This window comes from Panthera leo, chromosome B4 (genome assembly GCF_018350215.1).
Source record: "Panthera leo isolate Ple1 chromosome B4, P.leo_Ple1_pat1.1, whole genome shotgun sequence".
Classification (NCBI taxonomy): Eukaryota; Metazoa; Chordata; class Mammalia; order Carnivora; family Felidae; genus Panthera; species Panthera leo.
The window spans coordinates 54,075,722-54,147,810 of NC_056685.1; the positions used below are offsets into that span (position 1 = coordinate 54,075,722).

Sequence of the window (72,089 nt, forward strand, 5' to 3'; positions counted from 1 at the left end):
CTTTCCCCCTAGAGTCAGGAACATGACAGGGAGGTCCACTCTTACTACTGTTGTTAAACATAGTATTGGAAGTCCTAGCCTCAGCAATCAGATAACAAGAAGAAATAAAAGGCATACAAACTGGCAAAGTAGTCAAACTTTCACTCATTGCAGATGACATGATACTCTACATGGAAAATCCAAAAGACTCCACCAAAAAAAAAAAAAAAAAAAAAAACCAACTGTTAGAACTGATACGTGAATTCAGCAAAATTGCAGTATATAAAATCATGGCCCAAATTTAAGTGGAATTAAGCAACTAGGCTGTGCTGGATCCCATGAGCAAAGTAGATAGCAAATCCAATCAGCATCCAGATACCAACAGGGGCCCAGGTGTCAGCTGTCAGCTGCATCATAAGGCAAATATTCACAAAGATGGTCAGTAGCGGGAGGAGAGGCACAGCAGGGACCTTAAAGTGAAGACGACTGGAGCTCTGTGGCTGTCTCCAGATGACCCCAGTGAGCCCAGTGATGAACACCAGGAGCACCACAACCAGTGAAATCCACACTGGGTCTCCAGAAAGCAGAACTGGCCACTGGGCCAGCACCAGGCAAAGAAGAGTGAGCGGCAGAACAAGCAGTAATGAGCAAACATGGACAACCCAGCCAGAGAGTGGAGTGGGGGTGGAACTGCCTGGAAAAAGTAGTCGCTGTAGAGTCAGCCTCTCTGCTGAAGGTCCATTCTCCTCCTGCATCTCTGCTTCATTTGCCCCATTCTTCACCTCAGGCTGATACCTGAGGATGAGAACACAAAGAGCAACCAGAGAATGAGATATCAGGGACCCAATTGACCTGAGGTCCAAGAGATCAGTGAGTTTAAAGAAGAATATCATGATGGCTGCAATAATTCCAAAGATCACAGAGGCCATAATGGGGGTGTATGTGCCAGCATGGATCCAGGCAAGGACAGGGAACAGGAGGCCATCTGTTGCCATCTTGTATATCAACTGCTTAATGGGTAACATAAAGCCCAAGATGCGTGCAGAAAGACTACAGAAAAATCCAAAGGTAACAATGTAGTAGGCAGGGGCCCAGCCAATATGGAGAAATGCTTCAGGCAAGGTGTTCCCGGGTTGAAGTTTGTAGTAAGGCAACATAAGTGTAAGTGCTGCAGAGACACTAAAGTACATGAAAAAGCAGATGAGCAGTGAAACCACAATGTTCATGGGGATGGAATGCTGGGGATTCTGGGCTTCCCCAGCTCTGGTAACAATATTGTCAAAACCAATAAATGCATAGAAACAGGTAGCTGCTCCACGGAGAATCCCTTCGAAGCCAAAAGGCACAAATCCTCCATAGCCCAGGGGGCCCAAGCTTGAGGTGTCATTGAGTCCAGCCTTTATGTAGTCCTCTTCTGTGAGCTTCCAGTTGTGCAGGTCCCCTTTAATGAAGCCAGTGATGATGATAAAGCTAAGAATCAAAAGTTTCAACATTGTGACTGCTCTGCTAACCAGGAGAAAGTTATTAATCCTCAGAGTCGGCAATTCCATGAGGAACAACACAAGGCCCACAACAAAGAAATCTAGATATTCTGTAAGGACACGGGAAACGTGTGGTGCAATGTTCTCATGCAGGGTCTGAGAGATCCTGTTCTCACGCAAGTAATCAAAAGCTAAGTTCCATGTCCGGACCACCATGGCTGTATCAGCAACATAGGAGAAGATGAGGTTCCAGGCAGTGATGAAAGCCCAGATTTCACCTATAGTGATAAAGATGTAAAGATATGCAGAGCCAGAATGGGGAACCTGAGAACTAATCTCTGCATAGCACAGCCCAGCCAATACAGAAGATAGGCCGGCCACCAAAATGCAGATCACAAAAGATGGTCCTGCTTGATTGCTGGCCACCTCACCAGCCAGGACATACACACCTGCGCCCAATATGTGGTCTACACTCAGCACCACTAAATCCAGAGTGCTCAGGCTTATGGCAGTGTCGGTCGGTCTCAGGTCTCTGTTGCTCCTTAGGAAGTATGCGAACCAGTTTTTGACCAAATCTGCGAAATGCCTGACACAGCATTGTAGCTGGAATTGAAGAGGGTTCTAGGAGCAGAGAGCTGTAGCAAGCACAGGAAGCCTGGAGTCTGGGATTCAGTTTGATGAAGCTGAGTTAAGTCGAGCTGGGTTGGGGCTTCCGAGTTCTGTTGCTCAGATTTCAAATCTGCTGCTTTGTATTTCATCTGCTTTATGCTGTCCCTCCATAAAGCCTAAGTAAACAATAAATATTTACTAGACAATGGTGTTCTACCAACCAACCTAAATTCAGAAGTCCCATGTCATCTGTTGCAGCCCAGAAACTGACACCAAAAGACATCATAAAAAAAAACCAAAAACCCTGCTTTCCCCCCACAAAAAGTAACAAATATCTCCAACATTCTCCTTTTTTACACACTGGATGATATAGTCCCATTTGGGTTCATCTAAGTCATGTAGCTTCATGTACTAAGCAAGCTGTAAAATGCAGCAGAGCATGAATGTATTATGCAATAATTCATGCACCAGATGTTTGCACAGTGCTTGGGCATGAGTTATGCACATTAATTCACAGAATAAAGGGCCTCATTGTATTACAGAACCATTTTTAAAATAATAATCTGAGTTTAAAATACTAATGTTGGTCCTCCACTCTTAAAACTCTTAACCCCCAAATCAGCTAGCCAGGTTTAGGTGTCACTTAGGTCCTCTTTCTCATAATTCGGCATCATCCATTAAGCTGCACTAATGGCAAAGAATGTACAGTTCAACCCTTCACATTAGCCATATAGGCTCACAGAGGCACTTTGAAAAGAGGAAGGAGAAGAAGAAGAAAATGGTGGGGCTTCATAACTCCCTGCAAGAACCAGATGAACAGGTTGTCTGGTGAAGAGACAGTGGAGAAACGGATACAGCAGCCAACTGAGGGTCCATTTCTAAGAAGGGAGCAGAGCCAGAAAAGCTGTTTTGTGAATTGTGATATTCAATAATCCTAACCCAAAACAATGAGACAAAAATTAACTACAGTTATATCTACAGTTAAGAGAGTATGATGGGTAGGGAAAAACAAAATTAAGTCACCTCGCTCAGTACCTCACAATGAAAACAATTACTTCTGTCTCCTCCCTCCCTAGGTTCCAGGAGAGAAGGAGCACTGACTTATGCAGACAGTCTCCTCTCTGGCCCCAAGATGCTCTGTAAACGCCCTGAGCCATCTCTGATGTCAGCTCCCAATGGCTTGGAGAATCTGCTCTGCTCTGTGAGCTTTATTAAAACACTGACTTGTAACTCCCTATTAATTTTTCACAAGGAGTTATTTTTAACTCACTCAAACCACTGTCTGAATATGCCAATATATATATATATATATATATATATATATATATATATACCATGCAAGTGCTTCTTCTTTTCCTCTACTCCCTGCTGCTATTCAAATGGTCCTCCCCCTTAAGGGGAGCAAGATTTTGGATGAACAATTAACAGAAATTCCCCAGAAATGAGTAGTGGAGAACAGAGAAAACAAAGCCATAAAGCCCCCACTCTCCTCCAACTCAGGCTCTGGTTTTGAGAGAATTTTGTAATGTTATGAGAGGTTTGTAAAGACAGAAAGATCAAGTCAAAATTGAAAAGTCTTCTCTATATGTTACCAAAAATATTCTCTATAGGTTACTCTATAGGTTGGGTTATGAGTCAGACCTTCTGTCTACAAATCCATCTAGACTCCTTATTTGCCACTCACCAGTTCCACTAACAAGCATGTGAAATAGATAAGGAGGGTCAGTAGATAAGGAGGGTTAAGAATTTGAGTCTTTCTACATTATGAATATGACTGACATGTCTCTCCACCCACACCCAGGCTTCAAACCCTTCAGTGATTCCCACTGCCCTTCCTTCCTAGTCCTTCCTTCTTTCATCATCTGACCTGTGCTGATTCCTCCAGCTTCACCCCCTGCCCAGTTCCTGCTCCAGCTGTGAAATTCTATACTCACTCTGCTCCCTTGCCTCTAATGGCCTCTTGTCCCATCACTTAGCTACCCCCCACTTGTTTTTCAGTCCCTAGCTCAGAGGTTACTTCACCAGGAACTTCCCCTGACCCTTATGCTGCCCTTCCTGTGTGCTCTCATAGCACCCAGGTTACCCCATGTGCCATTTATCCTAATGTATCAGAATTCCATCAACTGCCTGTGTCCTCCATGAGACTGTTCAGTAAGTATTTGTTGAAGAAGTGCACAAAATGATAAAAGAAATCAGAAACATTAGCCAGACTTCCTATATATTGACTTGAGATACATGCTTTGTAGCCAAGCAACCTTTATAAACCTGGTTCAGGTAAAGATACAAATGGAATTACTTTCTTTGTGGAAGGCAAGCAAAATGAAAAGTGTGGGGAGAAAGCCAGCTATGAAAACACTTTGACCACACATCATTCATGACAGGTATAAGCCACACAAGGTGAAAAAGAATTGTTTGCCTTTGAGGACACATGTTTTAACACTATCAGGATTCTTGTTTTAACACTATCAGAATTATAGGCAACCAACCACCCATGCCAGTTAGATAATCCTTACGTTTGTAAAGGCATCATTCTCAGGCCCTATAATCTAGGTGGGATGTCCTAAGGCAGAGGATCTTACTTAGGGGGACAGAGGGAAACATAATGAAGAGACCTGGGGACATTTTCAGACTTCATATCTTTTCCCTCTGGAGATTCTTGTCCAACTAGCCCTGTACTTCCCATGACACTCTAAACCACCTGAACGGACAAGAAATTATCTACAATTTCAATGTAAAGACATTGTAAAATCTTCCTTAACAGGAAGGCGGCACAGTTTAGTTAGGAGTAAGGCTCTGCAGGTAGACTCTTCAGGTTCAAATTGCAACTCAGCCTCATACCTGGTAACTCTGGACAAATTAGTTCATGTCTTAAAATTTAGTTTCCACTACAGTCGAATGGGAGTAAAAGAAAATACTTTATAGGGTTGTTGTAAGGAGTAAGTGAAATGATGCATGTAAAGTACTTAGCTCAGTTCCTAGTAAACAATATGTAGTTAATGTAATCTATCTAATACTTAATATTGAAATCTGATCCAACATTCCCAAACTTTGCAAATCAGTTATTCCTTACAATTTTGTAGCCTCAAAATCATCCAGTAAAACTTGAGCCTGTTAGATAGTCTGCCTGAGAAAATGAAATCAGTTTTGTTCCATATATTTTACCTTGAAACTCTAAGGAGTCTAATTAAACACCCTCATACATGTTGGTGCTAATTACTTGGGACTCCTAAGCTTACTGAGTTAGACCAGGCATTGAAAAATACAAGGCTTAAATATAATAATAATAATAATAATAATAATAATAATAATATCTTTGCCTATGGATGACTCATCTTATATCTGGAAATTGTATCAAAAACTTTGGCTTTGAGCCCTGGCTCTTCCAATTGGTTACAAAAACTAGGGTAATTGGCTGAATCTCTCTAAGCCTCAGTTTCCTCATCCATAAGGAACCTTACTTCACTTCTCTTACTGGATCAACATAATTTCATGAGAAGATACAAACTATCATGCAATGCTGGTAGAAGTAGGTAACTGGGGTCACCATCCTGAAGCACAGTCTTAGTGGAGTTAATAATGCACACACTCTCCCACCCCACAATCCCTGAGGTAAACACCCCAAGGACTTTCTCCTGAGTCCATAAAGAGGTCATATGAGCATGTTTATCACAGGAATGTTTGTGATAGCAGGCAATTGGAAGCTATGCCAGTGTCTGTTACTGAAGGGATATATACATAAAATGTGTGTATGTGCACAATGAAATACTACACAGCAGTCACAAATAACAAAGTAGATTTATAGATACCAACTTGGGTAGATCCTAGAAACATTGTTAAGTAGGAAAATATAAGCGGGAAGAGTTGTATAGCACAATGCCATTTATGTACATTTAAAAAACAGCCAAAAAACACTATATTTGTCAAGGATACACATATATCTGTTTAAAATGTCATGACATTCCTCTTCTCACAATCTTCCACCAGTTTCCATTTCAATTCAGAGTAGCAGCCAAAGTCTGCATTTCCAATGTACTACAAAGTCCTTCTGTTTCTCTCTCTTCCCACTCATTGGTCTCTAGCCACTGGCTTCCTAAACATTCTGGCCTCCTAACATACCAGGCAAGATCCTACCTCAGGGCCTTTATACTTTCTGTTCCCTATAGCCATACTACTTGTAGCGCAGATATCTACATGGTTGCTCCCTTCACTGCAGTTGGTGAAATAGCACATGTGTAGCACATCTTGCTAATCACCCTATATAAAACTATAATCTGCTTCTAACCATACAAAACAGACCTCTCCCCCTGCCTTTTTTAAAACACATCTCCAGAAGCAAGGGAAACAAAAACAAAAATGAACTACTGGGACCTCATCAAAATAAAAAGCTTCTGCACAGCAAAGGAAACAATCAGCAAAGCTAAAAAGCAACGGACAGAATGGGAGAAGATATTTGCAAATGACATATCAGATAAAGGGTTAGTATCCCAAATCTATAAATAACTGATCAAACTCAACATCCAAAAACAAATAACCCAGTAAAGAATTGGGCAAAAGACATGAATAGACACTTCTCCAAAGAAGACATCCAGATGACCAACCGACACATGAAAAAATGCTCAACATCACTCATCATCAGGGAAATACAAATCAAAACCACAATGAGATATCACCTCACACATGTCAGAATGGCTAACATTAACCACTCAGGCAACAACAGATGTTGGCGAAGATGTGGAGAAAGAGGATCTCTTTTGCATTGTTGGTGGCAATGCAAGCTGGTGCATCCACTCTGGAAAACAGTATGGAGGTTCCTCAGAAAAACTAAAAATAGAACTACCCTACGACCCAGCAATTGCACTACTAGGCATTTATCCACGGGATACAGGTGTGCTATTTGGAAGGGACACATGCACCCCCATGTTTATAGCAGCACTATCAACAATAGCCAAAGTATGGAAAGAGCCCAAATGTCCATCAATGGATGAATGGATAAAGAAGATGTGGTACATATATATACAGTGGAGTATTACTCGGCAATCAAAAAAAATGAAATCTTGCTCTTTGCAACTACGTGGATGGAACTGGAGGGTATATGCTAGGTGAAATTAGTCAGCCAGAGAAAGACAAAAATTATGACTTCACTCATATGAGGACTTTAAGAGACAAAACAGATGAACATAAGGGAAAGGAAATAAAAATAATATAAAAACAGGGAGGGGGACAAAACAGAAGAGACTCATAAATATGGAGAACAAACTGGGGGTTACTGGAGGGGTTGTGTGAGGGGGCATGGGCTAAATGGGTAAGGGGCACTAAGGAATCTACTCCTGAAATCATTGTTGCACTATATTCTAATTTAAAAAAAATAATAAAATTAAAAAAATAAAAATAAAATTTAAATTATTTATTTATTTTTGAGAGGGGGGCGAAGGGAGGGGCAGAGAGAGAGGGAGACACAGAATTTGAAGTAGGCTCCAGGCTCTGAGCTGTCAGCACAGAGCCCGATGTATGGCTTGAACTCACGAAGTGTGAGATCATGACCTGAGCTGGAGCTGAAATTGGACGCTTAACCCACTGAGCCATCCAGGCACCCCTATCCCCTGCCCCTTTATTCCCCTAGTACTTATCACTATTTAAGGTAATATATTTTTAATTTACTTATTTGTTCATGATTTGTAAGCTGCATGAAAGGAGAATTTTTTTCTCTTGGCTGTATTCTCTGCACCTACAGCTGTGCCTGACACATAGCACTGTGTAGTTGTTGACTGGATGAATGTATCTAACTAAATGTATAAATCATGGATTGGAAGAGCATTTATTTATTTTTTTTTGTGATTGTGATTTTCCTTTATTTTATTTTATTTTTATTTTTTTATTTATTTTTTAACATATGAGCATTTATTAAATACACTAAAGAAAGTCCCCCTTTACATAAGGAGGAGAAATGAGAATAGAGATCAGGATGAATGGGGAAAGTAAAATGCATTGTAAAGGGACCTGACATGAAGCTATGGTGCTAATAGTCCATCACTAGGGAAGGGATTGACTCCACTCTGTGCACTTCAGATTCAACAAAGGAATTTCATGAGATGATGTTATGAGAGGACCTGGTTCAGGGACTGATAAACAACAGGCAATCAATACATTTAAATTGAAGGAGAACTGGAATCTGTAATCATCAGGACATGGAAAATACAGAAAAGGAATACCCACTAGAAAGAGGGTGGAGAACAAGGGAAGATGGGGAGCCCCTCCCACCAGTTCCCTCTGAACCCATTTCCCTTTTACCAACTCCTCTTTCTCCTTCAGCTCCTTCAACTGTCTCTGGAGGCTCCTTACTGGGCACTAAGGATGCTTGTACCACGTTCCCTCTGAGGAACCATCTCCAGCCACCTACCTCCCAACAAAAACACAACAGTTATTCCTCACATTTGTTGAGTCACAGACCCCTCTGATGTTAGTCACCTCAAAAAAAAATGTCCTAGGGCTGCCTGGGTGGCTCAGTCAGTTAAGTGTCCAACTTTGGCTCAGGTCATGATCTCATGGTTTGTGAGTTTTAGCCCCACGTCAGACTCTGTGCTGACATCTCAGAGCCTGGAGCCTGCTTCGATTCTCTGTCTCCTCCCTCTCTCTCTCTCTCTGTCCCCTCCCTCTCTCTCTCTATCCCTTCCCTGTTCTCTCTCTGTCTCTCTCTCTCAAAAATAAATAAATAAACATTTAAAAAAAATGTCCCACTTTCTTCTGAAGTCCATCCATGGACCCTGAGCAGGAATCCCAGAGGATGGCCATCTAAATGGCAGAGACAGAAATGGGTAATGATCTTGATAATTTCTGTTTCCCTCAACAGAGTTGTTCTGGGTGATCCTCGTGTTCTTCACACTTGTACTGAAGATGAGTGAAAGTGGCTACAAAGTATGAAGATATCAGAGAAACAACCCAAAGAACAAAACCTCTAGGAATTAAATAATCACATTTTATGACACCAACATAAGTAGGAAGAACAAACAAATGAACAACCAAACTTATAGAAGGGAAAGCAAACCCATGATTAGGAATTCTGAGAGAGACTATCACAAATCCAGCTTATAAAAACACAGAGAAATATCATTCTCTAAGGCCATGTTCAGAAATACCCTTTCTCCCTGTAATAATCTGTGATTAATCCAATAGTTTATATTCACTCCAGACCCTCTGACTCAGCTGTCAGAACCCACCCTAATCCCCCCTACCCTCTGGCCCATCACCTCCTTCCTAACTCAGCTCCTCACATCCTGACTTACCTTTCCTGGGATGAGTCTTTGGCCTGGGTAAGTTACCCTGCCATGGATGCCCTCCTCACTCCTTTTTTCCCAGTCTTGACCCTCTACCTCTTTTCAACCCTATCCTACAAAGTTTCCTCCCATGTCTAGGAAGGGTTTCCTAAGCCATCTTAACTGATCCACATCTCTAGAACTTAACAGAATATCCTTATGCTCATTTGAAACATTTTCCCTGTCTGCTGATGTCCTGGGTATGTCACTTAAATTTCTTTAGAGTCTCACTTTCCAGAGGGCAGGGCTAACATCCATATGCCTTCTGAATTCCACATTCCCATCTTAAACTCTCACTACCCAGGATTAAGATCTCCTAATAATTGTAGGAAACAACCAAGAAGGCATTTAGGACAGAAAAAGTGAATACGTAGATGCATTTGACCACTATATCTTCAGATTCCTAGAATATTTATTTGTTTGCTTATTGATTGATTGATTGATTGATTGAAAGTTACAAAGGGGCAAACAAAAGTGTAAACATGACACTAGAACAGGTACCATCATCTATTTCAAATGCATTTCCTGAAGTCATTTCCTAATAAGGATCTTGGGTCTATGAATCTCAGTTTTATTAGGAAATAGTGTCTTCCAAAGGAAGTGCATGCTCAGGGAATGTGCTTAAGGAAAAACAGAGAGGGGGCCAGGGAACATTAAGCCAGTTTGTATGAATTCCATAATAATGCTGGCTCTGCCTTCCTGCCCTCCTCCTCCCTACGTTTCTGTCAGCCTCTGAGCTCCTTCCAAACTCTAAAACAAAAGTTTCATCCCACGTCCACAAGAAGAACTCCAGTCAAATCCAACATTTCACCCAGAAAATTTTAGCCTGTCTGGCTTTCCCATCCAGCTCTATCCACTCGCCTTTTTCCTGGAGGTCATTGTGTTCACTCCTCTGTCTCTAAGAAGGGTACTGCCCTCCTGATGGACCTTTCATTTTCAAAACATTTTTCCAAGGCATTAAGTTTCCCTGGTTTATGTGGTTGGGTGTTAATACTCCTGCCAATAAGCCTCGTGGCTCCTCCTGAATAGCCTCAAAGATAGTTTGGATAACAAATGCTTTTCTAGACGTTTCATAAAGACTTGAGGGGAGGAAGATGGCGGCGTAGGAGGACGCTGGACTTACCGCGCATCCTGCTGATCACTTAGATTCCACCTACACCTGCCTAAACAACCCAGAAAACCACCAGAAGACTAGCAGAACAGAGTCTCCAGAGCCAAGGGCAGACGAGAGGCCCACGGAAGCAGGTAGGAAAGGGCGGAGAGGCGGTGCACGCTCCACGGACTGGCGGGAGGGAGCCGGGGTGGAGGGGTGGCCAGCCGGCCAAGCAGAGCCACCGAGTCTGGCTTGCAAAAGCGGAGGGGCTGGACGGAGTGTGTTCTGACAGCAGGCGGGACTTGACATCTGGAAGGTTATAAGCTAACAGCTCTGCTCAGAGAATGGGAGGGCTGGAGGACAATGGGAGGGAGAGTTGTTGAGCCCCAGACGACAGAGCTCAGCTTGGCGGGGAACAAAGGCACTCGCCAGCACCATGTCCCTTGCCCATCCCCCAGCCAAAATCCCAAAGGGAACCAGTTCCTGCCAGGGAACTTGCTTGCACCACCCAAACACCTAACGCTGTGCTTCTGTGGATCCATCCCTCCGGAGGGTCTGACTCCCTCCCGGTGCTGCAGGGCCACTCTCAAAGTGGATCTCCGAAGGAAATGCGAGCTGAGCCTGCCCCTCCCGCCCCTGTGCAACTTGCCAATCTGCCCCAGCTAATATGCCAGATCCCCAACACCACAAGCCTGGCAGTGTGCAAGTAGCCCAGACAGGCCATGCCACCCCACTGTGAATCCCGCCCCTAGGAGAGGGGAAGAGAAGGCACACAACAGTCTGACTGTGGCCCCAGTGGTGGGCTGGGGGCAGACCTCAGGTCTGATTGCGGCCCCGCCCACCAACACAAGTTATTCCAGACAGCACAGGGGAAGTGCCCCGCAGTCCCGCACCACTCCAGGGACTATCCAAAATGACAAAATGGAAGAATTCCCCTCAGAAAAATGTCCAGGAAATAACAACAGCTAATGAACTGATCAAAAATGATTTAAACAATATAACAGAAAGTGAATTTAGAATAATAGTCATAAAATTAATCGCTGGGCTTGAAAACAGTATAAAGGACAGCAGAGAATCTCTTGCTACAGAGATCAAGGGACCAAGGAACAGCCAGGAGGAGCTAAAAAATGCGATCAATGAACTGCAAAATAAAATGGAGAAAACTACGGCTCGGATTGAAGAGGCAGAGGAGAGAATAGGTGAACTAGAATATAAAATTATGGAAAAAGAAGAAGCTGAGAAAAAGAGAGATAAAAAATCCAGGAGTATGAGGGGAAAATTAGAGAACTAAGTGATACACTAAAGAGAAATAATATACACATAATTGGTATCCCAGAGGAGAAAGAGAGAGGGAAAGGTGCTGAAGGTGTACTTGAAAAAATAATAGCTGAGAACTTCCCTGAACTGGGGAAGGAAAAAGGCATTGAAATCCAAGAGGCACAGAGAACTCCCTTCAGATGGAACTTGAATTGATCTTCTGCACGACATATCATAGTGAAACTGGCAAAATACAAGGATAAAGAGAAAATTCTGAAAGCAGTTAGAGATAAACGTGCTATAACATATAAAGGGAGACCTAGAAGACTCGTGACTGATCTCTCTACTGAAACTTGGCAGGCCAGAAAAGAATGGCAGGAGATCTTCCATGTGATGAACAGAAAAAAATATGCAGCCGAGAATCTTTATACAGCAAGTCTGTCATTTAGAATAGAAGGAGAGATAAAGGTCTTCCCAAACAAACAAAAACTGAAGGAATTTGTCACCACTAAACCAGCCCTACAAGAGATCCTAAGGGGAATTCTGTGAGACAAAGTACCAGAGACATCGCTACAAGCATGAACCTACGGACATCACAATGACTCTAAACCCATATCTTTCTATAATAACACTGAATGTAAATGGACTAAATGTTCCAACCAAAAGACATAGGATATCAGAATGGATTAAAAAACAAGACCCATCTATTTGCTGTCTACAAGAGACTCATTTTAGAACTGAGGACACCTTTAGATTGAGAGTGAAGGGATGGAGAACTATTTATCATGCCACTGGAAGTCAAAAGAAAGCTGGAGTAGCCATACTTATATCAGACAAACTAGACTTTAAATTAAAGGCTGTAACAAGAGATGAAGAAGGGCATTATATAATAATCACAGGGTCTATCCATCAGGAAGAGCTAACAATTATAAATGTCTATGCACCGAATACGGGAGACCCAAAATATATAAAACAATTACTCACAAACAGAATCAACCTTATTGATAAGAATGTGGTAATTGCAGGGGACTTTAACACTCCACTTACAACAATGGATAGATCATCTAGACACACGGTCAATAAAGAAACAAGGGCCCTGAATGATACACTGGATCAGATGGACTTGACAGATTTATTTAGAACTCGGCATCCCAAAGCAACAGAATATACTTTCTTCTCCAGTGCACATGGAACATTCTCCAAGACAGATCACATGCTGGGTCACAAAACAGCCCTTCATAAGTATACAAGAATTGAAATCATACCATGCATACTTTCAGACCACAATGCTATGAAGCTTGAATACAACCACAGGAAAAAGTCTGGAAAACCTCCAAAAGCATGGAGGTTAAAGAACACCCTACTAAAGAATGAATGAGTCAACCAGGCAATTAGAGAAGAAATTCAAAAACATATGGAAACAAATGAAAATGAAAATACAACAATCCAAATGCTTTGGGATGCAGCGAAGGCAGTCCTGAGAGGAAAATACATTGCAATCCAGGCCTATCTCAAGAAACAAGAAAAATCCCAAATACAAAATCTAACAGCACACCTAAAGGAAATAGAAGCAGAACAGCAAAGGCAGCCTAAACCCAGCAGAAGAAGAGAAATAATAAAGATCAGAGCAGAAATAAACAATATAGAATCTAAAAAAAACTGTAGAGCAGATCAACGAAACCAAGCATTGGTTTTTTGAAAAAATAAACAAAATTGATCAAACTCTAGCCAGGCTTCTCAAAAAGAAAAGGGAGATGACCCAAATAGATAAAATCATGAATGAAAATGGAATTATTACAACCAATCCCTCAGAGATACAAGCAATTATCAGGGGATACTATGAAAAATTATATGCCAACAAATTGGACAACCTGGAAGAAACGGACAAATTCCTAAACACCCACACACTTCCAAAACTCAATCAGGAGGAAATAGAAAGCTTGAACAGACCCATAACCAGCGAAGAAATTGAATCAGTCATCAAAAATCTCCCAACAAATAAGAGTCCAGGAATAGATGGCTTCCCAGGGGAGTTCTACCAGACGTTTAAAGCAGAGATAATACCTATCCTTCTCAAGCTGTTCCAAAAAACAGAGGGGAAGGAAAACTTCCAGGCTCATTCTATGAAGCCAGTATTACTTTGATTCCTAAACCAGACAGAGACCCAGGAAAAAAAGAGAACTACAGGCCAATATCCCTGATGAATATGGATGCAAAAATTCTCCATAAGATACTAGCAAATCGAATTCAACAGCATATAAAAAGAATTATTCACATGATCAAGTGGGATTCATTCCTGGGCTGCAAGGCTGGTTCAATATTCGCAAATCAATCAGTGTGATACATCACATTAATAAAAGAAAAGATAAGAACCATATGATCCTGTCAATCGATGCAGAAAAGGCCTTTGACAAAATTCAGCAACGTTTCTTAATAAAAACCCTCGAGAAAGTCTGGATAGAAGGAACATACTTAAAGATCATAAAAGCCATTTATGAACAGCCCACAGCTAACATCATGCTCAATGGAGAAACACTGAGAGCTTTTTCCCTGAGATCAGGAACACAACAGGGATGTCCACTCTCACCGCTGTTGTTTAACATAGTGTTGGAAGTTCTAGCATCAGCAATCAGACAACAAAAGGAAATCAAAGGCATCCAAATTGGCAAAGATGAAGTCAAGCTTTCACTTTTTGCAGATGACATGATATTATACATGGAAAATCCAATAGACTCCACCAGAAGTCTGCTAGAACTGATACATGAATTTAGCAAAGTTTCAGGATACAAAATCAATGTACAGAAATCAGTTGCATTCTTATACACTAATAATGAAGCAACAGAAAGACAAATAAAGAAACTGATCCCATTCACAATTGCACCAAGAAGCATAAAATATCTAGGAATAAATCTAACCAAAGATGTACAAGATATGTATGCTGAAAACTATAGAACGCTTATGAAGGAAATTGAAGAAGACATAAAGAAATGGAAAAACATTCCATGCTGATGGATTGGAAGAATAAATATTGTCAAAATGTCAATACTATCCAAAGCTATCTAGACCTTCAATGCAATCCCAATCAAAATTGCACGAGCATTCTTCTCGAAACTAGAACAAGCAATCCTAAAATTCATATGGAACCACAAAAGGCCCGAATAGCCAAAGTAATCTTGAAGAAGAAGACCAAAGCAGGAGGCATCACAATCCCAGACTTTAGCCTCTACTACAAAGCTGTCATCATCAAGACAGCATGGTATTGGCACAAAAACAGACACATAGACCAATGGAATAGAATAGAAACCCCAGAACTAGACCCACAAACGTATGGCCAACTCATCTTTGACAAAGCAGGAAAGACTATCCAATGGAAAAAAGACAGTCTCTTTAACAAATGGTGCCGGGAGAACTGGACAGAAACATGCCGAAGATTGAAACTAGACCACTTTCTCACACCATTCACAAAAATAAACTCAAAATGGATAAAGGACCTGAATGTGAGACAGGAAACCATCAAAACCCTAGAGGAGAAAGCAGGAAAAGACCTCTCTGACCTCAGCCATAGCAATCTCTTACTTGACACATCCCCAAAGGCAAGGGAATTAAGAGCAAAAATGAACTACTGGGACCTTATGAAGATAAAAAGCTTCTGCACAGCAAAGGAAACAACCAACAAAACTAAAAGGCAACCAACGGAATGGGAAAAGATATTTGCAAATGACATATCGGACAAAGGGCTAGTATCCAAAATCTGTAAAGAGCTCACCAAACTCCACACAAAAAACAAATAACCCAGTGAAGAAATGGGCAGAAAACATGAATAGACGCTTCTCTAAAGAAGACATCCAGATGGCCAACAGGCACATGAAAAGATGCTCAACGTCGCTCCTCATCAGGGAAATACAAATCAAAACCACACTCAGATATCTCCTCACACCAGTCAGAGTGGCCAAAATGAACAAATCAGGAGACTATAGATGCTGGCGAGGATGTGGAGAAACGGGAACCCTCTTGCACCGTTGGTGGGAATGCAAATTGGTGCAGCCACTCTGGAAAACAGTGTGGAGGTTCCTCAAAAAATTAAAAATAAACCTACCCTATGACCCAGCAATAGCACTGCTAGGAATTTACCCAAGGAATACAGGAGTACTGATGCATAGGGGCACTTGTACCCCAATGTTTATATTTTTCTTGTTTCTTGAGATAGGCCTGGATTGCAATGTATTTTCCTCTCAGGACTGCCTTCGCTGCATCCCAGTGTTTGGATCATTGTATTTTCATTTTCATTTGTTTCCATATATTTTTGAATTTCTTCTCTAATTGCCTGGTTGACTCATTCATTCTTTAGTAGGGTGTTTTTAACCTCCATGCGTTGGGAGGTTTTCCAGACTTTTTCTTGTGGTTGATTTCAAGCTTCATTGCATTGTGGTCTGAAAGTATGCATGGTATGATTTCAGTTCTTGTACACTTATGAAGGGCTGTTTTGTGACCCAGCATGTGATCTGTCTTGGAGAATGTTCCATGTGCACCTGAGAAGAAAGTATATTCTGTTGCTTTGGGATGCAGAGTTCTAAATATATCTGTGAAGTCCATCTGATCCAATGTATCATCATTAAGGACCATTGTTTCTTTATTGATCCTGTGTCTAGTTGATCTATCCATTGTTGTAAGTGGAGTGTTAAAGTCCCCTGCAACTACCACATTCTTATCAATAAGGTTGCTTATGGTTGTGATTAATTATTTTATATATTTGGGGGCTCCCATATTTGGCGCATAGACACTTATAATTGTTAGCTCTTCCTGATGGATAGACCCTGTAATATTATATAATGCCCTTCTTCATCTCTTGTTACAGCCTTTAATTTAAAGTCTAGTTTGTCTGATATAAGTATGGCTACTCCAGCTTTCTTTTGACTTCCAGTAGCATGATAGATATTTCTCCATCCCCTCACTTTCAATCTGAAGGTGTCCTCAGTTCTAAAATGAGTCTCTTGTAGACAGCAAATATATGGGTCCTGTTTTTTTTTAATCCATTCTGATATCCTATGTCTTTTGTTTGGAGCATTTAGTCCATTTATATTAAGCCTTATTATAGAAAGATATGGGTTTAGAGTTATTGTGATGTCTGTAGGTTTCATGCTTGTAGTGATGTCTCTGCTACTTTGAGGTTCTTGCAACATTTCACTCACAGAATTCCCCTTAGGATCTCTTGTAGGGCTGGTTTAGTGGTGATGAATTTCTTCAGTTTTTGTTTGGGAAAACCTTTATCTCTCATTCTATTCTGAATGTCAGATTTGCTGGATAAAGGATTCTTGGCTGCATATTTTTCTTTTCATCACATTGATTCCCTACCATTCCTTTCTGGCCTGCCAAATTTCAGTGGATTGGTCTGCTACTATTCTTATGTGTCTACCTTTGTAAATTAGAGCCTGCTTATTCCTAGCTGCTTTCAGAATTTATCTTTATCCTCGTATTTTTCCAGTTTCACTATGATATGTTGTGCAGATTGATTCAAGCTACGTCTGAAAGGGGTTCTCTGTGCCTCTTGAATTTCAATACCTTTTTCCTTTCCAAGATCAGGGTAGTTCTCAGCTATGATTTGTTCAAGTACACCTTCAGCCCCTTTCTCTCTCTCTTCCTCTTCTGGAGTTCCTATGATATGGTTATTGTTCCTTTTGATTGCATCACTTAGTTCTCTATTTCTCCCCTCATACTCCTGGATTTTTTTATTTCTCTTTTTCTCAGCTTCCTCTTTTTCCATAATTTTATCTTCTAATTCACCTATTCTCTCCTCTTCCTCTTCAATCGATGCTATGGCCACCTCCATTTTATTTTGTACCTTATTTATAGCATTTGTAGCTCCTCATGACTATTTCTTAGTCCCTTCATCTCTGTATAAATAGATTCTCTGCTGTCCTCTATGCTTTTTTCAAGCCTAGTGGTTAATTTTATGAGTATTATTCTAAATTCTTGTTCTGTTATATTGGTTAAATAGTTTTTGATCAATTCGTTAGCTGTCACTACTTCCTGGAGTTTCTTTTGGGGAGAATTCTTCCATTTTGTCATTTTGGGTAGTCCCTGTGGTAGCTTCAAACTGCAGGGCACTTCACCTCTGCTGTCTGGATTTACTTGTGTTGGTGAGTGGGGCCGCAGTCAGACCTGATGTCTGCCCCCAGCCCCCCTCTGGGGCCACAGTCAGACTGGTGTGTACCTTATCGTCCCCTCTCCCAAGGGCAGGAATCACTGTGGAGTGGTGTGGCCCCTGTCTGGGCTACTTGCACACTGGGAAATTCTTAACATTTCTATCATACCAAAACATGATGATAAGCTTGACAAATCAGAAAATCCTGAGCCTGTGTTTCTAGAGGTCTTCAGAAACTAGATGAGCCACAGGAAGAATCAGAATGAAATTTTCCAAATAAGACTCAGAACGAGAGGGGGGGACATCAGGAAGGGTGTGCAATTAAGGGATTAGAATATGATGCAATACATTGATGTCAACAGTGAATCTCAATTTCCTCTATAATTCACTGTATGACTCTCTACTCTTCTTTTCTCAACCCTGAATCCTGTCAAAGCAGAACACCTAATAAAGTCTTCAGGAGAAAGTGTTAGAAGGAAATCCATATTCCTGCCCACCTTACCTTCCAAACTACAACTGTAACATAGAATGGCCTTCGTGTGCAGTGAGCACTGATCTACACTCATTTTTATGAAGAAGCTTTGCTAAACAGATATATTTTGCCTCCAATTCCTTGCTTTCTTTGTAATAAAAGAATCTAGAAACCATCCAGTGTCCCATCTGTCACTATACTCTGTCTTTACTTTTATTTTTTATTATTTTAATTATTTTTTAACATTTATTTATTTTTGAGAGACAGAGCATGAGTGAAGGAGGAGCAGAGAGAGAGGGAGACACAGAATCCAAAGCAGGCTGAGCTGTCAGCACAGAGCCCAATGCGGGGCTCAAACTCATGAACTGTGGGATCATGACATGAGCTGAAGTCTGATGCTTACCTGACTGAGCCATCCAAGTGCCTCTGTCTCTACTTTTAGTCTAGCATTTAGGACTGGTCAGAGCCCATGGGTCCTTTTTCTATGTACTTCCTCCCTATATATACCCTCAGGAATATACTGCACAGAAGGTGGCTTAGGAAAGGCTATCTGTTTATCTTCCTTAAGATCTTTAAATATGTCCTTCTGTCCTCCCATGGAAGGACTCAGCTGTCTCTTTCTCTCTGTCCTCTCACCACACTGTGCTTGGTTTCCTTCATAGTGCCACTCCACACTGCCACCATCTCTTTTGGGAAACTTAATTGTTTTGTTTTGTTCTATTGTAGGGAAGACACCAGGTCATCTGAGTCATATGAAAGTTGTATCATGACTCAAAGTCCTGATTTCATATCCAATATGACTTTTCCACCAAGACCCATCAGCCTCACCTCAGCTCAGGCAACATAATCTACAACAAAGAGCATCAGCCACCAGTTTTTAAGGGATAATCTTAATCCCTGTTCCATAGTTACTTCTAATCTCTAGTCTGCTTTGTGATTTATGTGTGATGAAAGAAAAAAAAAAGGACAAGGATAAACTAAAAGCTATAATCCAAAATTCATATTTATCAATTTGGAATATATTTGGTGAGGAATATTGGCCTTTCCATATGATTTTGCTTAAACTGAGTTTAAAATGAATCCACCTTTTGGAAGCACTTACCACGTATCAATTGATAATGGAGAGAAGTTACCCAAGAAATGCTAGAGGGTAGGGATGCCTGGGTGGCTCAGTCGGGTAAGCATCTGACTCTTGATTTAGGCTCAATTCACAGTCCTAGTCCTGTTTTTGAGCTTCACATTGGGCTCTAAGCATGGAGCCTGCCTGAGTTTCTTTCTCTCTACCCACCTTTGTCCCTCTCCCCCACTCTTGCTCTCTCTAAAACAAAAATAAAAAATGATAGAGGGTAAGAGAAAGACAATGTAGAAATATTTGCCACATATAATCAATAAAACAGGTGCCATGCATGGATAAGCATTGTATGGGTCTCTGTTTTTCACAGTGTACATGCTGGTGGTGGAGGTGGGGAGGGTGAAGAATAATTTAAGACTCCAAGGGCCTTAAATTGAAGAGTTGCAAATACGTTTTGTGATTAGAACAAACTGCCTCTTGGAGACACAGTAAGCCAGACCTATTTCAGACTTCTCCAATCCTTAATCAATAACTATGCCTATCATGGACATAAAACTGATAGATTGCAAGAGAAAGAAGAGAGACTTCAAGTTTTAAGGTTTATTTGGCCCTGGCTCATTTACAATATACTTGGGAACTCATAAAAGCCTTCATACAGAATTTTGAAGTTCACTAGGCTGCTACACCCAGGGGAACTTGGTAATCTAGCTTCCCACAGCCTGACCTGGTTTATAATCAATCCCCACCACAACTTTTTTCAATTAGATAAGAGAGGTAAAGGGATACCTTCAACAACTAAAAAAAAATAGATATTTAGCTCCTTAAACATTGAAGAAGAAGACCCTTAAATACTCCCTCTTGATGGTGGACCACCTTATCAAACTGTACCTGCTATTCTGCAAAGTCCACAGAAAATATGACAGAGAGACATTCAGAATCTCCAGTGAGAAGATGTGGCAAAACATGAAGGAGGCAGCAGAGCCAGGTGGAAGAATCTTCATTCAAGGAACATGTCTAAGCATACTATGTGCTGGACCCCGTGGGAAAGATAAAGATGAAGAAAACAAGCTCTGCACCAGGTCAGAAAGGAAAGGCCAGGAAGCAGGGCAGGGCTTAGAGGTAGGAAGGACACTGGAGGTGAAAGGACAAGGAATAAACTCCCCTAACTCATATTTTCCTCAGCAGAGCTGAGAAACTTTCTGGTCTAGAGGAGAAGAGAATGTAGGCCTCCAAACCACTCTGACCCCAGAAAACCTGTCTGCCCTTCCCAAACTCACAAGGCCCCTGGTCAACATCCCTGAATCCACAGTCTAGCCATGAAATACCCTCTGCTCAAACCCACAGGGCTTGGACAGCCAGTGACACTCCAAGCCCAGCCTTCTTTCTCTCTGGCTCTTTTTCAGTTTTCTGCCAACTCTATAAACTTGAGAGATTACTTACCCATGGGCTTTTAATCCTTCAGAGAGGAAACCATAAGCAAATTCAGGGAAGGGTTTGCTAAGTAGAGTCAGGACTCAGAGTGGAGCTCAGCTGGGCCCATAGGGTGTTGGTGCTCTAAGGAGGCGGGGCCCTGGGGAGGTGGGGGAGGGAAAGGGAGGTTTCCCTTTCCCTCCAGATAAGGAGGTGCCTTATCTGGAATCCTGGAAGAAAGCTGGAGGTGGGCAATAGAAGACTAGTGAGGCCCTGCATAGGTGAGGAGGTGGGCTGAGGGCTTAACCTTGTTAGAGATTTGTAGCAGCAAGATGTGAATTTTTAAAGTAAACAAGCTTCCCAGGGTCCTGGGTATGGAGGAGGTCCTATTTGGCAGGAGGAGGATGTGAGGAGCCAGGTGGAGCCCAGCATGTTGATATTTGGAGGGCAGTCCCAGATCCAGCTAAAGAGCTCACTTAGAAGTTCTGTAAACAAGGATAGAAGCACCACTACCCCCAGCTGCCTTTCCCAGAATTTCCTACTAGGTTCCTCTACCACCCCATGCATACACTCCACTTATCCTGGTTTCCCATCATTCAAGAAATAAAATTAAAACGTAACTGGCTTCAGCTTCACCACAAGGGATTTCCCAATACAGTCATTCAGAGTTCATAGCACATTTTAACTGAATACACATTGGGCATTGTTCCAGAGGAAGTAAGGAAAAAGATATAGTCCCTGCCTACAGAGCTTCCTGCTGTAGACAGTTCATAAGATAGGCTTCCAAGACCCTGAAAACAGTGACCAGAGAAAGGTGCCTCCTCCTTCCCAGAACATTAATCTTTAAATATAGGCAAGACTTCTCAGAGATGGAGAAGGTGAGACCTACTTAGAGACCAAGGGCTAAATGCACAAGTGATGGACCCAAGAGGTCTTGTGCCTCAGGGAAAAGGGGCACCACTGCCTGTAGTTGATTGTGCTGAGATCCTCTAAACCTTAAATTAGGGTTCTTAATGACTGGGGTGGAAGATCAGGGAGGGGAGAGAAGGGCAGTGGCAGGCCCCTAAAGGGATAGAGTTTTACTAGCTATACTAAGACAGCACATTGAAATTGAAACAGAAAGAATTGCTTCAGATGTCAGGGAAAACCTCCAAGTGAAGAAAATCTAAAAACCACATTGATCCTTCCCTAACACATCTTCAGTAGGGCACTAATTGAGCACCTCCTTTGTTCCAGGTGCTATGCTGGGTAGTAGATGAGTGGCCCAGCCAGGACTACAGGGCAAAAATTCCTAGAGGCAAAGGAGACAGGCAGGAGTTGGAAGGATTGCTGTAATGATAGAACAGTAGGGGAGGGGCATTTGGATATTTGATTTGTGTCTGCTCCAACAATCATAGGATATCTTTTTGTCTTAAGCTGGGATTTACCCAGATGTACATCTGCTCAATGAGAAAAGTGCAGGTTCAGGGGGAGGGTCTCACTTTCCTAGTCCCAAGAGCAATCTTTTCCCTTCTACCTGTGCTATTCACTACCTGCTGAGTGGGATGCTGGGAGAAATGTCAGGGCCTCCAGACGATCAGCGGTTAATGAAATAAATGTCCCAGGAGCCCTCCTTCCCTCCCTCTCACAGGCCAGCAGGGGTGCTCAGCCTGGGTCTGTACCCATGCACCAGCTCCGATGGCCAAGCCCCTCTAAGAGAACTTGCTGCCATTTATCACTGCTGCCCAAGAGTCTGCCACCTCCACTGTTGCCTCTCCTGCAGCGCCCAGGCCAGGCCTACACAGGGGACACAATGGCTCTGAACTCATGGCCCAGGCTGCGCCCTTGTTTCTGCCACCATCATCCCTGCAGCCTTGGCCTTGTAGCCCTGACCTTGATGGTCGCCACGTCCTGGGTCGCATCTATCTGGGAGAAGAAGACAAAGAGAAAGGGGCCCTTCATGTGTGTCCTGCCTGCAAAGGAGTTCCAGATAGCCACAACCTCCAGAGCCAGGAGGCCATCCACAGTGGAAGCCAAGGCTGGCGGGGTCCCCTCAGCTGCTATGGAGATGCCCACTGTGGTGCCCCCGAGCCAAGTGAGTGTCTCCAGCTAAGCAGAGCCAGTGGGGAGTGGGAGACTCAGGTGAGGGCAGCAGAGACACCATACATATTTGTAGGGTGGCAGGTGATAACGAACACTTCAGGAAAGCACATCTGGGAGAAGGACCCCTGTGATGTGTGTGGCAAGGCTTCAGAGGTGTCTCCCACTGGAGCGGGAGTCTAGACAAACTGTGGGACTCAGAATAAGAACCCCACCTGCACCCAGTGTGACAGCAGCACTGCGAGTGCATGGACCACGGGAGTTACCATGTGTGCACATGGACAGGACAGCGCAGTGCACAAGCCTGGCAACTGCTCCCACTGTGGGAGAGTGTCTCCCCCAGGATCACCTCAACAGTCATGTCACACAAGTTCCCTTGACAGACGGCCCTTCAAATGTGACCCATGTGAGGTAGCTTTTGATCTGAGGGATCCACTGCAGATGCACACAGTGCAACATGAGGAGACTGTGCCATTTATGTGTGTGGCAAGGTGCTGAGTGAGGCTTATATTTCAGAACACAGAAAGGGGCACTGCTAGGACCCTCACCATGTCTGTGAGCCCTGTACAGAGGTACCTGTGAGGTCTAGGCACCAGAGGCAGTTACAGCGGACTTGGCAGTGGCAAAACTGCCCTCCCCCCAACTCCATGCCCCAGCTGTGGGCACCCCCTCTGGCCTACAGAGTGCCCATGAACTCTCAGCCACTTCTCTCCCAGCCCTATGAGCTCCACCTTGATGGCAGGGAGAGTGGAAAGTGGAGGAAGCTCTCTCAGTAACCTCTCTTCCTCCCCTCTCTCTTCCCACCACTTCCTCTCTCTTCCCCCACCAACCAAGGAGCCTCCAGAAAGGAGGAAGAGATCTTCCTTAGGGTAATTTGCTAGATTTTCACTATTTGTTTCTCCTGCTCTTCCCTCCTCCCTATCAGGCCTGACCCTACACACACCTGTTGCCCTGGTTGTTTTGAAGTCCCCAGGACAGTGGGCAGGGATGGCCATTGCCCTCACCCCCTCTCTCCCCTGTACCCTCCCTGCCCTGCCCTGCCCTTCAGGGATGGGTGAATTTCTCCTTGATGGTCCTTCCTTTCCCCCTTCTGTCCCCAATACTGTCTGCTACCTCTCCCTACGGAGTTGGTGCTTTCTTTTTTCAGGGGGGAGGGGGGGAGGGGGGGGAGGAGGAGGAGGAGGAGGAGGAGGAGGAGGAGGAGGAGGAGGAGGAGGAGGAGGAGGAGGAGGAAAGATTCTGTCCCAGAGACCAGAAAACATGAGACTGGAGAAGGGGCCGAAGCAGGAAAGGCAACTGTAGTAAGTTCATAAGGTGGGTTGTTTGGAGTCGGCCCTAAACCTCCTTCACTTAAAATCTGTCACAAGCCAAGGGGAGCACAAGATGGAGCCACTAGGGTAAGAGAAAAGACAAGAGATGGAATTTCAGGGTGCAGGGTAAACGGAAGGACCCAGGGACTACAGGTGCTTCCTGGAAGTGGGGGGAAGCAGCCACCATGTCCCCATCCTTCTTCCACCCCAGCTCCAGCCCTGGCCTTTTCTCTCATCTGCCTCCCCTAGGACAGAAGCTGTGGCTCTGCCATGTCATTGTGTTCCTGTGTCCACTGTATGTTCCCCACCCATCTCTCCCTCCTTTTGTGCAGACCCATCACAATAAATTTAAAATTAAAAAAAAAAAAAAAAAGGAAATGCAAAGAATTGGCCCAGTGCTGGGGGAGGACTATAGAGGATGCAGAGTTGGGGCCATAAGCCTCTCCTGGAAGAGGGAACACAATGTGGGGACCTGGAAGGTGGAGCCCACCCAGCTGATTTCACATGAAGTATCTGAACCTTGAGGGGTGAGGTGGGAGGAGGGAAGAGGTGAGGAGGCAGGGGTGTGAGCCAGAGACAGGGGAAAATGCTGGAAGAGATAGAGATAAGAGAAGCAAGGAAGAAAGATGAAATGGAAGGCAAGAGAGTGAACAGGGATGGGAGTCTGAGGGAGGAAAGCCAGGATGTAGACAGTAAGAAGTAATAGCTGATAGCAGATTCAGTCCTGGAGTATCTCAGACCAAAAATATTTGGAGTCAGAGAGACAGACAGATAGACAGATCTGACTGAAAAAAAATGAAGGTGAAGGAGGCAAAGTAGGAAGAAGACAGGGTGGCAAGGAGGATGAGGGAGGGAGCAAGACAAAGAGGCAGGTGTAGAGCAGGAGGAGGGAGCCAGGCAGGGAGGGGACACATATTTACTTTATGATCCTCTTCCATCTCACCTGATCCCTCCTGAGCCCAGTTCCCTCTCAAGTGCTGCTGGTGGTGGATGTCCCACACTCTGTGATCCACCACCTGGGGATCCCAGAGAGCCCTACATGGATATGAAAACTGCTTCCCCTATCTTCTCCCCCAAAAATGCTTTCATCAAAAGGCTCCTAAAGCTCAGACCTCTTTTTCAGGGTTAATGCAGCCTGTCACAACCAGTGCAAAGGACAGTGGGGGCCCAGGAGAAAGAAACAGAGGCAGAAGGCAAACAAGGCTGACAAGTTCTGGAGAAAGTGTTGGGGACAGACTGGTTAGGGATCACATGGAGAAGAGCGACGAGAGGGTAAGAACGAGGACTATGTCTGCATTGAGAGCTAAATAATCACAATGCAAATGCAGTAAAACCTTGGATTGTGAGTAATTTATTCTGAGAGTGTTCTGCAAGAGGGGCAAACATTTCTAATAAATTTTAACTTGATAAAAGAGCAATGTCTTGCAATGAGTATTATGTGACACCAAATGTCACATGATCACAACTGAGCCAAGGTTCTCCTCTCTCTCTCTCTCTCTCTCTCTCTCTCTCTCTCTATCTCTCTCTCTCTCATTCTCACTGTGGGATTGTGGGTGATCATCTCCCATGCTCAGATGCTCAGTATCAAGTGTTTGGCAGAAATGAGTGATTTTTCAGAACTTTGAAAGTGCCCACAACTGACAGTAGTGTATTTTTTTTTTTTTGTCACTTCAAAGCACCTATGGACAGTCTTTTGCTTTTCCATACAAGAGTAAGGTTCAGAATGCTTTGCTTCATTCTAGATAATTGGATAGGTTCCTTGTTAAAGTTGTACAAAAAGAAAAAGATTCCATTGAGCAAACCGATAGCAGTGATTCTGTTAGTGATAGTGAAAGTTGTCCTACACAATAACCCTCCTATCTCCTGTCTCCCTCATACCAGCCATGAAGGTTTTCAAAGATTAGTGCAGGTTAACTTATTTTTCTTTATATTTTGTATTTTCTTTATAATTTTGTATTATATTACAGTATTGTAATCATTTTATATGAATATTTTTGTGTTGTGCAACAAATAATCCAAGTTTCCATTATTTCTAGTGAGAAAATTCACTTTCATATACAAGTGCTTTGTATTACAAGCATACTTCCAGAATGAATTATGCTCACAAACCAAGGTTTTACTGTATAAGCAAAATAACATACTAGTGACTGCCAATTAATTTGGGGTCAACAATGTAGACACCATCTGAGCAGTCATGATCAATGCCTTCAAGCAGCTCTTCACTAAAGAGCCCCCACAAATATACATATGCAACCCACAAAAGGAGAAACTGAGGCAGAGAATACAGACCTCGAGGCCAGTGTACATGCTTGAATCTAGGCTTTAAGCAACAAAAAATGAAGCAACCAGCCAAGTGTGTGAAGACCCAAGACAGCCTGGAAAGCTGGACTTTGCCTTTTCCCCCAGTCTTTCCTGGGGCTCTGCAAAGACTAGCTCCCCAGCCCCTCTCAGAGCCAGGGAAGACCCTAAGAACATTAACTCAAGCAATCTAATGGGGAATTACTCTCTCCCCTGCTTCCTTGCCAGCCACATTTGAAGGTTCCAGAGGCCAGATGTCTGGTTATAGCCAGAGCCCTAAGCGTCTTCTTAGCAACAGGAAGGAGGGTGGAGAGGGAGCCTTCAAGAAAAGTCCTGTAGAGAAGACCAGGGAGCAAAAACCACCAAGTCCATCCCATCCCATGGACACTTAGAAGTTTAATACAATTCAGTACTGGCTGTCAGTACTCCTGGAACCATTAGTACATGGTTTTAACAGACAGAAAAATTAAACCTGTGCTCCAGCAGCCACAAGGAATGTCTCTTTCTGTCATATGCTCTAAGCATCTCCTTCACAATGAGATGTCACAGCCACTTTGGAGGATGACACATCCTCCACTATGTCTTCCCACATTCACCTTGATTTTAACTGGAAATACAGCATTACAGCTAGGTCCTTGCCTTATTCTCCAGCCTCAGAGAAACCTAGGTGGTTTTAAAAATTCAGATCCACCTTAAAGGACAAAAATGTGATGAGAATGCTCAGAGATGTACTGCAGGTTGTACAGGTGACCCCCAAAGAGGAAGCCAAGAATCCCCCAGGCACCTGCAGCAGCAGTTGTAAGCCCTACTGTGAAGAAGATGTCATGGGTTCAATTAAATTCATTGTACTTAAAAGACAGAGACAAGGAGAGGTAGCTGACGTAATGGAAGTGCTTTGCATAAGAGCACAGGGTGTGCAGAAAAGAAAGCCTTAGAACTTTGCCTCTGCATCCTGGCCAGAAATGTACAGTGGATCCTTCAAACCTCAGACATGCACATGTGGGACAACCAGTCCAGAGATGGGATGAGGTAGGTCTTTAAACACAGGAAGAGGAACAGAAAATATATGTGTTCCTCTTTTATCCTCTCATTAACCTGTAACCCTTCTTGTACATAGGAAGCTCTCAATAAAGTCATTGGCTCTTATTATCGAAGTCTCCCAAAGTAAGCACATAAATCAGTGAAACTCAATCCCTTTCAACATTCTTTCTCACCAACCCCCCACTCTCTCACCCCCAGAACCTCAGTATCTGCCCCCAGGACAGTTTTCCCTGCCAAGCCTTCCAAGCATCCCAGTGATCATTAGATCCCAGCTCAAATCCAAGTCATTCCAACCCCTCTTTCTCCATCACTTACCTGGTATCCCTGTATCCTTCTCTCCCCTCTTGCCGACCCAATGCAACTTTCCCCCCTAAGTGTCTCCCCCCAAACAGGCAGTCACTAATGAGCACTGAGCACTAGAAGGGAAGGACCAATGGCAGCCTGGTGGGTGGGAGGGGATTCCAGAACTAGCATATAAGGAGTCCTGTCAGCATCTGTCAATTATACCATCTCTCTCCATCATCCCTGTGGCTTGCCTCCTGGTTCCTGCCAGTCCATCTACCTGCTGAGGCTGAGGGACCAAGAGCAGGTGCAAATTGGCAGAAGCCTAGGCTCATAATGCCTTGTCTTCTCCGGACCTATTTCCTCAAGGAATTTCACTACCCTTGCCATCTTTCTTTGAAACCTCCCAATGACCCTGGGAAGCTGAGGTTGTAGATGGAATCCAAGGAGGAAGAGGAAGTGCTCTCTCTCTTCAATATCTTGATCTCAGCACACGTATTTACTACACTTCAACAAACCATAGTTAAAACTTCAGGCAATGGCAAAGAGTGTGAAATCTCAGGAAGACTTTCCCAGCCTTAAAGAGATCCTGAGTGCCTCCAGAGCAGATGGGAGAAAGCTGCTCTTGAACAACCAATGATTCCTTTTTGTGATGTGTGCAATTTCCACCAGGGGGCAGGCAGAAGCTTCTAACAGCGACCTGAGAAGCATACTGTGGCCACAAGAGGGCGGCAGAGAATGGCTTTCCCTGCAGAGCCAGCCCAGGGTCCTGGGTGCTGAGACAGGGCTGGGCTGTCCAGGCTGGGGGAATCTTTGACTCCAACAAGAACTCATGAGTTTCCAAATTCAGGAAACCCATCCTGCAGCCCTTTTAACTGCCATCCCTTATTCCTTTTAGCCCCTGAAATACCATCAAACACTCCAGTCCCCTTCTTTTTTCTGGTCGCCAGTACTGGGGCTGTTGGAACAGAAGGCCTTGTGGCTTTTCCTTTAAGGTTGTACAGAAGTGCTATCCCAGCTCACAGAGGTGATGCTTCACAGGATTTCAGCTGATAACTAGAGCTGATGTGGAAATGTGGAGCCCACATTTTCTTGATTCCCAGTCTAGGGGTCTTCCCATTGGTGCTGACTGCAGCTCCTGACAGAAAAGCATACTTCATAGGCCCCAGGGGGAAGCCAGTTCACAGCACTTGGTTTAAAAAATGCATAAAGTGCCTCAGTCAGTTAAGGATCCAACTCTTGGTTTCAGCTCATCATTCCAGTCATGATCTCAAGGTTTGTGAGATCAAGCCCAGAGCTGGGCTTTGCATTGACAGAGCAGAGCCTGCTTGGAGTTCTCTCTCTCCCTCCCTCTCTGCCCTTTCCTCTCTCTCTCTCTCTCTCTCAATCTCTCTCTCTCTCTCTCTCTCACTTTCAAAAATAAATAAATAAACTTTAAAAGAAATTATGCCAGAACTACATCCTTCCCCATGTGATATATGTTTACATACATGACTGGTGCACACAGGACTGTTAACCACAGAGCACAGACATGTACAACACAAACACCGTGTTGTGTATACCCTCACCCTCAGCACACACACCCCTCTGCCCCTCAGAGTCCCACAGCCCCTGCCCCTCTCTTTGCTGTAAGAGGAACTTCTCTTCATTCATCATTTGCTCTTTGTCCTGTATTTCCAGAGCTTCTCAAAGCTGCAGCATGGAAGCACTTTCCTGTTGTAATCTCATCCGTGTTTGGCATGGCAGAGCTTGGAGTCATAGGGGAAACAGAGGGTAAATCAGTGGTTTCTGAACTCCCTTCTCTTAATCTGCCCTGTTGATCATGGCCCTCCTGCCCAGGTAAGGCCTGTCCCATATGTGATCCACCAGATTTAGCCCACATCCTCTCAGTGTCCCTATACTCTGGACCAATTTCCCTATCCAGAAGAAACTACTTATATGCTTGGGGATGGGGGTTCCAGAGTTCAGTTTCACAAACACAGCCTTGGCTTATGGAGCACAAAGTGCAACAAGGGGATTTGGGTCAGACTCAGTAAGAATTTCCCAGCACAAGGGATCTGAACCCTCAGCTTGTGTGAAATTCGGTAAGAATGCATACATGGCCTTCCCAGAGGCCTTCAAGAGACAAGGACTTGTTTTGGACATGTCTGGGTAGTACTGACTAGAGAGAAGTTTATAGTGTGATTCTGGCCATCCCAGCCTCAGAAGGTAGCACATAAAGACTTCTAAAGCTCTAAGGCAGAATTGGTGGAGCCTAGAGTTAGGAACTGCAGCCTGGTTACATAATTTCTAAATCCTGGTAGGGGTGTGGAGAGAGTAAGCCTGAACTCTCCACTGTAGGGGCACCCTCCCACCCTTGCTCCACCTCTTTTTGGCCCTCTCTGGTCAGAGTAGGGTCTCTGGGCTCTTCCAGTTCAAACCCTGAGTGAAGGCCTGAGAACCCAGTCTCTACCCAACCTCAGACCCAGGACCCTGATGCCATCCCCTGTGTCTGGCAGGGGAGAGACAACCACTGCTCAGCCTACCCAACCCCCACATGCCAAGCACAAACACCCCTTCCTCTTCTGGCCTCCCCACCACAACACCATACTACAGCCTGAAACTTGCTGCAAATTTACACAAATCAAATCAGAGACATCTTCACCTTTAGGTGAAGTCTTCAGGCTGCCCTGGAAAAGCACACACATATACACATGCACACATGCACCTTCACACATGCAGATACACACACACAGATGCTCACACTCATACACACAGACACATATGCTCAAAATACACACATATGTCACAAATATTCTCACATGTATGCAACACAAAGACACATACTAACTCATATATTTACAGACAGGCATACACACCCAAACTTACACACTCTTATGTACTCATCAAACATACTTGTGCAAATATACACTCTACACTATTCCTGTACTTCTAAGGATCCAGTGCTCAATCCTAGAGAGGATCTCTCTCTATGGGTCCATTTTAATCCTGTTCCCTCGCTGTATCAGGCTGAGAATCTGCTTCAGAAAACAAGCAGCACTGTCTACTCCAGTGAAGTTCTTCCTCTCCTTTCACTTGAATCTTTCTTGCTAATGTAAGTCATCATCCTATCCCCAGGAAACTGTGGGGCTCTGTCCTAACCTTCCCTTTCCCCACTTCTTCAGAGTCTCCATAGTATGTCCCAAATATCTAGGTTCCAGATTCCAGGATTCTGAAGAGGCTTCTAGGGTCTGAGATCAACCCAAGGGCTGCAGAGTGTGAGGATCTGCATGGACTTCAAGGGGAAGGCAGTGGTTCTTGTGATGAGAATAGGCAAAGAACACTTTGGAGCTCAATACACACAGCAGTTGTATAATAAGTGTGAAATGGCCCACTGAGAAGCTGGGCTTAGCGAGGTGAGGGAGGGTATAGGGGAAGGAATGAAGCTGGACTTACCTGAAGTGTCTGCTCCCCATTCTCTTCCCTTCCCCTCTGGGTCACATGGAGAGAATATGCTCTAAGACAGGCCCTGAGCCTGGAGTCCTCCCCAATCTGAAGGGGGTGCCCTCCCCTCCATCCACCTCCACTGAGCCCTGCTCAGGACACCAGAACACCCACCCAAAGAGCCCAGCCACTGTACCTCTACCCCACCAGCCACACATATCCTCTCTTCAGCCAGGGGTCCCAAATCTCTGACCCCTCACCTTGCATGCAAGGCTGACTGCCTCCCATCTGGCAGAATCTTAGGTGACCTCATGAAGCAGCCTGGGCCCCTCCAGTCAATCTACTAGTCTTTAAGCTTTAGGCAGCACCCACCCTTAGCCTACATGATCGATTAACCTTTCCTTGTACAACTATAGATCATGCATCCTTTCCTAGAAAAGAACAGAGCCCTTCTGCACATCATGAAACAGAAATGATGCACAACACCCATGCACAAAGGAGCCAGACCCCTGTGGGCAACCTCAGAGCACTGAGACAACATCTATAGCTGGTACCATCGAGTCTGCACGTAATCAAGAAATATTAGGGACCACTGTACTCCCTTTACTGATTAAAGGACATATGCTCCTTAAAAAATCTTCAGGCCAGGCAGAAATCTCAGAGTTGTCTACCTTCTGCCCAGGTGGATGGACTCCTGAATAAAGCTCACATTCCTTTCCAATTAAAACTACTCACTTGTGGGGCACCTGGGTGGCTCAGTTAGTTGAACATCTGACTCTTGATTTCATTTCAGGTCATTATCTCATGGTTTGTGAGATTGAGCCCTGAGTAGGTCTCTGGGCTGACAGTGCAGAACCTGCTTAGGATTCTGTATCTCCCTCTCTCTCTCTGTCCTCCTCCACTTGCACACCCTCTCTCCCTCTCTGTCTCAAAATAAATATATAAACATTAGAAAAAAGTCTCTCTTAAGTATGGGCTTTTATTTTATTTTTATTTTTTTTAACATTTTATTTATTTTTGAGACAGAGAGAGACAGCATGAACAGGGCAGGGGCAGAGAGAGAGGGAGAAACAGAATCGGAAGCAGGCTCCAGGCTCTGAGCCATCAGCCCAGAGCCCCACGCGGGGCTCGAACTCACAGACCGCGAGATCGTGACCTGAGCCGAAGTCAGACGCCCAACCGACTGAACCACCCAGGCGCCCCAAGTATGGGCTTTTAGAGCAACAGGCAGCTGAACTTGGGTTTCAGCAACTAATTTTGGTGAGCCAACCAGGAACAAATGCCCCTGTGGTGTTCAGTTTGCCAGGAACCCCAAGGTGGAGTTGTTGGCTTATACCAAGCCAGGGCCTCATCTTTAGTATATTGGGCTAATATTTTGGAAGACCACATGAGTTTAGGTGCTCTGGGCTAGTTGGTGTCTGGGAAGGATTCTAAGGGATCTGTCCCTGCAGCTTCCCAGACTATTTTTGTCTTGGAGAAACTTTCTGCTGATTCCAGACCTATGCTAGCTGCCAATTTTGATTTTTGTTTGGAGTGGAAAAGAAAGGAGCATTTGGAGAAGATGAGCAGTTCTGGACCAGATATGTCCCAACAATGCACACTAATGTAAGTTTTTCATTCACAAAGCACTGTGTCTTCTTGTTTTCTTATCCATGTGTTTCCCCCTGGAAAGGCCCAATTTGGGGAGAAATTGATAGGGAATTGCATAAGTGTCAATTTACTTGGAATTAGGAGCAACTCCGTTTTGGTGTGTGCGGAGAGGTTGTGTTGTGTTAAATTTGTGTATAAGGGGAAGTTCCATCTCTATCCCAACATGTAGACAACTGGGCCAAAATTGGAATAAGTGGAAGGAATATTGCCAGTAACCTATGACTAAGAAAAAGATGATTTCCATTGTGACACCACCTTGCCATGTATGTTAAGCTCAAATGAAAGATGGCCATGAAATAGCTCTCTTGGATCTTTTCCTTCCATTGGGTTGCCACCAATAGGGGGTTTTGATTTGGTTCCCTCAGCTTGTCTAGGGAGCCCTGTGGTTCAGTCAGTGGAACTCTGCCTCTGGGGCAGAAGCCAGAAACTAGGAAGCCATTTCATTCATTCAGTCAAGCCCCAGCTTTTGGGGAAAAGGAATGCCAACAGAGGCATTCTGCACTTCATGTAGTCATAGTTTTGTTTCTTCTGTGTTCTTTTTGAACGTTTGTCCAGGAAGTTGGGAATACTCCTTTTATTTACAAATTAGGACATATTTTGAATAAATAGTGGAGAGGACTTGGGGCACCTGGGTGGCTCAGTCAGTCAAGCCTCCAGCTCTTGAATTTGCCTCAGGTCATGATCTCATGGTCATGAGATTGAGCCCCACATCACCTCTGCACTGAGTGTGGAACCTGCTTGAGATTCTCTCTCCCTCTCTTTCTGCTCCTCCCCCTGCCTCTCAAAATAAACAGGTAAACATTTTGAAAAAAAAATAGTGCAGTGGAGTTGAAAGCACTCAAAAACCTTGTTTTGCAGGAGGGAGAGACAGGAGACCAAAAGAATAAAGGAATTTTAGATTTGGACCTCCCTCTGACCTTTCAGGATGCATCCTTGGTCCTCTGCTTCCTCCTTCCCCCCTTCTTCCCCTTCCTCCTCCCCCTCCTCTTCCTCTTCCTACTCCTATTTTGGCACCACCATTGGCATGTTGTACATAAATGGCTCCATCCTAGCTGCCTAGGACCCAATAGGGTTCTGTTCTTCCTATCTTCACTATCACAAAAAAAGCACCCCAAAATGTTGAGCCCCTTCCTTATAAAACTTAAACTAATTCCCTCCCAAATCAACCTAAAGAAGTCTACGGAATCTCCTGGACTTAAACCACCACTCCAGATTTCCCCATAGGTACCCCCAGGTAAAAATTGACAATGGGGAACAAATTAATTGACTTTTGGTGGTGACACGTGCAACACATTCTGTATTAAAGCTGATTTAAGTTTATTGGATTAATTAAAATAGACACATCTTTAGAGTTTATCAGCATTAAGTATAAAACTTTTATTCTACTGAGGTTTAATAAAGATCAAATGAGCTCCTGTTATTTCTGTTGCACTTTGGCAGCTGAAAGGTGATTTAAATGATGGTTAATTGTGTCTGTCTCATAGTTTTCATGGGTAATTGGTAAGAACAACTAGACTGATTAAATAAAAAGGTTTATAGCTTGGGGTGCCTACGTGGCTCAGTCAGTTAAGCATCTGATTCCTGATTTTGGCTCAGGTCATGATCTTACAGTTTGTGTGATCCAGTCCTGCATCTGGCTCTGCACTGATAATATGGGGCCTACTTGGGATTCTCTCTCTCCTTCACTCTTTCCCCCTCCCCTGGTCGTGCATTTTCTCTCTCTCCCTCTCTTTCTCAATAAACAAATGAGCAAACAAACAAAGAAACTTTAAAAAAGGGCTTATAGTTTTCAAAATCTTTGGTAAACTGAAACTTTAAAGTTGTGCTAAATTAAATGATAAATTGGGTTGAATCCACTGGACATTTAAGTCTTTTCCAGAAAGGATAGAACACTACAAGATTGGTTACTGAACGTGGTTTACCTGCTTTGGCTTCTTATTATGGAGAAACTGAAGCTACCTGGGTCTGTTGGTAAACGTGCTTTGTGCTTTACTAAAAGATTATACTATGGAGAAGCACATGTCTCTAGAAATTATGAAATGTGTTCATAAATTTCCAGCCTAAAGAATTCTTGTGAAACAGATGGTTCACAATTGGTTACTGTTTAATATTCTCTGGAGATTAAGGTTTCTAAGTGTTAAAATTCTGCTAAATGTCATCAAGACTGATATAAATTATAAGGAAATCAGTTCAGTATGTAGGAAATTTGACGTGTAAGGAAAGTATAGAAATGAGAATACACGTTTGTTGAGGTAAAACAAAGTAATCTTGTCTTAAAATGAGACTGTTATGTAGAAACAAAAAGCTTAGGGCAAAATATGAATGAGAAAAAAAATTGTAGAAGGTTTGTGAAGGGAAGGCTTTGGACTTCAGGACTGACTCAGACTGGAAGAAAAAAAAAAGTTACACAGAGGGAGTGAAATGTATTTTGAAAGCACACTGGTATAAGATTGAAATCTGCTTTACTCTCTGTTAAAAGACAAAGTTTTCAGTTTGTTCTCCATATTTATGAGTCTCTTCGGTTTTGTCACCCTCCTTGTCTACTCCTGAAATCATTGTTGCACTATATGCTAACTAATTTGGATGTAAATTTTTAAAAATAAATAAAATAAAATAAAATAAAATAAAATAAAAAATAAAAGACAAAGTTTTCTTGGATTGTTGGTCTGCTTTTGCTAAAGAATTGTAAACATTTTTTCATGTGTTGGTTGGCCATCTGGATGTCTTCTTTGGAGAAGTGTCTATTCATGTATTTTGCCTATTTCTTTTTTTTTTTTTTTTAATTTTTTTTTCAACGTTTTTTAAATTTATTTTTGGGACAGAGAGAGACATAGCATGAACGGGGGAGGGGCAGAGAGAGAGGGAGACACAGAATCGGAAACAGGCTCCAGGCTCCGAGCCATCAGCCCAGAGCCTGATGCGGGGCTCGAACTCACGGACCACGAGATCGTGACCTGGCTGAAGTCGGACGCTTAACCGACTGCGCCACCCAGGCGCCCTATTTTGCCTATTTCTTGACTGGATTATTTGTTTTTTGGGTGTTGAGTTTGATAAGGTCTTTATAGATTTTGGATACTAAACCTTTATCTGATATGTCATTTGCAAATATCTTCTCCCATTCTCTCGGTTGCCTTTTAGTTTTGCTGATTGTTTCCTTCACTGTGCAGAATCTTTTTATGCTAAGTGAAATTAGTCAGTCAGAGAAAGACAAAAATCATATGACTTCACTCATATGAGGCCTTTAAGAGATAAAACAGCTGAACATAAGGGAAGGGAAACAAAAATAATATAAAAACAGGCAGGGGGCAAAACAGAAGAGACTCATAAATATGGAGAACAAACTGAGGGTTACTTGAGGTGTTGTGAGAGAGAGGATAGGCTAAATGGGTAAGGGACACTAAGAAATCTACTCCTGAAATCATTATTGCACTATATGCTAACTAATTTGGATTTAAAATTTTAAAAATAAAAAATAAAAGAAAAAAAAAGAATTGTAAACAAAGTTGTTGTTTTTTCTTTTCTTTGTTTTCTCAGAAAACCAAGCTTTCTACGTTTTGTTTTATTGGATCTTTGATTACTTAAGAGATCTAACTCTTTTCAATACTAAAGGAGCTAAGATTTGCTAACAACTATAGACTTCTGTAGGCCCTCTTACTGCCAGTTTGGTTAAATACATAATTAAATACTAAGTTTTGTAATGATTTGTAATCCTATTTAGATATGTGCTTTGAACTTTCTGAGGTTTTGAACAAACTTCCCAAGATTTGCATTCTAAATGAAACCTTTTCCACTAATTAGGCTTGTTTATTTTTTATGTTAAATTATATGGGAAGCATCATCCAACAAAATGATGATAAACCTTTTTAGGTTGTACTCTATGGGTGTATGCTAGAACTGCTCTAGAAAATATATCGAATTTCTGAAGTTATAATATGTCCTGGTATAGAGTCATCACTTGACATTCTAGTAATTAAAATGGTGTGTGTCACAAAAATGACAAGATTTTCTTGTCAACTGTATTGTTAGTGAATTTTCAGCAGATCTTGAATCATGTTTATTTTTGAATCTTGTCACTTATTGTTTTGAGCTCTTGAAAAATGTGTTTCACTGTCAATGAGATTATTGAAAAGAACTTTTGACAAATACAGGATTTTGATATCTTTAAAATCATAAAACTAAAGTGGTTAATACTTTCTGGTACTAATGGAAAAGCTGCATTCAAACAGAACAAGTATTAGTAATGTGGGATTGAATGAAATGAGGAATATGGTTATAGTTTTTAGGACTCTCCTTTGAAACATTGCTGATTCTCTAATGTTGGCTTTTCCAGATTTAAGGAAACTTTCTCTTAAGGTATCTATGACTTACAGAAACATGACAAAATATTCTTGTGAACAAATTGAAACATTTAAATTTCTCTCTAACTGAACCCTCCAGAGTTCGGAAACTGTGAGTATTCTTTCTTTCATGGCAATTGCAGTTGTTTACATAACTTCAATAAGAATGTATTCTCTTTGTAACAAGACACCATTGGAAAAATTGGTTACTTTACCAAGGCTTTGATTAGAATGTCATGTTTGAGAGAGACGTGCGCAGACTCAGATATGACCAGACAGTTTAAAGGAACTAAGGTTGACTTTATGGAGCCAATAAAGCCCCTTGGAAATGTTAGCCAGATACCTTGCTTATGGAGCTCCAGGCAGCCTTACCAGGTGAGTAAAGAATCTCACTTCCTGGAAGGTGCAGGAAACTTCTGTATATTTGAGGGACCTCAAGAAGAGGAATTCATCCAAAACTACAGGTATTGTAGGCAAGTCTGATGGTAGGTATGTGTCTTGGCTTCTGTCCTTGAGAGGCTATTGAAAGTTCAATCTAGAGATCCCTTATGAAAAGTTCAAGCAAAGCATGTTTGAAAGAATCTATAAGGTCAATCACTATTCTTGCTGAGCTTATGTAACTTATTAGGCCAATTTTGTTAAAATTGGGTTGTTTTTCAAGAGAATTAGTCTTTCTTTGGCTATCTTTCAAAATGAGGATGATTTACATCAAGACAGCATGGTATTGGCATAAAAACACATAGACCAATGGAATATAATAGAAACCCCAGAACTAGACCCACAAACGTATGGCCAAGTAATCTTTGACAAAGCAGGAAAGAATATCCAATGGAAAAAAGACAGTCTCTTTAACAAATGGTGCTGGGAGAACTGGACAGCAACATGCAGAAGAATGAAACTAGACCACTTTCTTACACCATTCACAAAAATAAACTCAAAATGGATAAAGGACCTGAATGTGAGACAGGAAACCATCAAAACCCTAGAGGAGAAAGCAGGAAAAGACCTCTTTGACCTCAGCTGCAGCAATTTCTTACTTGACACATCCCCAAAGGCAAGGGAATTAAAAGCAAAAATGGACTACTGGGACCTTATGAAGATAAAAAGCTTTTGCACAGCAAAGGAAACAATCAACAAAACTAAAAGGCAACCAACGGAATGGGAAAAGATATTTGCAAATGACATATCGGACAAATGGCTATTATCCAAAATCTATAAAGAGCTCACCAAATTTAAATTAAAATAAATTATTATTATAATATTAAAAACAAAACACACACAAATCAAATAAATGATGATAGATGCTAGGTGTGTTTTGGTCTGGGTGTTGAAATGGGCTTCCTTCACATAAGTGGATTCATGCAATATTTTCCTTTTGTGGCCAGCTTATTTCACTTAGCATAATATATTGAAGGTTCATTCATTGTAATATGTGTCATAATGCCCTTCCTCTGTAAGGCTGAATAATATTCCATTGTGTATATATCCCACACCTTGCTTATGCATCCATCCACTGATAGGCATGTGGGTTATTTCACCTTTTGGCAGTTTTGAGTAATGCTATTATGAACATGGGTTTGCAAATATCTTTTTGAGTCCCTGCCTTCAATTCTTTGGGCTGTATACCTAGAAGTGGGATTGCTGGATCATATGGTAATTGTGTAGGTAATTTTTTGAGAAATCATCGTACTGCCAGCAGTGCAAAAGTGTCCCACTTTCTCTACTTCCTCACCAACACTTGTTATCCTCTGACTTTTTTTTTTTAATAGCAGTCACCTTAACGGGTGTGAAGTGATACTAAGAGGTTATTTTGAGGAATAAAAAGGAGGCCTGTGGGCCAGGACAGAGTGAGTGAGGGGGTAGCAGTAGGGGATGAGGTCAGAGAGAAAGCAGGAAGCCTGATCCTTCAGGTAGGGTCTGAGAGTTATTGTGAGGACTTTGGCCGTTTGACTCTAGGTGAGATGGAAACCCTAGAAAAAGTGATAGTTTCATAGGTTGCCCACTGATTTTCCTGTTATGTGAACTAAGTACTGTGTTCTCAGACTAAGGAAAGGCCTCCTCCAGAGTTTGAAAACAAGGTGTGGAGACAAGTTTTGCAGAGTTCTCAATAGATGTCTGGGGCTTCTGACAACACCATGAGGGCTGAATAAGCTGTGTTCTTGCCTCTGCCTCTCCCTACATGCCAAAGCAGAGATACCATATAGCCACCTATGGAAGAGTAATATGACAGACTGCTTTCACTGAAGCTGTTCACTTTCTAGAGTATCTCTAGGCAGGAGTCCATCACTTAAATATCAAACAAAAGTCATTTTAGTGTCACTCACTCTTTTAGTTTTTTTTTTTTTTTTTTTTCCCACCGTACTGTGGATAATCAAGAGCTGACATGCAGATAAAGGGAGTTTATTTTCTAGGTCTAGGTGAAATTAAGGACTGCAAAGACAGGGGTAGGTGGACTCTCAGGAAGGGGGCAGGAACCATGTGCATCAGGCACTCACAAAGCCTTGCAGAATTAAATAGAGGAATCCAGTCCCAAGCCCCAGATGCCTCAGGAAGGACAGAAATGTCTGAGATGCTCAGAGCTGAAGAGAGATGGCCCACAAAGAAAGCCTGAAACCACATTTCTGAGAGGCATAGAGTACCCGTCATAACTTCACTTCCCCTCAGGACAGGAATGAAAGCTCTACATCAAAATGAGAAGTCCGAGCAGTTATACACATCCTCAATAACAAATAGGCTGGAGAGAACGGCCAAAAACCATTGTTTATAAATGTTAGAAAATACACCTTGCATGTGTGGGAAGTGGGGGAGATGTAGGGTAGAGAAGGAGAGAATTATGGGTTATCCCTGATGGGAAAGGAGGAAGGGCAGAAATTGATATTCACTATGACAGTCTTAGGATTCAAATTGGGGTTAGGGAAGGGAAGTATAGTAAAATATGGAAACATAAATAACTAATTTTTATCGGCAAGGACACAGGCCATGTACTCCTAGATTTTGTGTGCTGTGTTACTCTCCAGCTGAGGATCACCTTATTCATCTTCCACTCTCAACATACTATCATCACCACCCACCACCAGGATAGAGACTCCACAGCTTGCCTTACATCATAGTCTCATCTCATTTCCTCTCTCTGTGGAATCATTACAGAGGTCCCAGGTTACCTTTAACTCTTCAAACATATGATAAAACAGGACTAGGATATAGGAGAAGTCTGCTCCTCCTTCTTTCCTCAAGAATAAAAATAATAGACCTAAATGGCAGTGAAAGTCTTGGGTCATTCACTCATTCATTCATTCAAAAAATATTAAGCACCTTCCAATTGCCCATACTAGCGTTTGATATTACAAGCACAATATGGAGGAAAAACACATGTTCCTTTCCTATCTGGCACTCATTGTCTTTAACATGTTCTTATGTAATATTCGTGCCCTGAATGTGTAACCTGAATCTGATGATAAAAATGATCAGTCTACAAACAACTTTCTACAGAAAGTTCACTTTCTATGAAAGAACTCACCTGTGCTATTGAAAACTGTCCATATAAGGAATGACAGGCTGAGGGACTGTTGCAGATTAAAGGAGAATAAAGAGATGTGACAATGAAATGCAATGCAAAACCATGGATTGAACCTGAATCAAGGAGAAACATTCTACCTAAAAATGCACAGTTAGTAAACTGAATAAGGATCATATTTTACACACACACACACACACACACACACACCCCATTAGAGTAGGCAAACAAATATGTCAAAGTGTTAACAGTTGCTCAATCTTGGTAAAAGATAAATGGGTGTTAATTATACTATTCTTGCAACATTCTGTAGGTTTGATATTTTTCAATCTAAAAAGGTAGGAGGAATAAAAGAATGTCTGAGCAGTAAGTGTTATGGATTCTCCTTCTCTGAATGTCCTTTACAAACAAGCTTGTCATCACCTTTGGTTGGAGCTAATTCCTACCCAGAATGTTCTAGCCACAAATCAGGACCTTTATATCAGAATAGTGGGTAATATAGAACTCCCTTGTCTTTGATTTACAACCAAAATTGTCAGAAAAAAAGTGCCTGGAAAGAAATCACAATCTTGGTTCATGTTAGTATGGTTGTAAAAATTCCATAGTCTTATTGTCATTTCGTGGAATTAACACAAACTAATAAACCAAAGCCCTAGACTTGAACTCTGGAGGCATTGGGAAACATGTGCAGAGACTGAAGGCAGAGAAAAATGGTATCTGGCAAATAGGGGTATGATGTATATGTGCAAGGTTTAGAGATATATGGAGAGAGGGTAAGAAAAGAACCAGATTTGTTGAGCTGTGAGTAATGTACACATTTATCCCAATAACAGCCCAATGGCATAGGTATTATTACTCTACTTTAAAGACTGAGAGACTGAGAGAACTGTACCCAGCTCATATAGCCAGTATTTGAACTTGGAATTTGAACTTGGCTCTTTGTTGCTTCAAAGGCAGCACCCTACCTCCACAAAGAATCAAGACTCTAGGGCATGGCTATTAAGGGAATATTTGACCCAGTTCTTATTTTTTTGCCCAGGTTACCCTATGCCAATGTCTTCCTTCTCCTCTCAAATACATACTTATAGGACAGAGTTAGAATTACCGGGACCATTAAGTCTGAAAGCTACATCTAAACCATGTCTTGCTGAAATCCAAACCTAATCTATGGCCAAAATGTCTCCAGACTATGTTTTAGATGCCAAGAGAGATGCCAAAGCATCCCTTAGCCTACTCCAATAGTTCCCAGATATGATTTTACAGCTAATTGTAATTCCTGCCTGAAACTTCAGCCCATGCCCATTTGTTTAGGGTTTAGTGGAAATAGAGGATAATAGATCCCTAAATGGCAAATATAAGTCCCCCTCCTGAGACTACTTTCATAATCCTATTTCTTTATCATTCTATTCCAAATATTTTCTGGTCACTGCCTCATACTTAAGAATAAAAAGATCTATCAGTAGTGCAGTTAGAGAGTGTTAGAGAAAATAATGAAACCTTGATTCTCATTATGTAAAGGAAGATGGGGTGGGGAGCAGACATTTTCTAAAATGGGAGCCCAATGGCAGAAAGATGGTTACAATTTTCCTGATAACCTAAATAACTATAGGTTTGGCCTTCCCAAACCTCAGCCAACATCTGTGGCTTCCAGATGCTACCAGCTTCCACCATTAGGAAAAAATATGTCATAAAGAACAGCCCCAACTGGGACAAAGGAGGGTAGGAAGCAGGTGTCAGTTTAATGAGGATAGTTTAACAAAACATTTTTTTAAGCTTCCTAATTCACCTGGCCATTTGTTCTCCAGTCTTGGCTTCCAATCAAAAATAGACTGGGAATGGTTTTCAGAGAATGGCAATCTTCTGTTTATCCTTAATCCAGAAGAACAAGTACCAGAAAAATTACAGCTAGCCCAGTCACTCCAAAATATGATTAACCCAATTCCAGAGCTAAAATTGCAGGGTGATTCTAGTGAAAAGGATTTTAGTTATGTCAGGTTGATCATTCTGGCTTGGTTGTTGACAACTAGAGACCTGACCTAGTATAATATATATTTTGCCCCTAATTTGTGACCAACTCTGTGCTCCTAGCACAGAGTACGTTAGTATTTATTAGTCACCAATGGAAAGAATCACAAAGACCAATGGACATCAGGTATCGGTAAGACCTCCTTGTCTATTTTTTGATATCCTCATTATTTTTTAAAAATTATTCATGAATAACTTGAGGTAAGGAATAATCAGTATTCTGAACATGCTGTAAGTATAGGAAGATCAACAGAAAAGATAAAGGATTGCCTCTATATGTTAGTTTCAATAGGAAGAAAATCCCAAATATGTCCAGAAATAAAGGAATTAACAAACTAGCCTCTAAGAATCCTGACTTTATTCAGGGAAATTGCATAAAAATTTGTAATAAATCTAAGAAATTCCAAGTGAACTCATTGGTTTCAGATATTTGGGGATCACCAACCTTACCCTAAATTCAATTCAGCTGACATGAAGTCACTTAGACATTTAGCACCATGTCCACACTAGACCCTACCTAGTAGGTTTCTATGGTTTTCAAATACTGCATATCTAGGGCCAGCCTCATGCCATACTCCCTGATACCCCCTCTCAGTCCATAAATTTGGTAACTCAGAACAATGAGATCCTCACAGCTGTCACTCAGATTCACCCAGCAGCCATCAGAGAGTGCTGCCTTTGAAGCAGGATAAAGCCCTAATTCACATTCTTCCTGATCACTACATTCAGCAGATAACTGAAGTGTGGCTATTCTCTACCCTCCTGGAAAAAATAACACTTTATTTAAGTTTTAAACACACACACACACACACACACACACACACACACACACCTGAGTTTCCTGCTCTCTATCAAATCCAAACTTCTAAGATTGTATTTCCAGGGTTTTATTTTCACTGTTCTTATAGCACTTACTCCTACTACTAAACTTTTCTGTGGCTCCTGCTTGAACAGGACAAATCTTTCCCCACACATGCACATCTTGTTGGCATTGGCAGCAGCCCTCATAGATTGTCCTTCTTTTCCTAGAACACACTGTTTCCAAACCCTGTTCAACGGACCCTCCTTCTGGAAGCTTCTTTGTCCACACCTATAAATAGATATATGATCTCTCCAGTGTGCTCTCTTTGACCCCTGTTCTCCCCTCACTAATCTCCAGTGGTAAACTCACTGGCCTAGAACTTTGCATTGGAAGAAAACCCAGTTAGAGAGTATAAGTAGTAGATGGCGAGGTGGAGCTGAGGAACAGAGTTTCTGCCTGATGATGCCCTCAGCTTGCCTTTCCTTCCCCAGCTGAATCCTGAGGTACAAAGAATTAACTGGCCACAGCCAAGGAAGTACCTCAGGATCTACAGCCCAGTTTAGTGGTGTCAGAGATCTGACACAAAAACTAAGGCCCAAATTTCCTTCACCACAACAAAGTTAAAGCACAGAGGAAGTAACCAAAGTCAACTGATCATGGTTTGCACCAGTGTCATCCCCTGAGGTGAGACAACTGAACAGACAGACAACACAGAATCTTATTACTTCCACCATTTTAATTTATTTGGAAAACAAGTCACCTAGTGCTTTGACATTAGGCAAAATGACACAATACTCAAACTGCAATAACTACATTTGAGGCTAACCTGCTTAAGAGAGGAGTGGGAATATAGTCAAATCATTGACTGGTGTGTAGAATAGGACTTCATTCAGGAGGATAGGGAAGTATCCATGAAATGCCCTTATAGTGTAAGCTCCCAGAGAAAAGAATGCCCTGTATTTGCTACCATTTTTCTTGTACTGTCTATAAATAATTACACAGTTGGGTTCTATGTACTTGGGTAGGGTCTAAAGTGAGAAATTGGATGGTTTCCCAAGCTGAAACCACAAGATGTTTCTAAGTGAGAAAGTCTGGGTTCAATTTATTAAAGATCAGATTTCAACTAAGAATAAATAAATACACAAATTCCAAATTAGAAAATCCATGCACCACACTGATTCTTCGCGCAAAAGAACTCAAGGAAATGCAACATTCCCCCATAATTATCAACACAATCAACATTACCCTCAAATCATCATGCACTCAGTTACACACAGTGCAAGATAATGATGGGAAAAAGAGAATTCACTTTCTGGGAATGTACAATAGAGGCTTTTTGTGAACAATTCATAACTTTCCAAAATACATAAAAGATACATAAACTGAACTAGGAAGGGTATTTAAAGCAAAAAGCAACAGTCAACACAAGGGCATGTCAAGATCACAGAGGGCTTCCTACTTGATGGAAGGTAAGAGTAGGAAGGACCACATTTTCCACTGGTGGCAAGAAAGTGAGTAACTTGATGAGGTCCCGATAGTTTATTTTTCTTTTTATTTCCCTTGCCTCTGTAGACAGGTCAAGTAAGAAGTTGCTGCAGCTGAAGTCAAAGAGGCTGCTGCTTGTTTTCTCATCTATGGTTTTGATGGTTTCTTATTTCACATTTAGGTCTTTGATCCATTTTGAATTTATTGCTGTGTATGGTGTAAGAAAGTGGTCCAGTTTCATTTTTCTGCATGCTGCTATCCAGTTGTCCCAGCACCATTTACTAAAGAGACTATCTTTTTTACATTGAATACTCTTTCCTGCTTTGTCGAAGATAGTTGGTTTTACACACACACACACACACACACACACACACACACACACACACACACACATTTCTGGGTCCTATATTCTAGTCTATAGATCTACATGTCTGTTTTTGTGCCAATACTACACTGCTTTGATTATTACAGCTTCGTAATACAGCTTAAAGTCTGAAATTGTGGTGCCTCCAGCTTTGGTTTTCTTTTTCAATATTACTTTAGCTATTTGGGGTCTTTTGAAGTTCCATAAAAAATTTAGGATTGTTTCTTGTAGCTCTAAATGTCCACTGACTGATGAATGGATAAAGATGTGTGTGTGTGTATGTATATGTATATGTGTACATATACATGTATATATCTATATATCTATATATCTATATCTATATCTATCTATCTATCTATACACACACACACACACACACACACTCACACACACACACACACACACATGCACACACAATAGAATACTACTTGGCGATGAAAACAAATGAAATCTTGTCATTTGCAACGATGTGGATGAAACCAGAGTGTAATAAGCAAAATAAGTCAGTCAGAAAAAGACAGCTATCATACAATTTAACTCATGTGGAATTTGAGAAACACAACAGATAAACATAGGGGAAGGGAAGAAAAATTAAGATAAAAACAGGGAGGCAAACCATAAGAGAATCTTAAATACAGAGAACAAACTGAGGGTTGCTGGAGGGAAGGTGGGTGGGGGAAGAATGGTTAGATGGGTAATGGGCATTAATGAGGAAACTTTTTGCAATGAGCACTGGGTGTCATATGTAAGAGTTGAATCACTGGGTTTTACTTCTGAAACCAAGACTACACTGTATGTCAACTAACTTGAATTTAAATTAAAAAAATGTGAGTATCTTTTGTGCACCATGGGTGAGCCTGAGAAGCCTCATGGAAGAAGTGGAAATTACCCCACGCTGGCAAAACGTGTAACTGTTTCCCAGGAAAATATCAGTTCAAGCTACATCTTCAGTGTGGCCAGGATCCAAAGCTTAGAGCCTCTTTCAGGCTTTCCTTCCATGCTCCCCCACCAAAACCACAAAACGAATTCCAAAACACCTTAAACCAGTAAATTCAGCTTGCCAAACTAAAGAGATCCAGGTAAATATTTGTTATAGATATTAATACAGATATAGATGTAAATGTAATAATAATAACAACAACAATAATAATAATTATCAGTCTTGGTCTGTGCCAAAGAGGAAAAGAGAGAGAAACCATTTCAGTAGTAATAAATGTGTAACTTTTTCCCTGGAGAAACATAGCTTTCCTGAAAGGTTGGCAAGAAATCTGAAGTAACCAAATTCAGCTCATAATAAAGAAAATAAGTATCAATCTTATCTCCCAAGAGTCTTCAGAGAAAAACTTCACCAAACAGATCACTTACCAGGCATCCTCCATCTATAACCTTACTTTGCTCTGTATTCATTTTGCATGTTACCTGGAAGAAGATTTGCATTCCTTTCTAAAATAAAAAATCCTTAAGGTAGAACCTACTTCATTATCACTCAATAATGCTGCAAACCCTAATTCTGCAAGTAAACATTACTATGTGCAACCAAAATTTGAACTAGAAAGCATGGCAGTCTCCAAACTGTCTGCTCATTAGACCAAGAAGAAACACAGCCACCTCCTCCAACTCACCTACCTACATTACTACTGCTAGCACTACCCCTCTCAAACCACCTCCCAGTCTGGCAGAGGCAGAATTTCCAAGTCAGTGAAAACCCATCATGATGAAAAATAACATGCTCCAGGCCAACTGTATGTAGACCAAATCCAACCAGCCAGATGTAGACCAAATCTCTGTAGTCATAGAACAAAACATTTTGCTTACTTCCCATAATACCTATGGATTTCCTGACACATGCAGACATCATACTAGTATCATTGCACTATTATTTATATAAATAATCAGATAGCCAGAGCTTCTCTAGAGGCTGTATAGACTCCATATTTTCTAGTATCATTCTTGTATGGTTGTGAACAAAGCAGCTTTTCTTAGTCCCTCTGGGATAACTGTAGAGAAGACAGAGTGAAATGAAATGTTTCTCATTCATGATTTTGACACATTTACAGATGTAGTTTCAGTCATAATCCAGTTTTGGAAATTCTTAACATTTCTATTACTATCTAAAACATATGATGAACTTGACAAATCAGAAAAGCCTGAGCTTCTGCTTCTAGAGGTCTTCAGAAACTAGAAGGGCTACCAGGAATAATCAGAATTAGAATTTCCAAGCAAGAATCAGAAAGAGAGCTGGGAAAATCCGAGAAGGGAGTGCAATTAAGGGATTAGAAAATTATGTGATACATTGATTTCAACAGTGAAATACAATTTTTCCTCTACTTCTCCCTATGATTCTCTACTCCCTTTTCTCAACCTCAAATCCTGTCAACAGAGAACACCTAATAAAAGTACTCAGGTGAAAGCAGCAGAAGAAAATCCAAATGCCTCTCTGCCTTATTTTCCAAATTACAGCTGTAACATATGATTCCCTTTGTCTACAATGAGCACTGATCCACATTCATTTTTTTTTTTCAAGGAACCTTTGGTTTCCCCCCAAAGCCTTCCTTTCCTTGTAAGCAAGAATCTAGAAATCTGTCCAGTGGTCCCAACTATAACTACAGTCCATCTCCACTTTCAGACTAGCAGTTGTGAGTGGTCAGAGGCCGTGGCTTATTCTTCTTTGTACCTCCTCTCATCATGTACCCTCAGTAATACAATGCACACAAGGTGTCTTAGGAAAGGTCGATTATCTCTGGTTATATTCCTTCATATCTTCAAACGTGTCCTTCTGCTCTCCCATGTAAGGATTAAGCTATTTCTTTATGTCCTTCCTCAACAGATTTTGCTTGGTTCTTCTCACAGCCCTAGGTGGCTGCTCCACATTGTCACCATCTCTCTTGGAAAGTTAATTGTTTTGTTTGTTGTAGGGAAGACACCAGATCATCTGAGTCACATGAAAGTTGTATCATGCCTCTAAATTCTGAGTTGTTATCCAAATATGGATTTACATCACTTCTCCACCAAGACCCATCTATCTCACCCCAGCTCAGGAAACACAATCTACAACAAAGAGCCTCCACCAACACTTTTCAAGGGACACTGTTTATCTTTCTTCCCTACTTTTTTTTCCGATTTCCAGTATGCTTTGTGATTTCAGTGATAATAAAAGAAAAAATGGATGAGGATACATCAAAAAAATATGATTCAAAAATCATATTTTCAATTCAGAAGATACTTGGTGAAGGAAATTGGCCTTTGCACATGATTTTGCTTAAACTAGGGTTAAAGAGAATCTGCCTTTGGAAGCATATAACATGTATCAGTTGATAATGGAGAGAAGTTGCCCAAGAACTGCTAGAGGGAAAGAGAAAGACAACATAGAAATAAACATTTGCCACACATAATCAGTAAAATGGGTGTCATGCATGCAGAAGTGTTTTCTTGGCTCTAGTGTTAGGATACAGCCCATAGTGTACATGGTGGTTGGGGGGTGTTGAGCACCCCCATTTTATCTATCAACAAATATGCCTATCATATACATAAAATTGACAGATTCAAAGAGAAAGAACAGAGCCATCAAATTTCAAGGTTTATTCAAGATTGACTCAATATATTTGAGACTTCATAAAAGCCTTCATAAAGTGTTTTAAAGATCACTAGGCAGCTACACCCCAAGGGAACATAGTAATCTTTCCTCTTACAACCTGAACTAGCCTATAATCAATGCCTACCACAACTTTTTAAAATTAGATAAGAAAGCCAGGGAGATACCTCCAGCAGCTGTAAAAATAGATATCTAGCTCCTTAAGCTTGGAGCTTGGTGATGGGGAACCACCTTATCACACTGGACCTGCTCTTCTGAAAAGTCCACACCAATGCTCTCCCTAAGAAGATATAAGAAGATATGATATAGAGACTTTCAGAATATCAAATGAGAAAGTATAAAGAAACATGAAGGTGGCAGGAAAGTCAGGTAAAGAATCTTCCTTCATTCAAAGAGCATGTCTAAGTAGACTAAGTGCTGTGCCCTGTGGGAAACACAAAGATGAAGAAACCAAGATCTGCACCAGGTCAGTAAAAAAGGCCAGGAGGGAGGGCAGGACAAAGAGGTAGGAAGGACTCTGGAGGAGAAGCACCAAGGAATAACCTCCCCTAACTCATATTTTCCTCAGCAGAGCTGAGAACCTCAGTGGTCAGGAGGGGAACAGAGTGTAGGGCTCTAAATCACTCTAACCCCTCAAACCTAGTTGTCTTCCCAAATGCACAAGGCCTCTGGTCTGCACCCTGCAATCCACAGTCTAGCCATGGGGGCTAGAAACCCCACAAGGCTTCCATAGCTAGGTGCATTCCAAGTCCAGCCCTGCTCTCTGGCTCTGTTTCCATTTTCTTGCCAGCTCTATATAAGGATAAATCACTTACCCATGGACTTGTTCTGCCTCAGAGGGGAAAGACCTGAGAAGAAAGTGCAAGTCAAACCCAGGGAGAGGTAAGGAGCTTGGCAAGCCAGAATCAGGACTTAGATTGGATCTTAGCAGGGGCCCTGGAAGGCAGGCCCTCTAGGAGGTGGGGCCACTGGGGAGGCGGGATACATGAAAAGTGTGGGAAAGGGTGCACTAGATAGATTAGCTGCAGTCCTGGTGGTAAGCTGGGAGTAGCCAATGGGAGACAAGTGGGGCCATATCTAGGTGCGTTGGTGGAGTGAGGACTTAAATGGGGGGCCTTCATTGGAGACTTTGTTTGCAAAAGATGTGAATTTAGAAGTAAATAAACTCTCTAGGGTTCTGGGTATGGAGAAAGTGCTGATTGGCAGGAGGAGGTGGGGGGGAGCCAGGTGGAGCCCAGCCTGTGGTGATTCAGAGGCCAGTCCCAGATCCAGCTAAAGAGCCCATTCAGCAATTCTTTGAACAAAGATAGGAGCACCGCATCCCCCCCTCCCCCAGCTGCCTCTTCCAGAATTTCCTACTAGGTTCCTCTATCACCACCATCCATCCCTGTCTCCTCACCCATGTTTTCTATCACTCAAGGAATAAAATTAAAAGAGAGCTGGCTTAAGCTTCACCCTGAGGGATTTCCTGAGACAGTCATTCAGAGTTCATAGCACATTCTAACTGAATATGCATTAAGCATTGTGCTGGAGGAAATAAATGAAAAGATATAGTCCCTGCCTACGGAGCTTCCTGGTCTAGACAGTCATAGCATCAGACTTCCAAGACCCTGAAATGGTGATCAAAGGAAGGTGTCTCCTTCATCCTATAATGTTAATCCTCAAACAGAGGCAGACTTGTCAGAGATAGAGAAGGGGGGGGCTACTTAGAGACTGAGGGTTGAATACACCAATGATGGGTCAAAGAATCCCTCAAAGGAAAAGAGGTGCCACTGACTCTCTACTTGATATTGCTGAGGTTCCATTAAACCCTAAATTACGTTCCTTAAACACTGGGGTGGAGGTGGAGGGATGGGAGAGAAGGGTAGCAGATTTTGTCTCTACATGACAAAATCTATACTAACTATACTAAGACAGATTACTAAAATTAGAGTAGAAAGAATTATTCCAGACCTCAGGAAGAACCCCCAAGTGAGGAAAACCTACAAATCACAATGACCCTGCCCTAACACATCTCCAGTAGGCATGGACCAAGGGCACTAATTGAGAACCTCTTTCTTTTGTTCCAGGTACTAAGCTGGGTAGTAGATGAGTGGCCCAGCCAGGACTACAGAGCTAAAATTCCTAAAGGCAAAGGAGACAGTCAGGGGTTTGAAGGATGGCTTCCATAACAGAACAGTAGGAGGAGAGCATCTGGATGTTTGATTTGTGTCTGTCCAACAGTTCTAGGCTGCCTTCCCCTTCCTCTGGCTGGGATTTTCCCAGATGTGCATCTGCTTGATGGAAAGAAATGTGTAGGGGGAGGGTCTTCCTGTCCTTGCATCTGGTCCCAATGACAATATGTTCCCCTTTCACCCTATGCTACTCACTGCCCACTGGATAGAGAGTGGGTAGCTGGGGAGAAATTGCAGGACCCCCAAAATAATCACTAGGTAAAGAAAAGAATGGGTACAGTGTTGGGGAATACAAAGGACACAGAATGGGGCCATAATTCTCTCGTGGAGAAAGGGGTACATCATGGGGTGACTTGGTAGTTGCGGCCCATCCAGGTGATTTCACATGAAGTATCTGAACCTTGATGGGTTGGAGGAGGGAAGAGGTGAGGAGGCAGGGGTGTGAGCCAGAGATAGGGGAAGAGGTTGAAAGACATAGAGATAAGAGAGGCAAGGAAGAGAGATAAAAGGTGGGGCAAGAAAGGCAACAGGGATGTGGGGAGACACCAAAAGGAGACAGACACGAGATGGGCATGGAGAAACCAAAAGGCACACAAGGTGAAAATCAAAAGTGTGATGGCAAGAGACACGTGAGAGAGTGAGAAATGGAAGCAGGGAGGGAGACAGCCAAAAGGAAGAGCTGAGGGTAGACTCAGTTCTGAAAATCTCAGACCAAAATATGTCTGGAGTCAGAGAAACAGAAAGGTCTATAGACAGGCAGATCTGCCTGACAAAAATGAAGGTTAAAGAAGCAAAATAGGAAGGAAGGACACAAGGTTTCTGGGAGGAGGGGGGAGGGAGCAAGAGAGAGAGAAGGAGGCAGGTGTGGAGCAGGAGGAGGGACCCAGGCCAGGGAGAAGACATATATTTGCTTTATGATCCTCTTCAGTCTCACCTGGTACTTGTTGAGCCCCCGTACTCTCTCAGGTGCTGCTGGGTGGTAGATGTGTCCAGGAAGCTGATAGGATGAAGCGGCTGCCATCACTGCCCCTGACTCCCTCCCATTGCCAACCTGGGGATACAAAAACCCCTACATGGATATGAAAACTGCCACCCCTACTCTCCCCCAAAATGCTGCAATCAAAAGACCCCTGAGGCGCACCCCTAAACTTATCAGAGTTAATGTAGCTTGAGAAGCCAGTGCAAGGGGGAGTGGGGGCAAAGGAGAAAGAGAAACCGAGGCAGCAGGCAGGCAAGGATGAAAAACTCTGGAGAAAGTGCTGGGGACAGGACGGTTAGGGATCACATGGAGAAGAGTTAGAAGAGGGTAAGGTCTGGGATGGTGTCTGCATTGAGAGCTAAATAAGCACCATGCAAAGTATAAGCAAATAACACATTAGTGACTGTCCATTAATTTGGGGTCAACAATGTAGATACCTTCTGAGCAGTTATGATGTAGGCCTTGAAGCAGCTCTTCACTAAAGAGCTCCCACAAATATACATATGAAACCCACAAAAGGAGAAACTGAGGCAGAGAACAGTGACTTTGAGGCCAGTGTACATGCTTGAATCTAGGTTTCAATGGACCTGAGATGAAGCAACTAGCCATGGCAAGCTCGATTCTGCCTTTTTTCCCCAGGCTTTCCTGCGGCACTGCAAAGACTGACTCCTCCAGCTCCTCTCAGGGCCAGTGGAGACACTAAGAACATTAACTCAAGCAATCTAAAGGAGAGTCGTCCTCCCCACCCCCTTCCCTGACCACCATATTTGAATGTCCCAAAGGCCAGATGTCTGGTTATAGCCAGAGCTCAAGGAGTCTCCTTAGCAGCAAGAAAGAGAGCAGAGAGGGAACATTGCAGAAAATCCTGAAGAAAAGATAAGGGAGCAAAACCCACCAGGTCCATCCCACCCCACAGACACTTAGAAGTTTACTAAAGTTCAGAATGTCCAGGGCTTCCATGTAATTAAAACCAGGAGCTGGGTAATTACACTTCTTCTCCAAGTTCTACCCTTTACCCTCCCTCTTCCCCATGGACACACATCTGATGAAACACACTAAACCAGAGGACTTGAGAAACTGCCTCCACTAAAGCGATGGACTTAATTTTAGGAAAAGGAATTTAGAATACATTTGGAAAGGATTTCCTTAGAGGTAGGGTTATTAAATGCTAGAACCAGAGAAACACATACACACACATGTACAACCAAAAGGAAAAGGAAAGCCTTCTCTTAGCTGCTATTTCTCTGTCTATGGGATGGACCTCCAGATGATGTGTCCCACGTCAGGAAACAAAATATAGTCTCTCTAAACTTTAGGAAGTTAATTCCTCCCTAACCTTTAGTTAGGCAAATATTCTGAAGAATTACACAGTCTATATAAGAGCCCCAAATCCAGAAGCCTAGTTTGCTGCCCTATCCCCCAAACCTCCCTCTCCTGTTGGATCTCAACCTGTCTGCACCTCTCAGTGTCCATTCTTTGGACTCACCCTGTGAACCCAGCCCAGGGGGAAGGAAAGCATCCCAAGGGAGGAAAAGACATATCTGGGATGTGAGAAGAGAGACACACAAAACAAGAAACACTGGGAGAGCATGCATGCATGCATGCATACATGCATAAATAAATAAATAAATAAATAAATAAATAAATAAGAAGAAATGAAACATGTAAGATAATATACTGTAAACAGATCCTTCCAGTGTTGAGGGACATATGGAAGGGAGGATTAACATGGACATGGAGAATACAAAGCAAGATTAAAGACAAGGAAATGCCAGATTCAGAAGCTTGGGGTGCAAAGGGCTTGGGAGACAGGAGGTTGATGTGCTCAGCAGGTCTGGAGAGAATAAGCTGAAAAGATAACAAAGATGTAGATGATTTAAAATGCCTAGTACATTTAGATTTACAAATATTTATAGATGTACACATAAATATTTACATAAATCTCATTTTATCCTCAGTACCAGGCTACAGAAGCAGGTATTAGTGCTACAATTTTACAGATAATGAAACTAAGGTACAGAGAGGTTAAGTAGCTTGCCTCAAGTCACAGAGCTAGGAAGGGGCACAGCAAAGCATCAAATGACTGCACTGTGGTGCCCCTTCCTACAGGTTTTGCCCTGGGAAGCACCCAGGCTTGGAGCCTGTTGTGTGAGGGAGAAGTTACTCCACAGAGGGCAAAAGACCTGCCTCCTGGGGCCCTTCTCAGCATCCTCTGCCCAGAAGAGCTTGGCCAAGTTTAGACCTCATCTGGGAAGTGGGGAAGTCATACCTTACCCTCTGAAGATGAAAAGCTAAACCAGATCATTTATTGAAGATCTTTGAGCTTTAAAACAGAATTAAATCCATGGAAGTGGTGGGTGAGGGGAATAGCCAGGATAAAGGTTTCAAAGCCTTCAGTGTTTCCATTACCCCTCCACACCCCATCTCTGTATCCCTCTCCCTTTTTCTGTCTCCTGACCCCAGAGGCCTCTTACCCACCTGTCTAGATCCTGGTAGATGTATTCCCCCCCACCCCCCGCCATGGCTCACTAGCCTATGCAGCCCAGGCTCAGTCAGCCTCACAGCATATAAGGACATATCAGAGATGTCAGCCTAACTTCCCAGCATCTTGTCTACCCAGCCCAGAGTCACTGTGGAGCTACAACTGTGGCACAGTGTACATTACTGCCCAATATTACCACTATCAATTCCCACCCCTGGAAGGTGGGATTTCCAGGTCATCCCAGCCCAAGCTCTCTGCCCCTCTCTCCAGCAGACCCTGCCTCCTCCATCCCTTGCCTCCCTCCCTAACACACTTTCCCCAACACACACACACACACACACACACACACACACACACACACACACTTCCTCCTCATCTGGTTCACATTCACATTCTCCATATCATACACTTACTGAGAACTCAGACTTATCTGATCCTCTCCTCTCCATTTTCTTGCTCCTTAATAACTAAATGAGTATCATTCTCCTTGTCTCCTAGGAAACTTTCTAGACTTGTCTTCTTCCATCTTCCCTCCTTGGTCATTGCCAGTCTCCCATCATCTGAGTCATGGGCCTGGTCCAGTTGCCCTTGACCAACTCAGCTCACAAACATTTGCACCCAGAGCATTTGCTAGGGAGCACACAGAGCTCTCTGCCTTGGCTCTCAGCCTCATCTTACCAGCTTCCAGGAGTTCCCACATGGTAGGGCCCCTGCTCCCCGCTCTGGGTCTCCCCTCACTGCCCAGCACACACTGAGGGTAGAGTGTGTGACTCACTGATTCTTCTCCCTAGAAGAAAGGAGGGAACTGAGGAAGAAACCCAAGCAGGGACATCATCTGAGCCTACACTGCCCTTTGAGGTTTAGTGTCAGGGAAGCAGGAAGTTGGAGAGAATCCATCTCTAGTGGGGCAGTGCTTTCATTTAGAGATCCCAGGATACCTGTGTGTGTACGTGTGTGTGTGTGCATGTGTGTGTATGTGCTCTCACGCTTCTGAAATGCATGAAGCATGGAATAAATTCATTGTATTTAAAAACAAGAGACAGGCAAGGTCACCCTAAAAAGCACTTAACTGACTGCCTCCCCACCTCCCACAGGGCTGTTTCATCCCAGCCCAGCCTCTCTGGGGAGACAGGCACATTGCTTGTTTTCTTCTTTCCCCTCATGTGCTTCTCAACAGACTGTCTCTCTCCTTGCCTCTCTCTCCCTCCTGCAGTGAGAGGCGCGTTCCCTTTCCCTGTGTCTCTGCACGCCTGCCTCCATCATATTCCTTCTCCTCCACTCTCTCCCTCTGTCTTCTGTCCATTTCTCTACTCCCTGTTGCACTCTCAGTTTCTCTCCCTCTGATCTCAGTCGGGGCTCTGCCTTTTCTTCTGCATCTCACTCTTTCTCTAACTTTCATCTTGTTTCTGTTCTCTCCCCCTCCCCCTCCACTGCTCAGAGCAGTCTTTCAGGAGGGTTGTGGCATCTCCTTCAGAACCAGAGGATTCTGCTGTTTTGTATGAAGCTCTGAATTGTTGTGTTCCTGCCACACACACACACACACACACACACACACACACACCAGCAGAGCCTTTGACTCAGAGTCTGCATCCCACCCTCTGCAACCTCTACCTGCCCGTTCTCACTGCCTCCCCCTCTGGTCCCCACCTCTTCCTTTTCATTCTCTGTCTCCCTCTCCCTCACTCTCTGTGTGCACTTTCCTGACTACCTCCTCAGCCCTGGTCCCATGTCCATGGGCCTGTCTTTGGCTCTGGGTCCATGATTTTCAGAGCCCTGAAGTTGGGTCAAACTCCTGTTTCTGAGTCCATGTCTGCCTCTGTTATCTCTGGCCTCTGAGCATCTCTCTGACTGTCTTGGATCTTTTGCTTTGCTCTCTGGGTGCTGCTCTCTTTCCCCTCTCCTGTCTCTGGGTCTGGCTCCCTGTCTCTCCATTCCACTGCCTATTGTCTTCCTCTGTTGACTGCATGTCTATGTCTCTTAGACTCTTCATGGTGTTCATACCAGCTCTGCCTTATTGGTCCCTCTCTGTCAGGCGTGGCTTGAATCTACTGTATTTTCTTCCTGCTCCTATCCTTGTCCCTATCTGTCCTCTTCTCTGCTTCCCAGTGCTGCCCTGCAGTTCCTGGAGTAGGCTGGTGGGGAGGGAGTAAAGGTGACTGGGAAGGCAGACTTTCATGTGGAAGATGGATGACTGGACTATCAGGATGTACCTTGGGCTCTCACTTCAGCACTCTCATCTAACATTCTCCAGGACTTTAGATTCGGATCACCTCCCCTGCCTCTTGTGCTGGACAGCCAGGCCCTGAGACTTGGCCCCTCCCCTTCCCAGTTCATCCCCTGGGAGCCATTGGAAATTCTGGGAGGGCATTCAAAGTCCCATTAGGCCAGGTATCTATGTATCTGGAGCATTCTATGAGAAGAGGAGTGAGGAGTGGCAGGAGGCCCACTGAAGGTGCTTTGTTGGAGGGGGTTAGGGTTGCGCAGAACAGAAAGCTTGGGAGCTTTGCCCCTGGATCTTGGGAGAAACTAACCAGTGGATCCTTCCATCCCTGAGATAGATGCATTTGGTACAATGAATCCAGGGAGGATATGTGGCTGGTCTTGAAATAGAAGGGGAACAAAAAGTGTGTGTCCTTCTATTATCCCCTCATGGTACCTGTAACCCTTCTTTGTACATAGAAAGTTCTCAATAAAGTCATTGGCTTGTATTTCACCAAGTCTCCTAAAGTAAACACCTAAATCAGTAGAACTCAATCCCTTTCAATATTGTTCCCACCCCACCCCCCACTCACTCCCAGCAAGCCAGTATCTGCAGCCAGGACAGTTTCCCCTGCCAAGCTTTCCAAGTACCCCAGTGATCATGGAACTCCAGCTCAAATCCCAGTCATTCCAACCCATTCTCCTCCATCACTTACTTCATGTCCCTTCCTCCCCCTCAACCCTCTTATCCACCCAATGCAACTTGCCCCCTGGGTGTCTCCCCAAAGACAGATACTCACTAATTAGCACTGAGCACTATAAGGGAAGGGTTAAGGGCAGCCTGGTGGGTGGAACAGATTTCCAGAGCTAGCAAATAAGGAGGTCTGTCAGCATCTGTCAAATATTCCATCTCTCTCCAGCATCCCTGTCTCTTGCTCCCTGGCTCCTGACAATCCATCTCTCTGCTGAGTCTGGTGGACAGACCTTAGGTGCAATTTTGGCAAAGACCAGTCTGCTCCGGACCCATTTTCTCCAGGAATGTCACTACTCCTAATATATTTCTTTGAAATCTCTGAAGACTTTGGAATCTGAGGTTTATATGAAACCCAAGGATGGAGAGAAATTGCTCTTTAAGCTCAATATCCTGATACCATACCCTTGTCTCCACTGCACATCCCTAAAGCAGAACTTAAAATTTCAGATGGCAAAGGAGGGAAATCTCAAGAAGACTACCCCAGCCTTAAGAAGGTCCTGAGTGCCTCCAAAAACCAGGGAAAATGGCAGGCAGGCAGAAGATGCTCTTAGACAAAGATCTCTCCTTGTGATATAAGCAATTTCCACGGGAGTAGTTACTCAGCCCTGAGCCCTTGAGGGGAACCTTCTCAGAGGTAACCTGTGAAGAACTCAGGGCCACAAGAGGGCAGCAGAGAATGGCTCTCCCTGCAGAGCCAGTCCTGGGCCCTAGGATCTGGGTAAGGGCTGGGCTGTCCAGGTGAGGGGAGTCTGGCTCCAGCAATAACTCAGGAGTTTCTGAATTCTGGAACCCCCTTCTGCAGCCTTTTCCACTGACATCCCTTATCCTCTTTGGCCCCTGAAATGCCATCACCCACTCTAGACTCCTTCCCTTTTCTGGTCCCAGCACTGGGGCTGCTGGAACACAAGGTCAGATGACATTCCAGCTCACAAAGGTGACGCTTCACAGGATCCCAGCTGATAACTAGAGCCAGAACTTGAACACACATTTTCTTGCTTCCCAGAACAGGGGTCTTCCCATTTGTGCTGACTGCTGCTCATAACAGAAAATCACACTTCATAGGCCCCAGTGGGAAGCCAGCGCACAACCCATGGTTTAAGAATCAAGGTCAAGGGGCGCCTGAGTGGCTCAGTCGGCTGAGCCTCCGACTTCAGCTCAAGTCATGATCTCACAGTTTGTGAGTTCGAGCCCTGCTTTGGGCTCGCTGCTATCAGTGCAGAGAAATTTTCAGATCTTCTGTGCCCCTCTCTGTCTGCCCCTTCCCCACTCATGCTCTCTCTGTCTCTCTCAAAAATAAATAAAACATTAAAAAAATCAATGCCAGTCAAAAAGAATGAAATCTTGCCATTTGCAACTACGTGGATGGAACTGGAGGGTATTACGCTAAGTGAAATTAGTCAGTCAGAGAAAGACACAAATCATGACTTCACTCATATGAAGACTTTAAGAGACAAAACAGATGAACATAGAGAAGGGAAACAAAAATAATATAAAAACAGGGAGGGGGACAAAACAGAAGAGACTCATAAGTATGGAGAACAAACTGAAGGTTACTGGAGGGGTTGTGGGAGGGCGGATGGGCTAAATGGGTAAGGGGCATTGGGAATCTACTCCTGAAATCATTGTTTCACTATATGCTAACTAATTTGGACGTAAATTAAAAAAATAAAATAAAAATAAAATTAAAAAAATACATTAAAAAGGTAAAAAATCAATGCCAAAGCTACACCCTTCTCCATGTGATACATGTTTATGTACGTGGCTGGTGCACACAGGACTTTAGCCATGGAGGACAGGCATATACACCACAACACCATGCTGTGTACACCCTCACCGTCAGCACACACACCCCTCTTCCCCTCAGAATCTCACAGCCCCTGCCCTTTTCTTCCTACTTCCTGAGCTGCAAGAGGAACTTCTCCTCATTTATCATCTGCTCTTTGCCCTATGTTTCCAGAGTGTCCTCAAAGATGCAGACAGGGAAGCACTTTCCCAGTCTAACCTAGTCCCTCCTACCACAGCCTCTTCTCATGTTTCCCCCCTGCACAGCTTGAAGTGCAAGGAAGACAGAGGGAAAATTAGTGGTCCCTGAGCTTTCTTCCCCATGTAATATATGTTTACATACATGACTGGTGCACACAGGACTGTTAACCACAGAACACAGACACGTACACCACAAACACTGTGCTGTGCACACCCTCACCCTCAACACATACACCCCTCTGCCCCTCAGAGTCCCACAGCCCCTGACCCTCTCTTCCTACTTCCTGAGCTTCAAGAGGAACTTCTCTTCATTCATCATTTTCTCTTTGTGCTGTGTTTCCAGAGCTCCTCAAAGCTGCACTCAGGGAAGCACTTTCCAGTTCTAATTTCATCCCTGTTTGACATGGCAGAACTTGGAGTCACAGGGGAAACAGAGAGAAAACCGTTGGTTTCTGAACTCGCTTCTCTGAATCTGCCCTGTTGATCATGGCCCTCCTTCCCAGGAAATGTCTGACCCATCTGTGATCCACCAGCTTTAGCCCACATCCTCTCAGTGTCCCTACACTCTGTACCCATGTCCCTATCCAGAAGAAACAACTTCCATGCTTGGAGGAGGGGGTGCTGGGATCCATTTCACAAACTCATTCTGGGCTTATCTGGAATGCAGTACAAGAAGATTCGAGTTAGACTCAGTAAGAACTTGCCAGAACAAATGGTTGAAAGATAGCTTGTGTGAAACTCAGAAAGAATGCATACATGGCCTTCTCAGAGTACTCAAGAGACAAGAACTTGGTTTGGACCTGTCTGGGTAGTACTGACTAGAGATAGAGGTTTTCAGTGTGATTCTGGTCATCCCAGCCTCAGGAGGTAGCACAAACTCATACATTTACAAGCAGGCATGCACACCCAAACTTATACACTCTCATATGATCATCAAATATACCTATGTACATATGCATGCCACTCTATTCCTTTCTTGTAAGGATCCAGAGCCCAGTCCTCTAGATTCTAGAGATCAACAATGTCCAGGAGAAAACATGGAAACCCACAGGAAACCTATTTATAGTTTCTTGGCCCACAGTGGAACCCATTTGCTATATTCCCCTTCCTGAGTGTCTAGGACTCTAGCCCAACCATGGAAGGGGAACCTGCACAGATAATTAATTCCTTCACACAACTAACATTTTAGAGCACCTATCTGCCACCTCCCACCCCACTCCCATCCCACAGCCTGCAGCCTAGGCAGACACATAAAAGAGTAAGACCTTCTTCTCAGTGGTGTGGTGGAAAGAGCAAGAGCTCAGCAGTCAAGGACCTGAGTTCAAATCCTGATTTGACTCTTAATATGCTGTGTTATCTTGGGCACTTGACATAACCTCTCTGAGCCTAAGTTTCATCACCTGTAAGCTGAGGTTAATAAAATTTACCTAATGATTCTCTGAGGATTAAAAAACAGGTAAAACTTCCATAAGCAATGTGTCCACACATGAAAAGGGACCCCATTCCATTCCCCAGCCCCTGTTTTGAGCATCTCCCCAGCTACCTTCCAGTCCTGTTGTCCCTGAAAGAGAAACCCAGTCTCCTTCACTCTCAGACTCTCAGTTAGGCATACCTAGGGAAACTTGATCTTGTCTTGGCTGGCTCCATAGGACTCCCCTGCCGCAATCCAGGTCCCCACCCCCCTGTTACATCATGACTCTTGCCCCTTTGCAGGTTGAGTTTTCCATAATAAGCCTTGATGCAGCTGACGAAGGTCCAAATGTTCACAATGGAGCACCGAGCCTACCTATCAGAAGGAAATGAAGTGCTAATTATCACCAGGGAGCCATGCCAGAGAAAATTGTCCTCCTATTCTTCTAGCTTTAGCCAGCACTCTGAGCCCCCATGATTGATCAACTAACCTTTTTCTGTATACCTATTGATCATGCATCCTTTCCTAGAAAAGAACAGAGACTTCTGAACATCATGAAAAATAATCCAGAGACGGTTGTGCAACCCCATTCTCCACACCAAGGAATCAGACACCCTTGCACAACCTCTTAGCACCAAGATAACATCTGTAGCTGGTACCATTGAGTATACATGTAATCAGAAAATGTTAGGGACACTGTACTACTTTTTCTTATTAACTGCCCTAAGCTCCTTTAATAACCTCTGGGCCAGGCAGCAACCTCAGAGTTGGCCTTTGAATAAGATTTCCTCTTCTCTCCAGCTAGCTGAACTCCTGAATAAAGCTCATATCCATTTCCAATCAAAATTCTTGTCTTGAATATTGGATTTTGGAGCAATGGGAAGCTGAGATTTGGTTTCAGTAACAAATTTTGTTGAACCAGCCAGAAGTCAATGACCCTGTGGTATCCAATTCCCCCAGAATCTTAAGGTGGAGCCATTGGCCAGTAGCAGACCAAAGCTTTCTTCTTGGTTTCTGGACTAGTAACTTGGACAGCTTCAGGAAATTAGCTATTCCAGGCTAGTTGTTCTCAGGGAGGGAATCTGAGGGTCTGTTCCTGCAGCTGCCTAGACTATTTTTTGTCTCTGGGAACCTCACTGTTGCTTCCAGACCCATGTTCTCTGCCAAGTTTTCATTTTGGTTGGATTGGAAAGAAAAGTAGCATTTGGGGAAGTTGAGGAGCTTCTGGGCTATGTAAATCCCTTGGAGTGCACACCTACACACGTTTCTCATTCATGAAGCACTATGTGTTTTTGTTTACTTGTTCATGCTTTTCCCATTCAAAAGGCATGGCTTTGAGGAAAAACTAAAAGTTGTTTCAATAATTATTAATTTATTTGGAATTTGGAGATCATTTTGGTGTGTGTGCAGGCATTGTGTTGTGTAGTGTTAACTTTGTCCATATTGGGAAGTTCCATCTCTATCCCACCCAGTAGCTCACTGGGCCAAATTTGGAATAATGGGAAAGAATACAAGCAGGAACCTATGACAAAGAAGGAGATAATCTTTATTGTGACACCACCTTGTCATGTATGTTAAGCTCAGAGGATAGATGGCCATAAAATGGCTTTCTTGGATCTCTTCCTCCCATTGGGTTGTCTCCAATAGGTGGTTTAGGTTTGGGTCCCTCAGCGTGTCTAGGGAGTCCTTTTGTTCAGTCATTGAACTCTGACTTTGGGGGAGGAACCAGAAACTAAGATGCCATTTGGTTCAGTTGGCAATGCCCCAACTTTTGGGGGGAAAGGGATGCCAACAGAGGTACCCTGGGCTTCATGTAATCATAGTTTTGTTTCCACCGTGTTCTTTCCAAACTTTCTCCCAGGAATATGAGGACACTTCTCTTCCCAAAGAAAATACATTAGAACATATTTTAAATAAAAGGTGCATAGGCCTGAAAACAATCATGAAAAAAAAAATTCTTGTTTTGCAGGAGGAGGGACAGGAGACCAAAAGAATATAGAAATGTTATACCAATATTTGAATCTACTTCTGGCCTTTCAAGAGGTACCCTTTCACGCTGGCCTCTTCCTCTTCCTCTTCCTCTTCCTGCACCAGCATGGGTGCAGCTTGGATAATGGGCCCCATCCCCAATGCCTGGGGCATGATTGGTGCCTGTTTCTCCTACCCTCACTATCAAGGAGCAAAAACACCTAAACTGTTGGGTCCCTTCCTCATGAGGTTCAAGATAAAGCACCTCCCAAATTAACATGAAGGCATTCATGGGCTGCACAGAACTTGAACTGCCCACTGCAGATTTCCCCACAGGTGCCCTAGGTAAAAATTGCCAGTTGGGAACAACTTGATTAACTTTTAGTGGAGACAGGTACAACATATTCCCTATTAAAGCTAATTGAGGTTTGTTGGTTTAATTGAAATAGATACATATGTAGCATTATCTGCATTAATATAATAATTTTAGGCAGAGGGGCCAAGATGGTGGAACAGCACAGAAGTTTTTTTGCATCTCTTGTCCCTGAAATACAGCCAGATCAACACTAAACCATCCTGCACACCTAGAAAACAGATTGAGGATTAACACAACAATCTTCACAACCTGAACCAGAGAACTCAGCAGTGTGCAGCACAGAGAGGAGAACTGGGGGGAGAGAGAAGCCACGGAGGGTAGGGAACTATTTTGCTTTCAGAGAGAGGATGAAGATGGCAGTAGAGTATGAAAACAGCTGGAGAGAAAAGAAAGAGTACACAAGGACTGAACAAAAAAGGGAAAAAGGAGAAAGGAGAGGGTTTAAATTCCATTAAGACTCTATAAACAGGGAGCGCAGAGTCTGAAACTCTGCAGATCGATACCTGGTGGAGCTCTGATGGGAAGGGTGAATCCCCAAGAGTGGAGAGTGATGTCTGAGGGGTCCATGGGCCACATGGGGAGAGGCAGTTCCCCTACTGGGAGGACATTTGGTAGAGGCTGTGAGGCCATCCCACAGGCAAAGTTCCCAGCAGACCCCAGAAAACAGCCACATTGGCTGGTGCTAGAATGAGGACGTTAAGGGGGGGGAAGCCTGGTGCCAGATGTGTGTTGTAATTTTCCATAATCCCTGAAATGCTGCGGCTACACAATCGTGTGAACTTTTTCCAGGGCGGGCTGGCCCTCCTGCCACAGTCTCTGGACACTGGCAGAAGCTCAGTCCTGAGAACTTTCCTGGGTGTGGCTGGCACCTGGCCATTGCTCAGTGAGACTCTCCCCCAGAAGGTCTGAGATGGTCAAAGCTGCAGTCCCTCAGAAGTGAGGGGTTAGGAAACACAGCTGCATCTGAGATAAAGCTCAGGAGGAGGATGCTGCCTGACAACCTGATTGCTTGGTCATAGTGTAAAAGCAGGGAGTGGATGGAAGTCAGAGACAAAGGAGGGGTGTGTGATTGCTGGTCAGCGAGAGCACAGAGTTCTGATACTACAGAATGGGTAGCTGGGTGACACTATTTTCACCTTTCTTGCGCATGCGCATACACACCTACATATGCCACTATAATCCACCACAGTAACCTAAGCAGCGCCATCTAGTGGAGAACAGAGTCCTTACACTAAGCCCTGCACAACTGAGCCAACCTCACTCTTCAGGAACACCACAAGTCTCTCTGCCTCCATAGTTTATGGACTATACAATGCTTCGTAGTTTGACTTCTAGGGGAAAGCGATGTAATTTCAATCGTATTTCAGTCTCTTTGCTGGTCCATCTATTCAATTTTCTTTTCTTTTCTTTTCTTTTCTTTTCTTTTCTCTTCCTTTCTTATTCTCAAATATGGAAAGAGAAAAAATTTATTTTTATTTTCCATTTTTATTAGAAGTATTTTCTTTAATTTTTTCTACTATACTTTTTTACTTTTTTTTGCAAATTTTTCAAATACTATTTTACTTCCATCATTTCACCGTATTCTATTTCATTGTATTCATTTTTTATAATTTTCATTTTTTTCTTTCTTTTTTTTCCCTTTTCTTTTGTTTGTTTGTTTGTTTTTTATCTTTCCCTTTTTTCTCTAATCTATCAAGCTCCTTTCAACAACCAGAGCAAAACACACCTAGTATCTACCATCATTTATTTGATTTTTTTGTGTGTTGTTTTAATTTTTTTAATTTTATTTTTTTACCTTATTTCTTTTCTTCCTTCAAAACGATGAAACAAAGGAATTCACCCCAAAAGAAAGAGCAGGAAGAAATGGCAGCCAGGGAATTAACCAACACAGATACAAGCAAGATGTCTGAAACAGAATTTATAATCATGATCATAAGAATACTAGCTGGGGTGAAAACATATTAGAATCCCTTTCTGCAGAGATAAAAGCTAGTTAGGATGAAATAAAAATGCTATAACTGAACTGCAATCTCGAATGGAGGCCACGGTGGCAAGGATGGATAAAGTAAAGCAGCAAATCAGTGATATAGAGGACAAATTTATGGAGAACCATGAAGCAGGAAAAAAAAAAAAGAAGGAGACTAAAGCAAAAGAGCATGATTTAAGAATTAGAGAAATCAGCGTATCATTAAAAAGGAACAACATTAGACATAGGGGTCCCAGAAGATGAAGAGAGAGAAAAAGGGGTAGAAGGGTTATGTGAGCAAATTATAGTGGAGAACTTTCCTAACCAGGGAGAAGACACAGATATCAAAATCCAAGAAGCACAGAGGACTCTTATTACATTCAACAAAAACCGACCATCAACAAGGGATATCAAACTTTGTCAAATTCAAATCACAAAATACTCAGGCAAGGAAAGAATCATTAAAGCAGCAAGGGAAAAAAAGTCCTTAACATACAAGGGAAGATAGATCAGGTTTGCAGCAGACCTATCCACAGAAACTTGGCAGGCCAGAAAGGAGTGGCAGGATATATTCAATGTGCTGAATTGGAAAAACATGCAGCCAAGAATTCTTTATCCAGCAAGACTTTCATTCAAAATAGGAGAGATAAAAATTTGCTTTGGGTAGTATAGACATTTTAACAATATTTGTCCTTCCAAATCCATGAGCATGGAATGCTTTTCCATTTCTTTGTTTCCTCTATGGTTTCTTTCATAAGTGTTCTGTAGTTTTCAGAGTACATATATTTTACCACTTTAGTTAGGTTTCTTCCTAGGTATCTTATGGTCAACTAATCTTTGACAAAGCAGGAAAGAATATCCAATGCAAAAAGACAGTACTTTCAACAAATGGTGTTGGGAAAACTAGATGGTTACATGCAGAAGAATGAACCTGGATGACATTCTTACACCATATGCAAAAAAAAATTCAAAATGGATGAAAGACCTAAATGTAAGACAGGAACACATCAAAATCCTAGAGTAGAACACAGGTAACAACCTCTTTGCCCTCAACTGCAGCAACTTCTTACTAGACACATTGCTGAAGGCAAACATGAATTATTGGGACTTCGTCAAGATAAAAAGCTTCTGCACAGCAAAGAAAACAATCAACAAAACTGAAAAGCAGCCTATGGAATGGGAGAAGATGTTTTCATTTCTGATTAAGCGTTAATATCTAACATCTATAAAGAACTTATCAAACTCAACACTCAAAAAACAAATAATCCAGTGAAGAAATGGACAGAGGACATGAATAGACACTTTTCCAAAGAAAACAACCAGATGGATAACAGACACATGAAAAGATGCTCAACATAACTCATCATCAGGGAAATACAAGTCAAAACCACAATGAGATATCACTTCACACCTGTCAGAATGGCTAAAATTAACAACACAGAGAAAAACAGATGTTGGCGAGGATGCAGAGAAAGAGGAAACTTCTTGCACTGTTAGTGGGAATGCAAACTGGTGCAGCCATTCTTAACAATATGGAGGTTCCTCAAAAAATGAAAATAGAACTACCCTATGATCCAGCAATTAAACTATTAGGTATTTACCTGAAGGATACAAAAATACATATTTGCAGGGATACATGTACCCCGACATTTATAGCAGCATTATCAACAATAGCCAGACTATGGAGAGATCCCATATGTACACTGAGTAATGAATGGATAAAGAAGATGTGAGAATACACACACACACACACACACACACACACACACACACACACACAGTGGAATATTACTGAAACATCAAAAAGAATAAAATCTTGCTTTTTGCAATGACATGGATGGAGCTAGAATGAATTATGCTAAGTGAAATAAGTCAATCAGAGAAACAAAAATATATTATTTTACTCATATGTGGAATTTAAGAGACAAAACAGATGAACATATGGGAAGATGGGGAGAGAAGGTAGGGGAATCAAACCACAGGAGATTCCTGATGATAGAGAACAAACTGAGAGTTGTTGGAGGGAGGTGGGTGGGGGATGGGCTAGATAGATGATGGGTAATAAAGAGGGCAGCTGTGATGAGCACTAGGTGTTGTATGTAAGTGATGAATCAATGAATTCTATCCTAAAACCAATATTGCACAGTATGTTAACTAAAATTTAAATTTAAAAAAAGGCAAAGTTTTCTTGGATTGTTGCTCTGCTCTTAATAAGAAATTCTATAGAAGATTTTTTTTTGTTTCCTTTGTCTGCCAAAAAACCAATGTTTCTATGTTTTGCATTTATTTGCTCTTTGATTACTTAAGAGAACTAAAACTTCTCAATAGTAAAGGAGCTAAGTTATGCTAACAACCATAAAACTTTATGGAGAAGCTCTTATTGCCAGCTTCATTAAATAGATAATTAAATATTAAGTTTTATAATGATCTGTAATCCTATTTAGGTGTGTGCTTTAGAACTTTCTGAGGTTGAACAAATTTCCTAAGATTCGAATTCTCAATTAAGTCTTTGTGACTAATCAGGCTGGTTCATTTGGTGTGTTAATTACATGGGAAGCATTATCAAACACAATGATAATAAACCTTCTTAGGTTGTGTTGTATGGGTACATACTGTAACTGTTCTAGAAAATATAGGAAATTCCTGAAGTTTTATTTTTTAATGTTTATTTATTTTTGAAAGAGAGAGAGAGAGTGCAAACAAGGCAGGGGGTGGGGGAGGGGACAAAAAGAGAGGGAGACACAGAATCTGAAGAAGGCTCCAGGCTCTGAGCTGTCAGTACAGAGCCCAATGCAGGGCTTGAATCCATGAACTGTGATATCATGACCTGAGCTGAAGACAGACGCTCAACAGACTAAGCCACCCAGGTGCCCAGAAATTACTGAAATTTTAATATGTTCAGGTATAGGGTCATCACTTGATATTCTAATTAGGAAATGCATTCATGGAAATACTAGATTTCCTCATCAACTGCATTATAGTGAACTCTCATCAGATCTTGAACCATATCCATTTTTGAGTGTTTCATCATTTATACTTATTGTTCTGATGCTCTTGCAAAATGTGTTTTGTCTTCAAGGAAATTCATGTAAAGGATTTTTGACAGATATAGGGTTTTGATATCTTTAAAATCACAAAACTAAACTGGGTAAGACTTTCTGGAACTAATGGAAAATCTAATTCAAACAGAACAATACTTAGTAACATGAGACTGTATGAATTGAGGAAGATGATTAGTTTTTGTGATTCTTGTTGGAAACTGCTGGTTCTGTACATCGGGTCTATCAGATCTAAAGAGACTTTCTTTTAAGATATCTAAGACATGATAAAATACTGTTTTGTGAGAAAATTGAACAATTTTAGCTTTTCTCTCTACCTGAAACACTCTAGAGCTCAGGAACTCCTGGTATTTTTTTCTTTCATGGCAATTGCAGTTGTCTGCATAAGTTCAACAAGAATCTGTTCTCCTTGTAACGGGACACCACTGGAAACATTAGTTACTTCACAAGGGCTTTGACATAATGTCATGTTTGAGAGAGACATGCATAGACTCAGATATTACCAGACAGGTTTAATGAACTAAGGTTGACTTTATGAATCCAATAAAGACCCTTGGAAGTGTTGGCCTGATGGCTTCCTTACAGAGCTCCCAGCAGCCTTACCAGGTGAGTACAGAAAGTAAAGAACATCGTTTCCTGGCAGGTTCATGACACCTCAAGATATTTGGGGGATCTCTAGAAGAATTCACCCAAATCTACAGGTATTAGAGGCAGGTATTATGTCAAGTATTGGGCTTGTCTTCAAGCCTGGAGAGGCTTTTAAAAGTTCAATCTACAGATTCCTTATGAAAAGTTCCAGTGAATCATGTTTGAAAGAATCTATAAGGTCAATAACTATTCTTGCTGAGTTTATGTAAATAATTAGGTAAACTGTTAAAATGGGACTTGTTTTTCAAATAAAGTAGTCTTAACTTGGCTCTCTTTGGAAATGAGGGTGATTTTAGAGAGAAAAATTATGTTTCAATAATACACTTTTGTGAATGTTAAATTCTAGTTCTGATTAATTAGATTAACATTCTTTGAATGTTTGTTGTCTGCCTAAGCTAGACAACTTGAGGGAAACTTCAAATACTTGCCACAATAGTTCACGTGTAGACAATCTTCATGCTTGTCACTCTATGGGGACAATAACACCCCATGGGCATTTGATTACTTGAAGAACTGAACAATAGGATAGACTCCCAAAAAATTGGGTAATTCGGCTATCACCTTGACCAGATATATGTGACTGGGATAACCAAATTGCTCCTTAAAATCTGAAGTGTACCTCACTCCTTGGGGTAACTGTGAACTTGCAGAAGTAGTGGATGGCCCCACTTTCCTTATGACTGGATAGAGGATGCACTTGGAGACACTCATATTCCCAGACAAAACTTCTCCCACTTCCAATGAGTCCTCATAATTATTATATTGTTAAGGCTAGACATAAGGCAAAGAGGGCTGCGTGATCCTTTAATCTAACCAAATTTTTTGTAAGTCTCTGTCATGTGCACCTCAGCCCCATCTACTAGGGAAGATTGATCAGCAAGAATTTCAGCTACTTTTTCAGTGTCTATCAGGATCTTCCTGATGCCTGGCCAAACATGCCTCTTGCTGCGTCCAAAGCCCACTTTCTCACAGATGCTTCCCTTAAATATCATCTTCCTGTCTCTTCAAAGTTGGAGTAATAGATAAAGAAGGCTGAGAGGAATAAGAGAAATGAAATGCCCCAGAAAGAAAGCAAGAAGAACTGACCATACAGGGAATGAAGAGGAGTTACAAGGATGGGAGGAAGTGGGGGAGAAGTTGCAAGGGGAGAATCAAAAGACTGAAGAAGCAAGAGTAGAGGGAGTGAAATATATAGGACCTTGTCCCCAACTCTACCAAGGAGGCCAGGGCCTTTGTGAGGAGGGAAACATTTGCTCTTGAGCTACCAACCAAACTATTTTTTAACAACAGGACTCAAGGCTCAGTAAAGGTGTGAAAGTTCCAGGTGCCAGTCTCACATTCCTGTTACCCACTCCCAAGCCTTTCCTAATATGACCACTGCTCTGCAGGGCACAGAAACTAAAACTACCAATTGTGCCAGGAGGAGGGGGCCAGGAAAGTAGTCAAAGGAAGACCCTGAAATGAAAGAACTAGGTGAAGACTGCCAGGAGGTTAGCAGACTGCATGCTCTTCACAGCCTTCGTTGTCTTCAACCTTGGAGTAGGGATCCAGGTATGGCTTGGGGTGGTGTCTCCAAAGTAACTCAGGAGATATCTTTCCCCTCACTCAAAGCCTGAAAATCTTGACTAGGTCCACTATGGAGTACAGAGCTTAGAACCCACTGAGACAGAGGTGGGAGATGAAAGGGAGTCTCTATGACAGTAATTTGCCTCTCTCTATGTGTACTTCTGTCTCCATCTCTCCCAGCTTCTCACATACTGGTGCATCATTTCAGAAGCTTCCACTTTGATTTGTCGCCATGTGTCTAGCAAGATAAAATCTCTTAATGCCTGTTGTGCTTGCCAACTCCTAGGCTGGAGAAAAGAGGGCAGGATCCATCCTGAGGCAAGGGGAAGGCCCTGACTTCTTCTCTGCCTAAGGCAGGGGGAAGGTTGGGAGGTTGGACTAAAGAAGAAACCAGTCTTAAGGCTGGGTTGACAAAAATGCTTCCTGGTGGGAAGGCTGTTCTTCTCATTCTGTTATTAATTTTATTATATTTTTCTTCAGGTTAGAAATTGAATTAACTTATAATCATAGAAGGGTAAATATATGACAGTGACTATAAAGGCCTTTCCAGACCTCCCTATTTAAAGAATATTTCCTATTATTCTTTATCACAATACCAAGATTATTTCCTTTGGATGTTTATTATACTCTGTAATTACTTGAACTATGTTTTTTTTTTTTTTTTGCTTATTGTCTGTTTCCCAAGAGAAAAAAAACCTATATTTGAATGACAAAAAGAATGAATTATGAATAAATATGGTATATGTGAACAAATCTACTAGTTGGATAAAAATTTCCTTATAATATGATCAATACCTGAAAGTATCATGTCCAGACCTATATTAATAGTACCTTTAATCAATATTCATAATGACCCTATTCTACATCTCTATCCATGGCTTCTTTCTCTACAGCTGTACACCATGCATGAAAGTTATTTAACAATTCTTTAGCTCTGTGTTAAGCCCTATGGAGGAATATAAAAATATACAGGATGCAGTTTACCCACTCCAGAAGCTTACAGTTGAATGAGGGAGAAAGGGAAGATACAGTAACACAAATGAGGACAATGAGCTATGGTAAGACTGACATAAAGGAGTAGAGGAAGTCAAAGGAAATAAATTTCTTCTTATGTGGATTATCCAGGAAGGCATGGGTAGGAGGTAATATTTAAAGTGGACTGTGATCATTGTGCAGAATTTTAGTAGTCAGAGGTTAAGAGGAAGGAATACCAAGGAAAAGACATAGCTACTGAGAAGGATTTCTTGACTTTTGGTATCATTTGATATTGAACTTCTCTTGATCAATAGAGAGTGAAGTACAGAGACCAGTAAAATTCAAGAAAAAGCCGCAAAAGCTGGAGACTTTGAATACAGAAAACAGGACCCAGGACCTGATTCCCAGCTTCTTTTGCACCTGGTCACACTGAAGGGATGTAGGTTTCAAATGAGACAAGATATCCATTATGCCTCCATCTATATGTCTCCCATCTCTTTTCTCCCCCCACTGTGTTCCACT

The 72,089-nt window shown here is 42.5% G+C and overlaps 1 pseudogene; it reads right to left on the reverse strand.

Moving 5' to 3' along the window:
* Positions 1–236: 236 nt before the first annotated feature.
* On the reverse strand, positions 237–49,872 carry LOC122224319 (annotated as a pseudogene).
* Between the last annotated feature and the right edge of the window lie 22,217 nt (positions 49,873–72,089).